This window comes from Pinus tabuliformis, chromosome 3_2 (assembly GCF_031772625.1).
Source record: "Pinus tabuliformis cultivar Carrire ecotype Pingquan chromosome 3_2, CPIR1, whole genome shotgun sequence".
NCBI lineage: Eukaryota > Viridiplantae > Streptophyta > Pinopsida > Pinales > Pinaceae > Pinus > Pinus tabuliformis.
In genome coordinates this window covers 557,719,295-557,791,383 of record NC_142302.1, presented here as the reverse complement: position 1 = coordinate 557,791,383, position 72,089 = coordinate 557,719,295, and the positions used below count along the sequence as shown (strand labels likewise).

Genomic DNA, 72,089 nt, shown 5'->3' with positions numbered 1-72,089 from the left:
GTGTTGTTTTGGGAGGATTATTTGATGAAACATCTTAGTGTAATAACTCGTTGGAACTAGAATGAAAAGATCTACATGATGGGATCGTGAAAAGTGAATTTCAATGGCTAGAGAGACCATATAGGTAGATTTACTGTTTCCCTAGATTAAAAGTGACTTCAATTAGTCACTAATTAAATAAGTAAGGGGGGTAATGTTCAAAAAGGCCATAAGGGGAAAAGTGAATTAAATAAACTAAAATAAAAGTCACTTAAATATAGTAAAGGGGAGAATCTTCTAGAATGGAAAATAATAATAATAATAAAATAAAGTGCTTCTAGAAGGTTGTAGAGGGATCCATTAGATATATAAAAGGAAGGGAAGCAAATCATTTGGGACATCTTACACTTGGATATTACATTGGTATCATAACATGATCTTGGTTAGTTGCAAGTTAAAATCAAAGTTTTCTGTATTGTCGTATGGTTCATGAAGAATAAAGGAACCAAGTTTATGGGTTAGAATTCTTAATGTATTCGCCATAGAATAATTGTTGCAAGTGATTAAAAGTTGTTTCTTCGGGTGCCAAATATTGTTATTTTTGTTGGGTTCAAGTTCATTATGCTGGAGATTGATTTATTTATTTATTTTTGTTTGGTGCTCAAAATAAAAGGCAGGATGAGAGCATAAATTGGAGGAGATATTTATTAATTTTAATAGGCCAAATTTATGGTTAAATTTTGGGTGAAATTCCCACTGCAACAAAGTTGTTTTTATCTATAACAGAGGATGCATTCTTTGTTATTTCTTTGAGGGCTAATGATGCAAAGGATTCTAGTAAGACTTTATTGACTGAGGAGGTCGAAATATTTTATTAGAGGAGTTGGTTCCTCAATTTGTGGGATTTATGGGAGAGGTTAGGATATAAATTATTTATTTCCATGTAATCTATTAAAACTAGTTCTTTGTTGTAGTTGTTAAATAGTATGCTAAATTTGGGCCCGTCCGATCTTGCCTTCAAGGATTCGGAATGTAGTCACACATATGTATTTATTCAAAGATCGATGCTAATAGAAGACAAAAAATAGAGTGTGGGTGTGGATAGAGTATCTGAAATTAGATGAAACATGACATTGTGCCTCTGTGATTCCTATGTAGATGAATGCTTTTTATTTCTGGTGAATTATGGGCATTCTTTTCCAATGATATGATTTTATCAAAGTGCGGCTGCAGGGGTGCTCATATATATGTGTTAAACTCTAATATTAACCCTTGTAGTACGCTTGCAATGAAACTTTTCATAGAGAAAAAGGAAGTGCAAAGACTTAGTTTTCCTTTTTTCCCTTTGGAAAGAATTCGTTAGTTGACAGTAGCCGAGGAAACTGAACGAGAGTTTTGTCAAAATAATTTCATTAAGAGACAGATTTTCAGGAAGAATCTTCCTGGGGAGTTTTGAAATAAGGCTAGGTTATAAAATGATAGGGTGACATGTATTTCCAAAGCGTCGGGGTGACATGTCGAGGGTGTACAGTTTTTTAAACGCCGGGTAACGAAACCTTCAAGTGATAGAGACGGGAATCTTTCTTCTTTGGAGGAAAAAGGAGGAAATCACTTGGAAACTACTAGGGTCTGGGGTTTGAGGATGACATTTAATAGGGATTGAATGCAGTAGTTGGTGGAAACATTCATGTCTTAGAGTTTGTCTCCTCGAGATTTTCAAAAGCAAGTCTTTTGCACTTCAGTGCAAAACGTTAAGGTTCGAGGTTCTAGTGACCTAGGTCATAAAGAAAGGTCATATAAGGTTGTTTCTTTGTGCTAGAGTTAAAATTCATTGGTTAGGAGGCAAATATTTATAAAGTTTAATACAAAGGGATTTTAGAAAGGTTTTCCCTTAATGTGTTATGTGATCAACAAGCTTGGCTCTAGCAGCTATCACATAATGAGTTTTGAACTCAGTGGTTTTCATAAGGTTATTTCCCTTCCCTTATTTTTCACATACATATTATTAAAACACTCGATTGCAGTGGTTATCAGGTTAAAGAAATTGGGGTTTAAACGAGAAATTTGGCCTAGCCCACTAATATGTTTTTATAAATCCCCTTTGCCAACACTAATTTGGTATCAGAGAAGATTATATATATGCTCCATGAAAAAGGTGGCTCATAGAGTTGGATAAGGTGGAAGAGGAGGCCAGAGAGGATAAATGCCTACAACTAATTCCAAGGTGATGCGAGATTTGTAGTAGTTGGAAGCGAGAATGAAAACTAGGGCTAGTAGACAGATTGATCGTAAAGTTAGAGATGTGAGCGAGGAGGAAGAATAATCTCAAGAAGAAGAAGAAATAGGTGAGGAGCCAACAAAAGCTAAAATATTAAATGTAGTTTTAGGACATGTTACAAATCCTAAGCCTAAAATATCCACCTATAATGGTAGCATGAATCCAAAGGAGCTTGTGGACTGGATCAGAAAGACGGATAACTTCTTTGAGTACAAGGAGATGGACAAGGAGAAGAAAGTTAAATTTGTTGTACTAAATTGAAGGAACACATAGCTCTATGGTGGGATGGTATGCAGAATGAGAGGAAAAGGAAGAACAAGCAGAAGATAAAGAGTTGGGACAAGATGATTATAAATCTTAAAGGCAATTTTTTTCCAAAATATTATCAGGTCACTTTATTCAAGCAGATGAAAAACCTTAGACATAGGTTAATGTCTATGAGGGAGTATACAAAGGAGTTTTATAAGGTGAATATCAAGGTTGGATATGTAGAAGAGTCTCCAGAGAAGACAACCAGATACATAAATGGTCGTAGGTTGGATATCTAGGATGAGATTATTTTGTTATCTCTTAAAATTGTGGAAGAGGCATATCAACTAGATTTGAATGTTGAGGAGAAGCTTGCAAGGAAGTAATTTGGTAGAGGAAAATGTACTTCTAGAGGAAGAGGACAACAGTCAAACAGAGGAAGATCTACAACACAAAAGGAAGGAGCTAGTATCTCAATTTCACAGCAATAGAAAGAGGGAGACTTCAAAGGCTAATGATCATTTTCAAAAGAACGAGGAAGAGGCATAGGAAGAGAGATTCAATGCTACAAATGTGGAAAAATTGGACACATGGAATATGAATGTCTAGAAAATAGAGATGTAGGCCAAAGAAGCATTGTTGTTTCCCTAGTAGAAGAAGGGAAGCCAAAGGTACAAGAGGAAAAAAATGTACCATAGACAAGAGAGTCTCTATTGCTTAAGAAAGTGTTGTTGAAACCAAATAAGGAAACTGTTGAAATAGCTCAGAGGAAAGCTTTATTCAAGACTATTACGAATTCCAAGGGAAATGAAACAAGGTGGTGATTGATAGTGGTAGAATGGACAACTTAGTGTGTACAAAAATGGTGGAGAAATTGAGTTTTAAGAGGACAAAGCATCCAAAATCTTATAAGGTGTCTTGGCTTCAGAAGGGTCATGAGTTGTTACTAAACGAATAGTGTGAGGTAGAGATGTAGATGGGAAACTATAAGGAAAAAATCCTTTGTGATATCATGCCCATGGATGTGTGCCACATTCTATTGGGTACACCGTAGTAGTTTAACAAAAGTTTTATACATCATGGGAAGAAGAACACCTACAAATTCTAGAAGGATGGCATAAACCATACTTTGTTGCCATTGCAGGAAGAAGGGACATCAAAGAATAACAACTCAAAGGCATCATTGTTGAGTCGATGGAAATAATTTTTACAACATATGGAATACAATGAGGTAAATTTTTCTTTGGTTTGTAAGCCTAGAGTAAATCTTACTTCAACTAATGTGATAGACTTTCCTTTTGAAATTCAAGATATGTTGAATGAATATAATGACATTATAGTAATTGACTTCCCTAATGAATTTCCACCTATGAGGAGTACAAGTCATCATATTGACTTGATACTGGGAGCAAGTATACCAAACAAGGTGGCATACAAAATGACCCATCAAGAGAATGAAGAAATCTGAAAGCAAGTGTAGGAGTTATTAGATAAAGGATTGATTAGAGAGAGCCTTAGTCCATATGTTGTGCCCAGGGTGTTAAGCCCTAAGAAAGATGGTGGTTTGTGAATGTGTATAGAGTCTAGGGCACTGAATAATATTACAATCAGGTGAAAATTTCTTTTACCCCACATAAATGATTCGTTGGATTGCTTAAGTGGTGCTAATTGTTTGTCTAACATTGATCTAAAGAGTGGGTACCATCAAATCAGGATTATATACGTAGATGAGTGGAAGACATCATTTAAAACCAATGATGTGTTGTGTGAATAGTTGGTTATACCATTTGGATTTTCTAATGCACCTAGTACCTTTATCAAATCGATGAATGCGGTGTTAAAGGAGTTAATAGGAAAGCATGTAATTGTATACTTAGATTATATTTTGATATACAATCAGTTCAAAGAAGAGAACTCAAGGCACTTGAGGTATGTTTTTGAAAAATTGTAGCTAGAGAAATTGCTAATCAATTTAAATAAGTGTTCATTCCTAAAGATGAAGCTTGTTTACTTAAGATTTTTCATATCTAAAGATTGCTTGAAGATGGACCTTGAGAAGGTAAGAGCAATTGTTGATTGGCCTTCTCCAAAAAATATATTTTGAAGTTAAGTTTTCATGGTTTTGTTAGTTTTTACAAAAAAATTATGAGGAATTTCAAGAGGATGAGTGCTCCAATTGTGGAGACTATAAAGAAGGACAATCAGACATTCCATTGGAGTGCTAAAGATGAGAAGGGATTCTATTTGTTGAAGAGAATTATTCTAATACAACTTGTTTTGGTGTTGCCGGACTTCAACAAACCTTTGCAAGTGAAGTGTGATGCAAGTGGAGAACAAATTGGTGCAGTATTAAGCCAAGAGGATATGACTATAGCATATTTTAGCAAGAATTTGAACGAGTCAAGGAGGAAGTATTATTCCTATGATAAAGAGTTTTATGTTCTAGTACAAGCATTAAAGAAGTGGGGACATCATTTAATGTTTACAAAGTTTGTTTTGTACATAGATAATCATGCCTTGTAATATATCATGCAACAACTAAAATTAATCCAATAGCATGTTAAGTGGATAGAGTATTTGTAGAGTTTCACTTCTATTTTAAAGCATATTAGTGGCCACACTAACAAAATTGCAGATGCTTTAAGTAAGAGGAGCCTAATAATGTAGGAAAGTCAAGTCCAGGTGATGGAATTTGATTTCATGAAGGAGTTGTACGAATTTGATGTCGACTTCAAGAAAGTCTACAAAGCCTGTAAAAATCCAACAATTCCAGATAGAAGTGATTGGCTTGATTACATGTTACAAGATGTTCGATTATTCAAGAATAATCAACTCTACATTCCAAAGTGGTCAATGAGGGAAAACTTGATTAAGGAGAAGCAAAGTGGAGGTCTTGGTGGACACTTTGGACATGAAAAAACATATGGGCATCTAAAGCATTTTTTTTGGCCAAAGATGAGGAGTGATGTGCAAAATTTTGTGAGCAATTACAAAATTTGTCAGCATGCAAAATGTAAGATTCAAAACACAAGGTTGTATACACCATTTCCAAATCCATTTAGACCTTGGGATTTAGTAAATGTGGAATTTGTATTGGGGTTTCCAAAGACACAAAAGGGTAATGATTTAATCTTTTTAATAGCAGACAATTTTTTGAAGATGACTCATTTCATTCATTATTTTAAAACTAATGATGCCACCCATGTTGATAATCTATTCTTTGGAGAAGTGGTAAGAATGCATGGAATACCCAAGAGTGATCCAGGTAGATATTGGTGGCCACCCGCCTATTCCACCTAGACCCTCCAGTCAGTTTCATATATTTCCTTGTTTATTTCAGCATTTACTATTTTTAGCAATTTTTTCAGGTCCTGAACTTTTGGAGCAGTTTTTAACCCATAAATGACGTTTTTTTTAGGTCCGTTGCAGTCCCAAAGCCATTGGCAGGGTCATATGGAAAAACCTTTAGTACTCAGAGAGAAATTTCCAATAAGGTATTGTACGTGCCAAACGGAGATAATATGACCAAGTTATGACCTCGGGAAGTTGACTGCCTAACTAACCCCAACATGGCCCACAAACTCTTGGCGTTACATCTCCTGGGGTTAGGGTTTTGGTTGTTTAGGGTTTTCTCATGTTTTTCAATAATAAATAGGCCCTTGAGCCTCATTCTAACATAGTTAAGAGGCATGTAGCCATCACATCTCTTCTCAGATATAAGCTACCCTCGTTCGAGCTATCTTATTTCCATTATGTTTGTAAGCATAGTTCAATATTTTTCTATTAATGAAATGAAGTGTTTTTCTACTGCATCTCTGTATTTATGATTATATCTGTAATTTTTTGCATTCCTGTTTAAGTTCAGATCAGTGGTATCAGAGCAGTCTGCTCTTTCTCTGTTTTTCTATTCATGTCCCTAATGAGGCCAGGGTATAAGGAGTTAGGGCTCGATCTAGTTGAACCATTGCAAGATTAGCCTCGCAAACTCCGACAACCTCCCATGGCGGAAGAGAAGAAAGACGAGGGGGTAGGAGATCCTTTCAAAATGTTGCTTGAGGAAGCCCTTGAGCGCCACAGGAATGCAATGATGGATAACTTTGCCCAGATCCTTCGACCATTACCCACAGGCGATGCATCTTCATCCAACAGCCACTTTGGAGGCACCACTCCTTTTAAGGTACAAGTTAACCTCGACATTCCCATATTTGAGGGCCTGATAGATGCAGACATTGTAGATAAATGGTTAAATATGTTGGAAGGATATTTTTCAGTTCATTACTTTTCCAATCGAGGAAAGATTATTTTTTATATTCTCAAAGCTGCCCCACACATAAAGGATTGGTGGGAAACCTATTGTGAACAAAAAGACAAGAGTGAACCCTCGTTGTTTTTAGCTGCACCCACTTGGGATTCTTTTTGATACGTCATCAAGGGACAATATTACCCCATTGAGAGATATGAAGATAAATACATGAAGTGGACCACACTACAACAGGGAAGGGACTAAGATGTGATGGATTTCACAAAAAATTTCCATACCCTTCGCAGGAATTTGGGTATCAAGGATACTGGGTGACATTTGGTACTCAAGTATCGTGGCTATCTACACAAGTACATCCAGGACGAAATGGAGTTTGTGGACATTTCCTCACTCGGAACAGCGTACTAATATGCTGTTAAGATTGAGAAGAAGTTGAAACAGAATAAGCAGGACTTTGGATTTGCGAATCCAAAGCAAGGAAAAGGACAAAGCCAAGGTGGGGCTACCCAGGACAGCCCGCTAAAGCCGCAAGCAAAGAACAGCACCACGAAGACAAAGAAGGACATGGGAAAATGGTGTTAGTTCCATAAGAACTCCATTCACAACACAAGTGAGTGTCGGACCAAGCAGTCACTGGTGGATGAGCTGAAGGCATCTAAATTAGACACATGTTCCGAATCTGAATTAGAACCTGATAAGGGGAATGAAAAAGGGAAGCAAATCATTGATGAAAATCCTAGTGTCATGGTGGCCACCACCAAGATCCAAAAGATTGAGCCTAAAGATTTAGAGGAGGGGGAACACCTCTTCCACTCACAGATGTGGGTGAAGGGCTCTCCGCTGCAGTTCATTTTCGACAGTGGGAGCCAAAAGAACCTCATTTCAACATAGGCCGTGAAGCGGTTGGGCCTAAAGACTAAAACACATCCACAGTCGTACATCATCGGGTGGCTTCACCAAGGATGAGATCTCTGCGTCAACCAACAATGTCGCCTTCCCTACAGCATCAAGCCCTTCATGGATGAGGTACTGTGTGATGTTGCTCCTCTTGAAGCTTTTGATGTATTGTTAGGACGACCATACTTGTGGAAGCGACATGTTGTATATGAGTCTAGACCTCGCTATGTGATTATTACTTTGGCCAACAAGTTGTACAGGGTACTGGAGGTAGCTTGGCTTATCACCATCTCTTTGATCATTGCAAAGCAATGTAGTAAGATTATTTCCTAGACCAGGAATTTCTTTTTCCTTATGATTTGCCCTCAGGGAAAGAAGAAAGTTGTGGCCACGGCTTCCAGGTAGGGCTCCTCTACACAACAGCAACAAATTGACATGTTCGTGGAGGAGTATAGGGATATTTTCACCTCACCTACAGGGATACCTCTGCACTATCAAGTCAAGCACTCCAATGATTTGACCCCGGGCATGCCGCTGCTGAATGGACCGATCTATTGACACTATGTTCTTGAGAATGATGAGATCAAGAGGCAGATTTAGGAACTATTGTAGAAAGGGCACATCAAGCCAAGCTCATCACCTTGTGGGAGCCCAATTGTATTGGTACAGAAGAAGGATGGGACCTGGAGACTCTGCATTGGCTATCGGGCGCTAAACAAGATCACTGTCGGAATAGGTACCCAATCCCATGGATTTATGACCTTTTGGGGGGGGGGGGAATATTTCAGCAAGATTGACTTGAAGTCAGGTTATCGCCAAGTGCCTATTGAACCGTCTGATGTGTGGAAGACTGTCTTCAAATCCAAGGAGGGCCTTTTCAAATGGTTGGTCATGCCGTTTCGGTTGACGAATTCCCCTGCAACTTTCATGAGACTAATGGATGAAATCTTGCGACCCTTCACCAATGCATTCGTGGTATTGTATTTAGATGATATTTTGATCGGTAGCTAGAGCTAGGAAGAGCACCTCCACCATATTCGACAGGTCCGTTAAACCCTGCGATAACACAAGTTGTGTGCTAACTTGGAGAAATGCACTTTTGGCCTTACACAGGTTCAATATCTGGGGTACATCATTGATGAGCAGGGTGTATATGTGGACCCAGCCAAGATACAATTCATTCAAGATTGGCCAGCCCCGACCACTCTAACATAGGTCTGCAACTTTTTGGGTCTTGCCAATTTCTACCGCAGGTTCATGTTGGGGTTCTCTCATATCACTTGGCCTTTAAGTCAAGTCACCAAGGGCAGAGCGAAAGCAAAGATTTTTTCGTCTGAAACCCAACAACATGCATTTTCATAGTTGAAGCATTGCCTTTGCTCTACACCAGTGCTCACATTACTAGACCTGCAACAACCATTTGAGATTGAGATAGACGCCTCCGACTATGCTATTGGTGCAGTTCTTACTTAGCATGGGCATCCAGTGGCTTACCATAGTGAGACACTTTCATACATAATCTGAAAGTATCCCACTTATGACAAAGAAATACATTCCATTGTGCAGGCCTAACGTCAATGGAAGCATTACATTATGGAGAAGGAAACAGACATCCACACAAACCACCGACCCCTGTTGTTCATACAGACACAAGGGAAGTTGGGTAACGATCGCTATCAGAAATGGTCTGCCTAGCTGCAATAGTTCCATTTGATCATTAAGTATAAGAAGGAAATCACCAATAATGTTGTTGATTTCCTCAGCCTACCACCGGTCATGGCGCTGGTCACTGTGTTGGAATCCTGTGGGCATGAGACTTCGGGGTGGCCGCATCTTTACAAGAGAAATCTAGAATTTGGCGGCACCTACCAGACACTCCTGGGAGGGAAGCAAGTTCAAAATTTTCACCTTCAGGATGCACTATTATGCCACCTAGGAAACATATGTGTTCCTTCTGGCGAGCGTGCCAAGATGATTTGGGAGGCACACAACAGTCGGGTCGCTGGACATTTCTGAGTAGAGAAAATAGTGGCAATATTGTAGATGTATTTTTATTGGCCAAAACTTCATTAGGATGTTGGGAAGTACATTAGATCCTGCGCCATTACCAAACCAACAATCAAGAAGCAAGGCCTGTATACTCCTCTACCTACTCTTAGTCTGCCTTGGGAATCTACCTCCATGGATTACATGTCGGGTCTTCCTTCTACTAAGCATGACAACAATTGCGTTTTCGTAGTCATCGAGAGATTCTCTAAGATGGACATCATGGTGGCCTGCAAGAAGAGTATCACAACAGAGGCCACTGCTAAGCTCTTCTTTGAGCGAGTATGGGTACACTTTGGGATCCCATAGTCCATTGTCTTAGATTGGGACAACTGATTCCTGAGTGCATTTAGTTCAGTCTCTGGTCGATGCTGGATACAAAACTTACTAATTCCACGACTTTTAGTCCCCAAACTGATGGCCAAAAATATATTTTCAATAGGATGATCATACAAATTCTACGCATGTACAACTCGAAGAATCCACGCACGTGTGATGAGAGTCTCCCTTATGTCCAACACAGCTACAACAAAGCTCTCCACAGATCAACATGCCATAACCCATTTCAGGTAGGGCTGGGATTTAAGCCATTATGTCCCATTGATGTGGCGATACCATTTGTAGCCATTCGGGAAAATTCGGCTCACATCCAGTCCGAAGCTGAAAGGGCTAAAAACTTCATTGCGTGCATTCAACACATCCGAAAATAGGTCTATGATATATTGGATAGAATAAATTCTAAGTACAAGCAGTGCCATGATTAGCATCGACTGTTGCACAAGTTGCAGGTGGGCGACAAAGGTTGGCTACATTTGCAAAAGGAGCGCCTTGCTGGACCCCACCGCAAGATTCGCTCGCTCCGATATGGGCCATACACCATCACCAAGGTTGTCGGTGACAATGCATTTGAGCTTAAAATCCCACCATTCCTTGGTCTGCACTGAGTTATCAATGTATACCACCTTCGACCATACTTTCCACCATTGTTGGACACATCCGACATTGTAGAACAACTCAAACCAATAGAGATCAACTCAGACTACATGGAATAGGCTACAACTGATTAGATCATGGATACATAGATCAAGAACACTCGCCAACAGAGGATACATATATATCAAGTTTTCAAAGTATGCCAACTCCTTCACCAGGGCAAGTGGTTCACCAGGGACCAGGTTCAACAAAAATTTCCTCACCTCATGTAGACTCTGCACGCAATGGTGACCATTGCTTCCTAAGGGGGGGAAGAATGATCCAGGTGGATATTGGTGGACACCTACCTATTCCAACTAGACCCTCCAGTCAGTTTCATATGTTTCCTTGTTTATTTCAACATTTACTATTTTTAGCAGTTTTTCGGGTCTTGAACTTCCGGAGCATTTTTGACCCCCTAAACATAATTTTTTTGATGTCCACTATAAGCCGATAGTTGTAGGAAATGGCATACAGTGAAACTTGTCGTACTCAGAGAAACCTTTCCATCAAGGTATCGTATGCACCAAACTAAGATAATATGACCAAGTTACGACCCCGAGAAGTTGGCTGCCGGACTAACCCCAACGAGGCTCACAAACTCTTGGTGTTACATCTCCTGGGGTTAAGGTTTTGGTTGTTTATGGTTTTCTCATGTTTTTCAATAATAAATAGGCCCTTGAGCTTCATTGTAACACATTTCAGAGGCATGTATCCACCACATCTCTTTTCAGAGATAAGCTACCATCGCCCGAACTATCTTATTTCCATTCTGTTTGTAAGCATAGTTCAATATTTTTCTATTAATTAAATGAAGTGTTTTTCTCCTGCATCTCTGTATTTATGATTATATCTGTAATTTGTTGTGTTTGGATCAAAGAATATTGTCTAAAATAGAGACACTTGATTCTTGGGACATTTCTGGAGGACTTTGTGGAAAATTATTGTGATAGAGTTGATTTTAGTTCAGCCTGTCACCCTCAGGTTGATGGAAAAACTGAAGTAGTTAACAAGAGGTTGGGAATATCTTGAGGAGCTTGTTTGAAGACCATCCTAAGAAGTGGGATCAGGTTCTTTCCCAGGTTGAGTTTACCTACAATGTTTCTTCAAACATAAGTACTAGTCAAATTCCTTTTCAAATCATGTATAGAATAAATTCAAGAGGAGTATACGAGCTTAGAAACTTGGGAAGAGCAGAACTAAGGAGCACAACAGGTGAATATTTCATTACAATGATGCAGGGGGTCCATGAGCAAGTAAAACAAAAGTTGCAAGAGAGAAACCTGAAATACAAAACCACAGAAAAAGTTAAGAGGAGAGAACAAAACTTTGAAGTGGGGAACTTAGTATTGGGACATTTGAGGAAGGAAAGTTTTCCTAAAGGGGAATACAATAAATTAAAATCAAATAAAATTGGTCCTTGTAAAATCCTTGGGAATTTTTAAGAAAATGCATATGAAATGGAGTTGCCACCAGGGATTAGCATCTCTCCAATATTGAATATTGCATACCTATACATGCATTTTCTAGATGAAGAGGTGTGAATAGCAGATGACAATGGACAACAAAAAATTAAATGGAAAAAGCAATTACCAACATCAGAGCCTTTGCAACTAGAGAAGATTTTGGACAAGATATTAATAAAAAAACTAAGGGAAATGAGTACTATGATTATTTAGTCAAATGGAAGGATCATCCAGTAGTTGATGCAACTTGAATGACTACCACATTACTACAAAAAGTGGAAAAACTATTGAAGACCTCATGGGCAAGAGCTCATGAATTATTTTTTCATTGGGAGTATGATGCAGGGGCATCCAATAAAACTTTATTAATTGAGGAGGTCGAAATATTTTGCTAGAGGAGTTGGTTCCTTAATGTGTGGGATTTATTAAAGAGGTTAGGATATAATTATTTCTTGCCATGTAATCTATTAAAAATAGTTATTTGTTGTTGTTGTTAAATAATATGCCAAATTTGGGCCTATCTGATCCCGCCTTCAAGTATTCAAAATGATGTCGCACATATGTATTTATTCAAATATTTATGTTAATAAAAGATACTAGACAAACTGTGGGTATCACGAGAGTATATGAAATTAGACAAAAGATTGCATTGTGCCTATGTGATTCATGTGTAGATGAATGCTTTTTCTTCCCTATGAATCATGCCTGTTCTTTTCCAATGATAGGATTTAATTAGACTGGGGTCAAATAGGTGCTTAGATATATGTATTAAACTCCTATATCAATGCTTGTAATATGCATGCAACAAAACTTTTCACAGAGCATAAGGAAGCACGAAGGCTTAGCTCTTTTTTCCCTTTGGAAAGAGGTTGTTAATTGATAGTAGTCGTGGAAAAATAATTAGAGATTTTCCAGAAGAATTCCGTTAAGAGATGAATTCCCTGGAAGAATCTTCCCCGGGAGTTTCAAAACAAGGTTGGGTTATAAAATGCCAAGGCGACATGTATTTCCAAAGTGTTGGGGTGGCGTGTAAAGGGCAGATAAACTTTTAAAATCCGGGTAACATAACCTTCAAGTGACAGAGAAATGAATATTTCTTCCTCGAAGGTTATTTTCCCTAGAGGAAAAAGGAGGAACTCACTTGGAAACTGCTAGGGTATGGGGATTGAATGTAGTAGTTGGTGGAAACATTCCCATCCCAGAGTCTAACTTTGTGGGGATTTCAAAAGAAAGTCTTTTGCACTTCAATTTAAAATGTTGGGGTCCAAGGTTTTGGGGACCCAGGTCATGAAGAAAGGTCATATGTGTTGTTTTGTTCCATTGGTCTTAAAATGGATTGGTCGCGACACAAATGTTTATAACGTTTAATTCAAAGGGATTTGGAAATGTTTTCCCTTAGTGTGTTATGTGATCAATAGGTTTGGTTCCGATATCTATTACATAACAAGGTTTGAACTTAGCGGCTTTCATAAGGTTATTTCCCTTCCCTTCTTTTTTATATACACATCATTAAAAAACTCGGTTGTGATGGTTCATGGGTTAAAAAAATTTGGGTTTAAAAGGGAGATTTAACCTAGTTTGATAATATATTTTTATAAATCCCTTTGACCTGCACGAGCTAAGAGCATATTTTTGTCATGGTATGAGGGTATTTATGTGAGGGTGGAGAGCCTCTTTTTTTTCTCAGGCCGCGAGCCTCTTTATTTCAAGCTGAGGACATTATATTTTGAGGACCAGGAGCCTCTTTATCAATAGGTTGAGAGCATATATCATTTGAATGACAATTCCAATATTATATGCCAATTGTATTTATCTATAGGAGAACAAAATTGATTTATTAGAGGCCAAATATTATCTTTTCAAGGGTCAAATTTGGCGACATTCCAAGAAGTTGAGTTCTGTCACTTGGAACCAAATTTATCTGTTATTTGAAGGTTGCATACTGAGTATTATATTGAGCATATATTCACCAAATCAAAGTCTTCCTTGGAAGGATGAGTCAATATTCCTTTTCATTTTGAAGTTTGATTTATGCCCAAAAATTGTTGTATTTGTAATAATAGGGGGGTCAATCCCATATATTCTAGGAGGTCGAAGAGGATATGTTGTGGGTTGATATCCTTTTAGTTTAAGGATGTTAAGACATAGGATTTGGAGGATGAATCTCTCAATCTCTTGGTATATTGACCAACCAAACACCTTTTCCAAAGCTAAGTTTTCCATCAGATCAACAAAGCCAAGTTATTGTAGTAGAGGACTGAGATTTTCGTGTGGGTTGAAGTCATTATCATAACCTAAGAGGCTCATATTAGTATGCTAATTAATAGAGCCTAAATATCAGGGATCGAGTTCTTGAGGCTCAAGGCCAAACCTATTCCATTTGTAGGCAAAAATAATTCCTGAAGAAGGTCAAATCCACATAGAACTTTTTTCCTGAGGATGTTGAATCCCTTGTATCAGATCTGATCATATTGATCACTATAGGTAGGCCAAACTGTCTCACGTTTACCATTTGTTTTTCCACCAAAAGGGAGGTTTCGTTTAAGCCATGTTTTATAGGCTAAATCCATTGTGACAAAAGATCATATTTTTGAAGCTTCTACTGTTGTTGGAGGATGCATTTAGCCATATTTTCTTAGTCGAATTCTCTGTAGAAAAAGAATGCATGGAAAAGTTAATTTTTTTTCAATTGTTATTTATAGGCCAAAGAGGAAGTCCCAGGTTTTCAAATTGCATGAGAAATTCATTCTTGTGTGCTAATTATTGAAGGTTGCATTGGCACTAGAGAATGAGTTTGCCCACTTGTTGAGTTAAATTATTAATCCAAGAGGGTCAAAATAGTTCTTGTTGTAGCTGAAGTGTAGACTGATTTCTTTTGGAGAAAGAATAGTCATCATATTGTTGAGGTACTTCATTGTGCTTGTACTACAGGGGTCCATTGTAATATGACTTTTATGAGAGTATATGTTGATGTATAATTAGTATTGACTCCATATTCATGGTCATGTATGTTGGTGTTAAATGTGCATGACTGAGTGAAGGATGCCATGTGTATGGACCTGTATGATGATTGGTGTCATGTCTAGATTGCAAAGATGCATGCTATTGTCATAAAACTTGTAATGATAAGTGAGTGTAATGCCATCTACCATTGATAGTTGACTGTGTTGAGAGGAATTTCCAGTGAAAGTATATGTGTCGTTGAAGTAGTAAGTTGAGTTGTTTTGAGTCAAATGGAAATGTAAGCAATGTTTATTATTGTTTTTTATCAAGTCAAATATTATTGTACACCATTGTCTAAGTTGAGTGTCAAGATGTCTATGGTTTAGCATTTTTCTAGGGTTGAGAATTGTATTTTGTATAACAATATTTGTATATTTTGTTGACTATTTGGTTATCTAATGTATGGTGAGAAATTTGGGAGAGTTGGTCAGACAAAGTTATGTATGAGTCAACTTGATGTATTTGTAGAATATTGTCATTGTTGGACTAAAATATGGATGATTGGGAGAAGGACTTCATAAATACCCTAAATAACTTAACAATAGATGGTTTTTGAGACATGTTTTCGGCGACAATCACATCAAAATTCATTTTTCGATGCGTTTCGAACCATCCTCATCGTCAGGACAAGATGGTTCATCGCAAAAACTTGATATGGATCACAAAATCCTAAATTCAACATATGGTTTGTTGGGTCACAATGCTTCCTTGGACCAAAGAATAATACAAAACAACAAACCCTTCTCAAAAGGATTCCATGTTATTCTATAGTTGGAGAAATTGAGGGATTTGTAGAAAGTATGGGAGGTAGGAAATTGGCTTTTTGCACTTGGGTCAGATTTGGAGAACATGAAGGTGACCAAGAAATCCCTCCTTGATCTAGAGGAATTATACACACAACTTTCCAAGGTGAACCAATTAGATTTGAGGATTCTAAATTGGGCACTAAAACCAACAACGATTGCCTTGATCCAACAAAGATTCTTGAAGCACCCTTGTGAAGTGGTTAGAGTTATAAATCCCTCCCATCCCAGTAAAATTATAAGAATAAATTCCCATATGCTCCCTTACAAAAATGACATTATGAGGGAAGTTTTCCAGCTGTTAGAAGAAAATATCCAAGGGTTGCATGACACCTTGGGTCCTACCTTTGGGAAGAGGTTCAAGATATTAGATATAAGGCTAGAGTTATGGGTAACCATGATGTCATTTGCAAGATGTTGCATTACATATTGTGGGCCATTTGGAGGAAAGAACATACATTATCACTTGCTACTTATGAACTAGCCAAAAGATTGGTTGACACAACTTGAAACTGCTCACAAGGAAGTTGACCAAGGAGGAGTTGAGTAGGATGCAAGTTTGTAATGAAGACAAGGATGCGTATGTTCAAACCGACAACAAGAATGGGTTAAGGATGAAAGGTGTTTTCATTATCTGCAAGGGACCCTTGGGGCCTAACCAATCATGCTTGAGTGATACAAAGGAGGATTATTCTACTATAGTTGAGTCAATCGATTTTAATGAGGCTACCCTTGAAGAACATGAGCAATCATGTGACGATGTTGATCGCATCTCACCTGTGCATTCATTTTTTATGGCTAAAAATGATGAGAAACAAATTGATTTTATGAGCGATGAAGCCAAGATGAAACTCATGAAGACTTGAGGAATGAGCCACTATTGATGGTCCAACATGGGCGACACATCGAGGAGCATGATTCAAAGGAGGAGTATGACATGCATAGTGTACATGCTGCACCTTTGAGGAGCCAGTTGGAGATGCAAGTTGAGACTGTGGTAAAGGAGGTTGATCATTCATGTTTGGGACCACTCATTAATGAGGTTCTAATAGGGCAGATGCAGCCAACAGGGTTGCAATACTTGGGAGTTCATATTGGGGAGATCCCCTGAATGTTGGTGGCTCCAGTACCATCATCATTTCTGTTGCTAGAAGGAGGGCCAGATGAGAAGATGAGCTCTTGAAGTCTATTTTGAATTTCCACACTCATTTAATGACTTCTCCCCAAATTATAACCCTAACTTGTTTTTTCTACCCACACAAATATGAAAGTGCTGATGAGAATTATTGATGACTTGTAGAATTTGAAACTCAATGGAGAGGGAAAAACAACCTTATTTGAGCACAATGCCCATTTACTTGATTTCTACATGAAGCACAATATCCACTGTGATGATGTTAGTTGTAGGTTGTTCATTCTCACATTCGAAGGGCGCGTACGAGAATGGAGTAACACATTTCCTAATGAATCCATACACTCTTTCGAACACCTTGTCAGAAAGTTGTTCTGTGCCTTTGATATGTATGATCGTAAAACTTTGTGCAAGAAAATTTTAAATTTTTGAAAAGAACCTAATGAATCTATCTAGGATCTTCACGATTGTTTTATTCATTTTTTCTTTGAATTTATAGAAGATGATGTTGATTTGTCTTTCTTGGTTGACATATTCCTATATCTTGTTCAAATTTTAGAAACTTCACACAAGCTTGAACCTTTCGAACCTCTCCCAACATACCTTGGTATTAGAGCTTCTAAATATGCGATAGATGAGGTAGTTTTTCCAAGTCACCCTTCGTGTCCTTCTCATCAAACAACTCTAGTTACGCAAGTTGAGGTGGGGGAATTTAAGAATTCATTTTTTGATCTACCACCATATTCTCCCACCCCACATACTCATAATTTCAGTGCAGGTTTTCTTTGCGAATCTGATGGTTATGATGAAGTGTTTTCTCCTCATCCTCCATCCTCTGGTTCCTTTGATCCTCTAGATTGTGCGTTGTTGTGTTCACCAGTTTTGAATCCTTCTTTTGATGTTCATAAGGATCAAGTTTTGGACGGAGTTAGGGTTGAGAAGCCAACTTGTGATATCATTTACGACGATTATGTGTGGGAGCCCATAGTTGAACAATAGTCTGTGATGAAGGATGATTATTCTCCTTTCGCACCTCTCCCTCATCATCCTGACATCTTCCATGATCCTGTCATCCCTCTCAAATATTGCGAAGAATCAATTTCCGATCATTCTCAGAACATGTGGAATGTCAATTTTTCATCCGAATGCGGATAGGAAAAATATATTTTCCTTGATCTTTCCATCTCTCATCTTATCTTTCTAGAAATATAGAGGGTGAAATTTCTTGTTCTCCCTCATCCCCTCTTTATGATTCGTTAGATCATGAGGATGCCTATGTTAGTAATATTGAAATTTTTGATCATGATTGTCATGATATTTTCATTGATTCATTTGATCACGATTCTAATTTTTCCACTACCGATCTTTCTAAGCCACCAGTCTTCGATGATCCATCTTTTGGTGAATTAGAACTTCGCCAAGCTGTCAAGGCACTTTAGCCCGAGCTGATGGTTATGTCAAGTTCTCATAGTCTTGAGGTAAGTTCCACTTCCAATAAAAAATGTCGCACACATTGAATATCAATCTGTTTTATAATTTTCACATCCTCCATCTATATCGCACGATCCTATCGCTTAGTCATTGGAGGAGTTGTATGTGGTGAGTGCGGTTGTGAAACAAAAATTTGCTTCTTTCTTTATGTTCGTCTGTTTCCACAATTTGAAAGTTTGTTATTGCATGTATTCAGGTCACAGTCTATCTAAAAACCACAATGCACCTGCATAATGTCTTCTATGCATGTTTTGTTCTTACTTTTCTGCGTGTACTTCTAAACGTCGAACATTCTGGTTTGCATACATGGTCCAACCAATGTGCCAGTGGATGTATTGGAAGTATCACTTCATGTGAGTCTAGCCTATGCTCTGCTTAGGTTAGGAGTAGAGTAGTTTTTCTTTTCTTAGTTGTTTTCTTTGAATTACTTTTCTTTAATTTTCTTTCCGCTCCACCATTTTATTTTTTTTATTTATTTATTTATTTTATTATATATATATATATATATATATATATATAGATATATATATATATATATATATATATATATATATATATATATATATATATATATATATATATATATATATATATATATATATATATATATATATATTCAGTTATAGGATAGACTGTGCTTCTCGTACAATCAAGGTGAAATCTAAGAGGAAGTTGTACTGCTATCAACGCTTGGTTATTTGTTTATTCCCTCTCTTTACATGAATCTTGCATTTCTTGTGGTCGATGATACTCTAATGGAAAATAAGTTCCTTTTAGAGAAAGTCACAGTGAAATCACCTGCATCTGTTAGAGAAAGGGTGATAGTGGAGGAAACTAGGAAGAATCCAAATGTTATTGCTAAAGCCAACTTGGACTTTGTAGGTGCGGCAACTTCAAACATTTAATGTTTGACGACCAAGAATGAGAAATTGGAACAAAACCTATAGGCTACCAGGAAAGAGGTAGTACAACTCTGTGTAGCAACATAAACTGCAGTTTTCTCATAGGTCTACTTGGAGGATATGAGAGCAATGATAATTATTGAAGTATCAACACTTGGAGAAACCATGCAAACCTCTATGAGGAGTTTGTGACCATACATAAATAAATATTCCGTTTGCATGGCCTACAACAGTAGAGAAAAGGTTTTGTTAAAAATCTAAAAATCGTATAAGATTTCATTACCTGAGTGCAAGAATGGACAATGTGATACAAAGGGGCACCACTTGGCTCAGTGAAGGAAATGAAGCCACATGAAAAGTTAGAGAGAGCGATATTTTGGATGTTGATTCAGAACAACAAGCAACATGCCTCATTTATTGGTAGCATTCAAGCCTCATATGTATCATTATTCAATAGTTTAGATGTCTTGGTGAAAACAAAAAATATCCCATCAGTTGGCTTGCTCACCAAAGCCAAACCTAGGAACCAGGTCTTGTAGGAGATCGAAGAGTACTTGGAGTAACTGAGACAAATTGACACCAGCGAAGATTTGGAGCTGAAAACAAAAAACATGTAGAATTACATTAGTGGTCTTTTCCAAATTAGAACAATGTTTCTCATGCTTCAAAGGGAAGTTGAATCCAAGTCATTGTACCCATATGCTATGGAGGCTAGATTTTGCTTCCAGCCATACACCATCATGTAGTTTGGGGATGCCATCACACAATACCAAGCTTGGCACCAATATGTGACTGAGAAGCATCAAGTAGAAGTTGTTGAGCTAGAGTTTCCCCAAACTCAAGCATCATAATGTTTTTTCTTGTTAGTCTGTCTAGTTATCTCTACCCTATTTTGTCTTATACGGGTACAAGTGTAGATTGTAATATTATTTGTAATTATGTTGTAAGTGAAATTCCAAGTGTCAATAGTGTAATATGAAGAGTCATGATATAGTGTAATGAGCCATTTTGTAAATAAGTTGAAGGGTCATGAGGGTAGTCCAAAGGTCACAAAGGGAATTTGAAGAGTCAACCCCTCCTGTTATAAATAGAACCTCATAACTTATGTAAAGGGCTTTTGGGAGCCAAGATTTTGGCTAGGCTGAGGATTAGGAAGAGCTTGGGAGTTTTGTGAGAGCCTTGACTTCTTCGTAGTAGAATCACATGATGTGTCCATCATTACCAAGGTTGAAGGAATTTTACCAAGAGGACAAAGGAGCAAGTCAATTGCCAATGCAACTATGTTATGTAGCTCCAAGAGGACCATGGCAACATAGTCAACCTAGTATGATGCAAAAGCTTAATTCACAATTTCAAGGTTATGCATATCCACCTCAAAGTAATTGGAACACACCCTTTCCTTAGCAACATTGGCCATCTCAACACCAAAACCAATTTTGGCAATAAGGTTGGCAAGGAACTTATGGGAGCCACCCTCAATATTTTCCTCAATATCCTCCATACCCAACTCCATGTTATCCTTACCATTCACCTCCACCACAACCACAACCCCAACCACATCCATCTCAAATATACACTCCCACTCAACTACCTGTACCACCATTTCCAAACCCACACATTGAAGTAGCTCAGCCCACTTACAATGCTAAGGTACGACACTTCCAAACATCTCCTCTTGAGCTCAATGGTATTCACCATAGCTCAGAAAGAGTATTGCAAAAAAGAGATTATCTTGATATCATTGAAGGACCACATCCAGAAGAAGAAGATTCAAATGAGAAGACTAAAGAATCATGGGCTGCACTTGATGAAGAGCAGACATCAAAATCATAGATTGAAAAAGCTCCCTCATGGTTACCACCAAATCCTCCATGTATTCAAGAGAACAATCAACAAAAAGAGGAAGATTTGAAGGTCATGGTAGAAGAAGACATGAAGAATGATCCAGATAAGTAATCAAACCAAGGGCATGAAAGTTATATTGAGGTTTGGTTCCAGCCAGTCACTAAGTTGCAACAACATTCTCTTCCTCAATTGCGCTTGATATAAAAAAAGTCAAAGCATTTGATCACTCAAATCCAGGTACATTTCAAAGCATACATTTCAAGCCTCCACATAATTTTGTATGTCATCTTGATATGCACATGGCCCCATTGGAAGTATTCTTATAATTGAAAGTGATTTTGTTTTTCAAGTAGGGTAGGGTAGAAAAATAAATAAAAAATAAGATAAAAATAAAAATCTTAGGTGAAAACCTCCTTTGAGGCGCCTCAGATTGGCTCATTGATTGAAAACCTCCATAAGGTGGTCAATGGGTTGGGAAAAAGGAAAAAAAGGAGAAAAAAGAAAATATCCTAGGTGAAAACCTCCTTTGAGGTGCCTAGGCAGACCTACTAGTTGAAAACCTCATTGAGGCGGCTAGTAGGCCTAGAAAAAAAAAAGGAAAAAAAAAATCCTTGCTCCATGTATCTCTTTGATGAATGTAGGTGCTCTCCAACATCTACAAGGAACAAAAACAAGTTGCCACCAAAGAAAGAAAAAATAGGTCAAACCTAGTCAAAAGAAGTCAAATTTTGACTTTCTCCTCCTTTGCTCAAATGCTCCAACAAGGCCAAGGCCATGCCAATCCATCACCCTCATCTATTTCCACCATCCACCCATCATTCTCAAGCTTTTCCCATTCAGTTTGCTTGTTGTCCTAAAAAACTACAGGAAGGCTTTGTTTTACTACAGGAAACAAAAATACATAGAGCAGAAATTTATTTTTGCCATAACTTGAAAACCATGCATCCATTTAAAAATTTGTTTCATGGGGAGATGCATATGGATGATGGTAACATGCCCAAGCAATTTCAGCAAATTCCAGTGCACGGTTTCCAAGAAATCGGCCTCCATCACCTTTAGCCATTTTTAGTTTTTCTCGAGATCTGTGCATCCATTGACCAAATGTTTTTATGGGGAGGTGCATAATGATGATGGAAACATGCTCAGAAAGTTTCAAGTCAATCAATTCTACCGTTTGGGAGATATGGAAAAAAACAAGTCTGCTACAAGAGGTTGTCCTAAATTACTACAAGAAGTTCTGAAAATCTACAGGAAAGGCAGTTCGATGGAAAAATTATGATGCAGGCCTGTTTTGGGATAGGAAAAAAGGACATTGACTTCACCACATCTTAGCCAACACCCATCATGACCATGTCACTCTATGGCCACACCTTCCACTCATTCCAATACCTATTTACCCTCCAACAGAGAAAGGACACAAACATTAAAAAAAAAGGGCAGCTACAACAGCCTATTTGGAAGTAACAACAGGCTCCAGGCCTAACCTTCAGCACCATGATTGAAAGAGGAGAAGCATAACTACAGGCACAATGAAACTCCTCCAGAGCTCAACAGCAACAGAGGAAGCCATCACCTGCACATCAACAAGAAGACAACCCATCAGCAAAATAAGATCAACAAAAAAGAAAAATCCAGCCAAGAATATGTACTCGAGTCATTAGCAACACAACAACATCAACTCAGCAACAACATGCATGTCTCTCCAACAACCATTAGGTAGGTACATGTATGCAATATTCTTGATCTCTTCCCTTGAGCATATTATAGTTAGAAATTTGTTGTCAATGCATAAGAGATGAGGTTTTATAAGCTAAGGATGGGTCAACAGTCTCAGTTACCTTCAATTAGTTAATTGAAACTCACTCCTTCACTCATGCAATGTTGAAAATTCAAATTATGAAGGGTGATGATTTCAAGGAATGAGGTTAGCAGTTAAAAGAGGATTTTTTTTGCAAAGGCCAAGTCACCACAACACTTCAAGCCCTCCATCCACTTCATATTCACTAGCTATCCATCATTCATCAATTCCAATTCATAATTTCAATGACAAACCCTATCTCCCCCTGAAAATTTCTTGAAAAAGCAAACAGAGCATCCTCTCCATTTTCACAAACCTACATCATTTCTCATCATTCCCATACAGTTAGAAGACTCTGAAGGAAGAAGGAATGGATACTACAGGAAGGAAGAACGCTGCTACAAGAAGGAAGAAAGGAAAAAATTGTGCTAAAACCCAAAATGATAGTGCCTAAGAGAGACCTAATCAAAACAGAGAACTCCAAGGCCATTAGGCAATCATCTAGGCCACAAGAGAGAAGAAGAAGGCAACAAAAAGAAATGAGGCATTCACCATCAAAATAGAACTCAAATTGCAGTAATAAAAAGAGGATTTCCAAGAGGTCTCTAATCTCTTTCTAGCTTTTGTCCAAGGCCTAAAAGATGTTATAGAAATGGGAGAAAGGCATGGAAGTCAAGTTAAGGGCCTGCCCTAACCTCAGACTATCATTTATTCTCAAAACGGGTTTCCTGTAGTTTTGACATGAATTACTACATGATGTCATAGTTCTCATCTAAAGACATTTTGAAGGTTTTAGAGGTGTCCAAATGGTGGAACAAGGTAGAAAAAGGTTGATAAGGATGTGAGAGACCTTGCTAAACTAAAAAATATTCAAGAACCCATCTTGAATAAGGGGAAGAAGGTAAGCTAATGGTCTCAAGAAATAGTTATTATTTTTATGCACAAATAGATTTTTGGGCTTATCCTTGCAAAACTTACAACCAAGATTTTTAAGAGAAAGGACTGAGGAATGCACAAGAGAGAGGCCACCAGGGCCATGAATGAGGCACAATGAGGTCACTAAGTTGCTCAGAGAATGAGTAACACTTTCAGTAGGGGGGTATGATGGGCCTTTAAATTAGACATAAATTAAGGCCCATGCCTCTAAAATTAAACATAAATTAAGGCCTATGACCATCCTTCAACACATTAAACCTCTCTTTTTGCATTAGATAATATATTTTTAACTTTAATACATTCATTAGGAAGGTTTATGAATAATTATGTGGAACATTATGAGAATATTGGGCAGATTATGAAGATTTCGAGGGTGATATAATTTAGGGACTTGCTCCCTACTACAAGAGGATCACTATTAAATAATAAATCAACAAGATATTATGGAATTATGGTAAATTGTGGAACTCCAATGATTGAGAAAGTCTAGGAATGTGTTCCCTGTCATTTAATGCAGATACCTAGTATTGCGAACCAAATCCACTAATCAAGGGATTTTGGTGGTGAAAGATTTCTCCATTCATGGGGAATGATTCCTAATCATTTTGTATAAGTACCAAGTTGAATTTTCCTTTAGGGATAGATTTTCATTAGTCTTCTTGTGGAGAGAATTCGTATTTCTGTAGCTCCATTGTATTTTCTTGCAGGGATGTAATTATATTGATGAAAATAATGAAGATTGGTGTCATGTTCTGATCCAGGTGGATATTGGTGGCCACCTGCCAAGTCCACCTGGACCCCCACCATTGTCTTTCTCAGCATTTTCAGTTTCCTTAATTGTAGCACAACTTACTATTTTTAGCAGTTTTTCGGGTCCTGAACTTCCGGAGCCGTTTTGAGGCCCTAAACGACGTTTTTTGGGAAATCTACCGCCAGTGATTTTTTTGATAAAAATCGTCTTTTCCGTCGTAGTCCTCGGAGAGATCTTTCCAACGGGCTATCATGCACGTCAAACGGAGATAGTATGACCAATTCGCGACCCCGGGAAGTTGATGTACCAACTTACCCAAAAACGGGGCCCACAATTTGGCGTTTCATCTTCTAGGGTTAGGTTTTGGAATGTGAAGGGTTTTCTATTGTTTCTCAACAATAAATAGGCCTCCGAGCCTCATTGTAAGACAGTTCAGAGGCATGTAGCCATCACATCTCTTCTCAGAGATAAGCTACCATCGCCTTAGCTAGTTTATTTCCATTTCTATTGTAAGCATATTTGAGTATTTTCCATTAATGAAATGAAGTATTATTTCCGCTGCATCTTTGTGTATATGGTTATCTCTGTAATTTGTTGCGTTCCTGTTTAAATCCAGATCAGTGGTATCAGAGCGGTCTGCTTTTTCTCTGTTTTTCTTTGCATGTCCCCAACAAGGTCGGGATATAAGGAGTTAGGGCTTGAACTGGTTGAACCTTTGCAAGACCAGCCTCGCAAATCCCGACGGCCTCCCATGGCGGACGAGAAGAAAGACGAGGGGGCAGGAGATCCCATCAAAATCTTGCTCGAAGAAGCCCTCGAGCGACAACGGAACGCGATGATGGACAGTTTTGCCCAGATCCTTCAGCGGCTACCGAGAAGCAACGCATCGGCTTCCAGCAGCTACTCTGGAAATGCCACACCCTTTAAGGTACAAGTTAATTTTGAAATCCCCATATTCGAAGGTCAGATAGACGCAGATGCCGTAGATAAATGGTTAAATCTTCTAGAGGGTTATTTTTTTGTTCATGAATTTTCGAGTCGGGAAAAGATTGTTTTTGCTCTCCTCAAAGCAGCCCCCCACGTCAAGGACTGGTGGGAAACCTACTGCGAGCAGAAGGATGAAAGTACTGGCTCACTATTTTCAGCCGCACCCACCTGGGATTCGTTCCGGGATGCTATCAAGGAGCAGTACTACCCTGTCGGGAGCTATGAGGATGAATACATAAAGTGGACCACGCTGCGGCAGGGAAGGGACCAAGACGTGCCGGAGTTCACCAATCTTTTCCATACCCTTCGCACAAAGTTGGGTATCAAGGATTCGGAGCAACATTTGATACTCAAATACCGTGGCTGCCTACACAAGTACATCCAGGAAGAAATACAATTCCTAAACATCCCCTCGCTCGGCGCAGCATACCGGTATGTCGTCAAGGTCGAGCAGAAGTTTAAACAAAAGAAGCGAGACTTTGGATCTGCGAATCCAAAGCAGGGGAAAGGTGCCCCTAAACCACAGAACAAAGGACAAATCCAAGGCGGGACAGCCCAAGACAACCAGCCGAAGCTGCAAGCAAAGAACAGCGCCGTGAAGCCAAGAAAGGACACTGGAAAATGGTGCGAGTTCCATAAGAGCTCCACTCACAACACAAGTTAGTGTCGGGCCAAGCAGTCACTGGTGGCTGAGCTAAAGGTTTCAGAATCAGATGCATGTTCCGACACGGAGTCAGAACCCGATAAGGGGTATGAAAAAGGGAAACAGATCATTGATGCAGACCCCAGCGCCACTGTTGCTACCGCAAAGATCCAGAAAAATGAACCCGAAGATCCAGAGGAGGAGGAGCATCTCTTCCACTCCCAGATGTGGGTAAAGGGCTCCCCGATACAGTTCATTATTGATAGCGGGAGTCAAAAGAACCTCATTTCGGCAGAGGTCGTGAAGCGGTTGGGCTTACCGACCACATCACATCCACAACCATACACCATTGGGTGGCTTCACCAAGGACGAGATCTTCGCGTGAGCCAGCAGTGTCGCCTTCCATACAACATCAAGCCCTTCACGGATGAGGTATTGTGTGACATTGCTCCCCTTGAAGTTTGTGATGTATTACTAGGACAACCATACTTGTGGAAGCGACATGCTGTGTATGAATCGAGGCCCCGTGCAGTTATTATTACATTGGGAAATAAGTTGTTCAGGATACCAGAGGTAGCACCACCTGCCGCCCTCTCTTTGATTACTGCAAAACAATGCAGTAAGATCATTTCCAAAACCAGGAAATTTGTTTTCCTGATGATACGCCCTCAAGGAAAGAAGAAGACAGTGGACGCGGCCTCCAAACGGGGCCCCTCTGCACGACAACTACAGATGGACAAGATTGTGGAGGAGTACGAGGACATCTTCACCTCCCCGGCAGGGGTTCCTCTGCACTGTCAAGTCAAGCACTCCATCGATCTAACCCCAGGTGCACCGCTACCCAATGGACCAATTTATCGGCGCTCCGTTCTGGAGAACGATGAAATCAAGAGGCAGATTCAGGAGCTCCTGCAGAAAGTTCACATCCGTCCGAGTTCATCGCCCTGTGGGAGCCCGATCGTGTTGGTACAGAAGAAGGATGGGACGTGGAGACTCTGTATTGACTATCGGGCGCTGAACAAGATCACTGTCCGTAATAGGTACCCGATCCCACGGATTGATGACCTCCTAGACCAACTAAAGGGGGCGAAATATTTCAGCAAGATCGATCTGAAGTCAGGATATCACCAGGTACCAATCGAACCCTCAGATGTGTGGAAGACTGCCTTCAAATCCAAGGAGGGCCTCTTCGAATGGTTGGTCATGCCTTTCGGATTGACGAATGCTCCTGCAACCTTTATGAGGCTAATGGATGACATCTTGCGGCCATTCACCAACTCCTTTGTAGTAGTATACTTGGATGACATTCTGATCTTCAGCCAAAGTTGGGAAGAGCACCTCCACCACATCCGACAGGTTCTCCAAACACTGCGGCAACACAAGCTATGTGCCAATTTGGAGAAATGCACTTTTGGCATGACCGAGGTTCAGTATCTGGGATACATCATTGATGAACAGGGGGTGCATGTCGATCCAGCCAAGGTCCAAGTCATTCGGGATTGGCCCTCTCCAACCACTCTAACAGAGCTACGCAGCTTTCTAGGTCTTGCCAACTTCTACCGCAGGTTTGTGTTGGGGTTTTCTCATATTTCTTGGCACTTGAGTCAAGTCACCAAGGGCGGGGCGAAAGCAAAATTCTTTTGGTCTGAATCTCAACAGAAGGCATTCAGGGAGTTGAAGGATCGCCTCTGCACGGCACCAGTGCTCGCGTTACCAGATTTACAACAACCATTTGAGGTCGAGACAGATGCCTCTGACTATGCTATTGGGGCAGTCCTTACTCAACATGGACATCCAGTGGCATATCACAGTGAAACACTTTCAGACACAGTCCGGAAGTACCCCACTTATGATAAAGAGATGTATTCCATTGTACAGGCCTGCCGACAATGGAAGCATTACATTTTGGGGAAGGAAACGGTCATCCACACAGACCACCGACCTCTGCAGTTCATACAGACCCAAGGGAAATTGCAAAATGATCGCCATCAGAAGTGGTCTACATACCTGCAACAGTTTCACTTGAATATCAAGTACAAAAAGGGCAGCACCAATAATGTTGCAGATTGCCTCAGTCGACCACCGATCATGGCGCTAACCACCGTGCTCAACTCCTGCGGGCACGAGACTTCTGATTGGCCACTTCTCTACAAAAGCGACCCAGAATTCGGCCACACATACCAGACACTCTTGCAGGGTCGGCAGGTTGCAGATTTTCACCTCCAGGATGCCCTATTATGCCACCTCGGTCACCTTGGTGTTCCTTCAAGCGAGCGTGCCAAGATGATTTGGGAAGCACACTACAGTCGGGCTGCTGGGCATTTCGGGGTCGAGAAAACAGTGGCAGTACTGCAAAATTATTTCTATTGGCCGAATCTTCGACAGGATGTTGGGAAGTACATCCGATCATGTACTGCCTGTGCCATTGCCAAACCGACCATTAAGAAGCAAGGCCTCTACACCCCGTTGCCTACCCCTAGTCGACCTTGGGAATCCATCTCCATGGATTACATGTCAGGCCTTCCTTCCACTAAGCATGGAAATGACTGTGTTTTTGTGGTCGTCGACAGGTTCTCAAAGATGGCCATTATGATGGCCTGCAAGAAGAATATCACAGCAGAAGCCACTGCTAAACTCTTCTTTGAACGAGTGTGGGTGCACTTTGGGATCCCACAGTCTATCATCTCAGATCGGGACAGTCGGTTTCTCAGCACATTTTGGTCCAGTCTCTGGTCAATGATGGACACCAAACTCACGAAGTCCACAGCCTTCCATCCTCAAACTGATGGCCAGACAGAGGTTGTCAATAGGATGATTGTGCACATTCTGCGCATGTATAACTCAAAGCATCCACGCACATGGGACGAGAGCCTCCCCTATGTTCAGCATAGCTACAACCGAGCTCTTCACAGCTCCACTGGCCATAGCCCTTTTCAGGTGGGTTTGGGATTCTAGCCACTATGCCCCATTGATGTGGCCATGCCACTTGCAGCTACTCACATGAATTCAGCTCATGTCCAGTCCGAAACAGATAAGGCCACCAGCTTCATTGAGCGCATCCAACATATTCGCCAGCAGGTCCATGAAATTCTTGAGAAATTAAATGCCAAGTACAAGCAGCGACATGATCAACATCGGGTGCCACACAAGTTTTAGGTGGGCGACAAAGTCTGGTTGCATTTGCAAAAGGAACACCTTACTGGAGCCTATCGGAAATTGAGACCACTCCGATATGGTCCTTACACCATTACTAAGGCTATGGGAGACAATGCATTTGAGCTCAGCATTCCCCCATTCCTTGGCCTGCACCCAGTGTTCAATGTGGACCGCCTTCGGCCATACTTTCCACCATTGCTAGACACATCCGACATTGCAGAACAGCTCAAACCCACAGAATTAAATCCAGATTGCATGGAACAAGCTGCAACTGATCGGATCATGGACACACAGATCAAGAACACTCGCCAACAGAATATCCAACTGTATCGAGTTTTCAAAGCAGGCCAACTCCTTCAGCAGGGCAAGTGGCTCACCAGGGAACAAGTTCAGCAGAAGTTTCCTCATCTCATGGAGGATCTCAACGCAATGGGGACCATTGCTTCCTAAGGGGGGAGGAATGATCCAGGTGGATATTGGTGGCCACCTGCCAAGTCCACCTGGACCCCCACCATTGTCTTTCTCGGCATTTTCAGTTTCCTTAATTGTAGCACAACTTACTATTTTTAGCAGTTTTTCGGGTCCTGAACTTCCGGAGCCGTTTTGAGGCCCTAAACGACGTTTTTTGGGAAATCTACCGCAGCGATTTTTCTGATAAAAATCGTCTTTTCTGTCGTAGTCCTCGGAGAGATCTTTCCAACGGGCTATCATGCACGTCAAACGGAGATAGTATGACCAATTCGCGACCCCGGGAAGTTGATGTACCAACTTACCCAAAAACGGGGCCCACAATTTGGCGTTTCATCTTCTAGGGTTAGGTTTTGGAATGTGAAGGGTTTTCTATTGTTTCTCAACAATAAATAGGCCTCCGAGCCTCATTGTAAGACAGTTCAGAGGCATGTAGCCATCACATCTCTTCTCAGAGATAAGCTACCATCGCCCTAGCTAGTTTATTTCCATTTCTATTGTAAGCATATTTGAGTATTTTCCATTAATGAAATGAAGTATTATTTCCGCTGCATCTTTGTGTATATGGTTATCTCTGTAATTTGTTGCGTTCCTGTTTAAATCCGGATCATGTTCAACTTCTGAATTTTTTTCTCCTCCATAGGTCTCTGATTTCCTTGGGCTTGGCCATCCAAGGAGCCTCAGAGCCCTTTTGTATCATTTTTTTTTTCACTTCTTATTCACATGCATCTCTTATTTTTATTTCTTTCTATTTCTGCATTTAGTATTAATGATTTCTTGTTGTAGGATTGGGTTAAATGGTTGATTTAAGTTCTTTTGCAGGATCACAAGAATCATTTCATACTTGGAAAAGATTTGGAAGGTCATATTGATCATTGAGCTACCTGGATTAGATTTCTTATTCCCAAATCTCGATTTCCAAAAATTCTTTGTGGCAAAGAACAATAAATTTCTGCTATTTTTAGAGCATGCTAACGAGCTTCAATCGATTTGGTTCCACTTGCATTAGATCACAAAAAAATTATAGTTCATAACAAAAATTACCCCATTGCGTTTTCACTTGATTAGGTTAGGCATTTCATAGATTTACTAGCTCACTAGTTCTCAAATTTCTAGATTTTCGACTAGTAATTTTCTGCTATTTTTTAGCATGGGTTAACAGAGGTTGGGTCGAACTTGGCCAAGCTTCCAAGTGAAGCCCTTCACACCTTGTAGGTAGGTGTGATCACAGAACTTCAGGCTCGAAAGCAGCACACGCTGAGTGTGATCAGCGAACAAAGGGTGAACAATACGTAGTTGTTCGTCGAGAAGACTTCATCAATTGACACATGGAAGAAGTTGCAGCATAAGAATGAGTACGCCACGGCAGTCAAGGTGAAGAAAGCAAAGGCTTGGTTAACAATACCTCCCCTAGAAATCTAACATACCCGGTGCCTCCGACGCTGCAGAGACTGTGGCTCTGATGACTACAAGGTCACCATGTTAACCACTAGAGAAATTATATCCTTCGCAAGCTACAAGATGAAGGTTTTTCCTATATTTCTATCAACCAAGCTTAGGCTTGGAGGTTAATTAATTAATGCAAGTCTAGGAATAGGATGCATATGCAAATTTATTGAGTGCTCTTGAGTTAGGATTATTTATGACTTTAAGTACTTAGTTATAATTGATCTTATGACAAAGAATACTTAATAATAAATGAAAGACAAATATTAACCACAAGGTAAGTGCTCACATTCAACAGTGCTCAAAAAATATATTTATGAGACCGAGAGATAATTGCTCAAAGTACCAAACAAGAAACAAGATTAATGCTCTTTATGCTAATTTCACCAATATGTCAAAGATAGCATTAACATTCACATGAACAATAAATCCAATGACAATAATAGCTAATAGATTAGAGTATTTATCGACAATATTACTTAAATAATTAACCAAGGTTCTTTAGAGACAATGCAAACAATGCCAATAAGAGATTGCTCAAGAGATAGACAATTTAGATGATTTATGTTCTCAATTAGCAATTCTTTAAGTTATGTTAACTAGGTATCACAATGCTAATGTAAAAGAACAATACATGCCAATTGAACAATGTTTGCCATTCAAGGAGATTATAAATCTTGATATTAGGTGCTTTTATGAGTGAGTTATTGGGTGCACAATTATGATCTTTAGGATTATGAGCTCATAAGAAACTAATGTGTTAGTACTCTTAAGCAATATAACAATCTAAACAATTGTCAAATCACATAAACAATTTAATGTAACCAATTTTTTTCACAATGAGTTATGTTTATCAATGAACCAATGCTAGGAACCTCATGCCACTTATGCTCAATTTTATGACAATAGTAAGTATTTTTCAATTAGAGCACATTATAATGCAAATTTTGAAATGCATATGAGTGCAAAATGCAAATGTGGCAACCCAAATGCTAAACTACTTTTCCAACACAATATTCTCAAAAAATTACGCTCTTTTAGATGTCAATGCCATTGTTATGATTAGACCTTATTATGCTTATGACAGTCATCAAATTTTCATGAAACAAGCCCAAAAGTGAATGCCCAATTGATGCAAGTGACTTAGCAATATGTTAGGAAACTTGTAAATTAATATTTATGCCACTTAGATGGATATTTTACCATTGTTATCAAATGATCAATGTTTCTAGCAAAACAGTGAGGAAGTAAAGGGTTTAGGAAGAAGACCAATAGGCCTCTTGGCCTTGGAGATGAATTGAGAACTTGCCCAAAATTCCTCTAATGGAGTGACTTCCTGCAACCACCAAGTGTTAGAGACAAAGACAAATGATAACCCAATGCAATTACTGAATAGGGCAAGGGAGGAAAGGAAAAGGGATAGAGAGGGTAGAACAAGTCCAAATAGGTTTGTGGCTAGGGCAATGAAGGCATATTAGGCCTACGCTAGGGAAAAGAGAGGCCCTTAAGGCCTGTGGCACCTAGGGCAAGCCTCCTAGAGGTTGTCGCAAAGGAAAAAGAGGAGGACTGTATGGGAGGAGTTGTAATACTCCCATTAGTTGGAGTGACCCAGTGAATAGGGTACATATTGGACTGAATATTTTGGCAGACATGGAACAGGAAATGCAAGTTATAAAGAAGAATCTAAAGGTAGCATAGGATATACGTAAGAGTTATGCAAATCAGCACAGGGCATTAAAGGAGTTTTAGGTTGGGGAGCATGTGTATCTGCGCATCAAGCCCAAGAAGAGCTCTTCGATGATTAGATCATGTGCCAGGTTGGCATCATTGTATTGCAGGCCTTTTGAGATCCTTGAGAGGATTAGACCAGTGGCCTATCGACTTGCACTGCCTCCGACAGTGAAATTCCATGGTGTTTTCTATGTTTCATTGCTTAAGAGGTATATAAAGGATGTTGATCATGTTATTGATTGGTATGTATTGCAGGTGGAGAAAGAAGGAGAATTCTACCCAAAGCCTCATTGCATATTGCAGCGGAAGCATCTCATGCTCAACAACAGAGCCATAGAGCAAGTTAAAGTGCAGTGGAAGCACTTTAGGCCCAAAGAAGCTACATGGGAGATGGTAGATCAGATGCGGGCAATGTATCCTTCTTTGTTTGTCGGTGGAGGCAAAGAAGTTTCGGTATAATGTTTGGTATATGTTTGGAAAATGTTTTGTTGATGTTTTGGCATATGCACATATGTATATGAATGTAAATACCACCATGAGCTAAGTTATAAAGCTCCAATAAGCGGTATGGTTGTTATCTTGTCATGTTGTCGTGATGTTTTTCTTTTGATCAGTTCACTCATTGTAAATACTGCAATGAGCTAATTTATAAAGCTCCATGGGAAATATTTTTTCTTTTCAATGGTTTTGTTGAGGCCTTGGTGTGGTTTAACATAGAGGACGGTGTTCCCCAAGGGGGAGGGGTCTCTAATAGACCTTGTTTAAAAGTTCATGTAATAAAGGCAAAATATGACCACGATTAAGGGACACTTATTCCAAGTTGAATGTTGGGAAAATATATCCTAGTGGGCATCAATGGATGTGATTATGGCTAAGTAAATTGGCAAAGGAAATGGCTAAAGCATTAAAAAGGAAAAAAGGCATTTTTGACACATTTATTTATGAAAAAAGGAAAATAGGAGAAAAGGAAGGTGAAAGGTCACATGTTGCATGTGAGGAGGAAAATGAAGGAAAATAATGGAAAATGAAGAAAATGGAGGCCTAATTGATAAAAAGGCTTATGAGTATCAGTTGCTACCTTTTTTCGATTCAGTTTTGGAGCTCTCTCATTATTCTCTCTCTCTCTAACACTCTTGGACACTGTTAGAGCCTAGATTTACCTCATGCTGAAAAGGTAAGCTTCTAGGTCCACATCAAACCACGCTTAGCCTCGTAGCTAGCCCTACGAGGAGAAGAGAGGGCTCTCTCCGGGTCAATCTCAGTAAAAATATTCGATGGGGTTTGAGATGACTTAAATGGATAATGGATACTGATTTTAGGCTAGTAAATAAATATGAAAGAGGTAATTTAATGAATGACTGAATTTTTCAGGGCTTTATGGGACAAAGGACAACATGAGCTGGGTAATTAAGTCAAAGACACAGAGTATTTCGTGAGGCAAGATAGGAAAGAGGTTTAGCAATCAAATTGAAATAATATGGAGTGGAAGGACTGTTGAGAGTTTGAAAAGGGCATAATAAATGAATCCTTTTCAAACAGAAGAAGACACACAGAGCATGAATGCTTTTCCAAGGCAGAGCAATAAACTGGATTCTACCTTTCTTACTTAAAAACATTCAACTGGAAATGTTTATGAATGAACGGTAAAACATAACAAAATACATATGAAACAGAAAGAAGAGACATATGCTAAACTCATACCACATGAATCTCATGAATCAGAGCTGCATCATTTCATTAATTTCCTTGCCAAACTGTACAGTGAAGCGCTGAGTTTTTCTTCCACACCTTTCCCAGAACTCAGACCCTTTACAAATGATTCTCAATACAATAAATAGACTCAAATGTTGAAAACAGATCGACCAAAATAAGGAATTGTTTAATCATCATTAACAAACAAAAGTTGAAGAGCCAACCATTTGTTCTGAAAGGGAGCAGCGTTCAATATGAAATCTGTTTGATGACCAATGAGTAGGTAGAACCTGTAGCGCAGACCTTCTGAATCGCAACTGAAAACAAAAATAGACCATCCAATCCTATTTCTCTGCTATGGTAGATGTCTTCGTTTTAAATTTAGGCATTCGGTCTTTGACTGTTCGCTTTCCTTTTTGCCATTTGAATAAAAACTAATTCTTAATAAAAATGGTTTTGAACTAAGATTTTGCCTTTAATAAAGGGGAAATCGTATTGTCAATGAACGATCCCAGCTGCAATTTCTCCCTTTAAACATACACAACATAAATATGAGGTCAAAAACTGATTCCATAGAGAGTTTTGGGTGCCATCGTCTTTCACGAGATATTCTGATCATCAGATCACCAAGAATTGCTTCAATGGGAGGTCTTGCAGGTTGTTTCCTTCCTAGAGGAAAATTCCAAAACGAATCTGAATGCTCAAAAACAAATATGTAGAACAAAATGACAGAAATTAAGACCATTGTGAGCAGTAACAGATATATCTCCCAATCTTTCCAATCTCTTTTGCAAGGAATTGGATTAACTCTTGCGGCCCATTCAGGTGATACTGACAATAAAGCTCTTCCATTAGAGGCAAATTCTATTGATGTGATAACCGCACCAGGGTGAGCTCTTTTAATAGAATGCTGCACTTGCATTTTTCGCACATCAACTATAGAGATATCTCCCTTGGTGCTTCCTATAGAAAGGAATTTTCCATTCCGACTGATGCCAAATGCAGTGATCGGATTGTCCAGAAACTTCTTCCCTCCTAACTTTCTCCATGTAGTAATGTCCCAGACTGCAATTCTTGATTTTCCACCTGAATTAGACTGTAGTTAATTGCCTTTTGTTACAATGCAGAAAAGGAATGGCTTGGTTCCATCTCGAGAAAATCTACAAAAGTCAATACTCTCACCCTGATCACGTGTTAAAGTAGCTAATGGTGCAGCCTTTATGATGTCCCATACTCTTGCAGGGCCGTCATTTGATGTTGAAGCAAGAAAAGCCGAGTCCAGGCTGAAATCTAAGTCTTTAAATGAACTGTGGGTTTTTGGTTGACCAAGTAAAACTTGCAAGTTGGGCCATTCAAAGATGCGAAGGTGTCCATCCTCTCCTCCAGTAGCAAGCTTCGATCCATTAGCACTAAATGCAAGGCACTTTTGAGGTCCTATCTCTTGCATAGGAGACAAAACCATATCCGATATGTTCAGTTTTGAATTTCCATCCAATTCGAAAAACCTGCTTGGAGCAGAAGAAATGAAATTGTTTTGATTTTTATTGAAGCTGTGATAAATTTTTGTCTTTGAGGCTTTGTGCGCCGCACACAAGCCCAGTGTGCCACGTCACCTGGATGTGCCTCGCCAGAGGAAAAATGCACTGTGGAAAATGCTTATGTGCGTCGCGTCGTGCCTATGCACCGCGCCTGCTCCCAATGCGCCGCACACACAACTACAATGCACAGTCCCAGTTTCAAACCATGATTTTGTTCCTCCACATTTATACTCGACTTTCTGTGATGTCTTTGGCACGCAAATTGGTTGTAAAAATAATGGAATTACCTCATATAATTGAGAACTTGATTTTTGCTTCGTACAAACCCATTTTTGTAAAGTTTTGGCTTCAGCTCTTTTCACATTTTAAAACAAACTTTGTTCCTTTGTTTCCTCTGACTTTTGAACTTGAATGATGAAACTTTTTGTCAAATTTTGCAGGGATGACTGATTTTGAATACGGCAAAGGATGACCAGGGCTGCGCCTGGAGATTTTGACAACTGGAAACTTGAAAAATGTACATGACATTTATTACAAAGAACAAAATGACGACTGTCTTCAAAATAGGGTTTTGAAGACAAGTCACGATCAAGCAATATAACAACGAAATTTTGCGATGAAAACTTATTCTGATCCTCCCTCTGGCCTGCTAGCATTAAACCCTAGACCTAATGACTAAAATAACTCTTTGCTGACCTAGACATCAAACAGGACTGTAAATGACCTTAAAATTGATTTGATGAACAGACCTGAGCCAACAGGATAAGGCATGAGGGGTAATGAGTGACAAGGCCCTTCCATCAGATTATGGCATGCCCCTAATGGAATGCAACTGAGTGAATCGAGCAAGACACCTAAAAGTGAAATGCAAAAAGAGAAATGATCGTTGATGGAGGGATGTAAAGACTGACTCTAACAGACACAAAGTTTTCTTATAGCATTTTAGATTTGGAGAAAATAAGGAAAAGCAAGCAAAGGGAAGGAAGGAAAGCAAAGATAAAGCAAGGAAGAGTAAGATCAAGTAACTTCAATAGGAATACTTGCAAGTAACATATTGCATGTGTGATTTCCTAGCTGGTTTTGACATGCATGAATTTTTGGTTCTCTCGCTGTCGATGGCATGGTTTTGTCGAGTTATGACTGTGGTTTTCAACCTTGCCTTGCCTTTTTCTAGATAATCATGGTGTGATGGGATTATTTCTCAGTTTTGAGCTTTGGAATTTCCGGATGGTTTCGGAATCCAGGGCAGAGGTGGTCTCAGGAAAATTCCCAAAGACCTAGGAATCCCTTGACCAGTTTTGGTGGGATACACAGTAAAGCCTGAGGGCGGAGTCTTGGTTTAGGGGCTAGTGATCTGGTGTGGATTGCGGTAAATCCTAAGAGATTGGTGTCTCAGTTAAGGGCCTAGTGATCCAGTGTGGATTGCGATAAAGCCTGAGAGACAAGGAGACAAAAACTTCCTTAAGGATAGTCGTGGAGTTTGGATGCATTGCAAGCTCGATTTGGTTTTGTGATCTCGATGTCGATTTTGGTGAGATCACAGTTTGGTGAGGGTGGAGTTGGTTTAACCTTTCGATTCCATTGGTTGTTTTTGGATTGGTTTATCCATGAGATCCCACATTCATGCTTGGAATATGGCATGGGGGTTGACTTTTCCTATGCTTAATGAAAGCTAAGTTCTCTTTCTTTTGTACTTATTAATATGTGGCTTTAATGGTTGTTATCTCATTGTTATTTACATGGTTAATGTTGGCTTTAAGCATGGTTATATGATTGGTTATTGTTATGGTTATTTCATGTATTTACTTGTAATTGAAATGATAATGGATGCAAGGCCTAATTGATGTCAAAGTAGTTAAAGGAAGAGGGTGGTGATCCTTCGTATTAAGCCTCATATGAGTTATCACTTGTTTATGCTTTGTCTTGTATTCATTTCTCAGAGATTGAATTGATGACAAATGTTTGACAAAATGTCAGTCTTGGTTAGGGATGGTCAGGCCTAGTCCTGGAGTCAGTTCTGATTTGTAATTCTTGTGGTCATATAATTTATGAATTTTGAAAGTGTCACTCAGTTTTGGGAAGTGACCTAAGCTCCGGGCCTGAAAAAGTGGCTCAAATCCGAAAGACACAGGCACAACACTGGGCAGAAAAGTCCTTGGATGCATGCATACCAATGTGGTGGGAACGTCTAGAGCCTTTTGGATGCATGATTGTCCATATCAAGGGAGCGCCTGGGGATTTAATGGTCTTGTTAGCTCTGCTACATTTTGCAACATTTGATGGATAAGATCAGGTTAAGCAGTGCTGGTTTTGGTTGTATAAGGCTTGCAACAGTTTTTCCTGCTTCCTCCTTTATTTTTCCCTTTTCTCCATAAAACCCTTCTACCCTTGTTTTACACCTACAGTTAGTGTAAAAGCCGTGTTATGTCAGCCCCAGGTGCTGGGTTTAAATGTTATAAAACCCCGATAGTGTGACCTCGCACCATAACTCTCCTTTCCTTATCACTCCGTTTATACTCGTTAACTCCCCATTCCTCCGTTTTATGCTAAATTTTCTTACAAACCCATATTCCCCAAACTCCCGGGCGCAAGGTCTAAATCCACATGACTATATCCATTTAGCCGCGCGCTGTCGCTGTCTCTGTCACATCATCCCCAAAACGTGCGCATTCACCCACCACCGTCCGATCATTTCTCGCAGATCCAACGGTATCTGCTGCTCCTGCCGCCGCAACCTGCTCATCCGTTAGTCAGTGGGGAAGGCGGTTTCCCACCGGACCTGCCTGCCACGCGTCATAACCTGACGGGATCGCTCCATCACGTACGAAAACCACCACAGCTTCCGAAGCGGTGCGGGGAAACCGCTTACCGCCCATCCTGTACGTCCTCCCGCTCGTTAACCTGCGCTCATCTCCGCCACCCGATAGCCGTTGGATCATTCCCGCCGCGATCCAACGACCATTGTTCATCCATTCCCATTTGCTCCCGATAGCCCTCTCAGATCCAATCTCCACCGTCCGTCTGAGCTATCCGATGGCTGATACTCATTCTCAGACCCTCGTGCATTTGCCATATGGTTTCGGTGTTTTCGGCCTGTCCTGTGTGCGCGAAGGAGAAAGCAAGCGATCATTCACCAAATACTCTCCGCAGTTAATATTTCAGCTACCACATTCAAAGAACAACACGACCAAGGACGAGAAGGATAGCCTCAATCAGATAAACATGACATTTACCTGTTCAAGAAGGACATCAAAGTACCAGAAAGGCCGATTTTGTTCATTTAAACACTCATTTTGCAGCAGAAACCCATATCTAATTGTAAATGTGGTTGGTGGTCAGTTATGACCCCCTCCATGCATAGGTTAACAGAAATTTTTTGTATCCAACCTCCATATATACCCACAAAGAAGATGTAATGAGGTTGATGAATATATTTTTGGTGTAAACTTCAACTTCTGGAGACTGCAACTATTGTGACACCTGCAACTTCTGCTCTTCATTTCCAGCTAATACAAGCTTCTATTGCTGTTGATTGCTCACTTTCCACTTCTTCTTCTTCTTTGTTCCAGGCTGTGCCTGTATGCATTTTTCATTTGCTCTTGATGCTTAAAAGTAGAGGGGCTGTCATCCCACCTCTCTGCTAGAATCTAGTTAGTATTATCAAATATGTATGCAGGTTTCTGTTGTTTTAATGCCAGAGAGTTGTCATCCTGTCTGTGCATTAGAGAATAGATTTACAGACCTTTTAACCGGTTGCAGCTGGCCATCACAGGGTCCTGTGCAACTGCTGGTGTGATTAGTATTCCCCATCATCACATTTTCTTTTAAAATGTGAGTAATTGGTGGTCTAAAGCCTTGTAGTCTGGGGGTGTTCATCCATGTCTGGGGTAAAGCAGAATAGAAGTGGTTATGTGGCTTGAATATACAAAATTTCTTTCATTCATCCACCATTTTCCAACATTTTATGTTGAGTTTGTAATGTTCCTGAGCATCTCTGAGATACAACCTAGGAGAGTTTCTTGGGGTGATAACATTAATTGGCACCATTGCCGGGGAGAGGAGAATTGAAGCTCAGCTTCCCTGGGAGAACGACACAGTTTCAAGATTTGATGATAGACAAGGTTTGAACACAGTTTCTGGTTGTAATCATCTATCTGGCGACTCCACTGGGGGAAGACCATCCTTTGGCGACTCCACATTGAAGTTCTGGCTTAGTTTGTGAGACATGCTCGAAGAAATCCTCAGAAATCACCAGCTGAACCAGTGCCTGACCCCGAGAGGACTATCAAATCAAAGAAAGCATCACAGAAAGGGGCATCAGGATTAGGTAAGCCTAAGAAATCTCATGCATCTCTGAAAGATAAAGTTATTGTTGAAGATATACAGTTTGAAGATTTAGAACTCAGCACTGTTAATAAGGAAATCCCTTCAGAGATTAATACAACCCCTTTGTCAGTTAGTTCCCCTTTGAATCTTAGTCCAAAGAAAACTTCCCATTCAGTCCAAAACATCCCTTTGTCTTTGCCATCCATCACATTACTTCCTACCATTCAATCTGCTAGTATTCTTCCACATATTCCAATTATGGCAGGACAGCAAGCACCCACGAAGATTGAGAGAATTGTTGCTGCTAGATATGGACCTTTAGTCTTGCTTGTTCCTTTAAATCCTATGCCTGTGGGAGAATATCAAAAATATATGCCTAAATTCACTGGAATAGAGGGAGTGACAGCAGAAGAACATCTTGAAGCTTTTTACAGTTATGCTGATAATTTAGATATAAGTGAAAATGATGTGTGGATGAGAGTTTTTGTCCAGAGCCTTGATGGAGAGGCTAGGAAGTGGTTCAGAGAATTACCCCAGAGATCTATAACTGATATTGAAGCATTAGATGATGCATTTTTGAAGCACTGGGGAGATAAAAAAGACTTGTTGTATTACCATACTGAGTTTGGTAATCTGAAGAGGGAAAATGGTGAATCTTTGCTTGATTTTAATAAAAGATTCAATCGTATGTATAGTAAGATACCAGCTGAGGTAAAGCCTACTCCTACCTTTGCCAAACTCACTTATGCCAATGCTTTTGACTCTGATTTCTGCCTGTTATTGAGAGAAAGAAGATGTGCCACTCTAGCTGATATGCAGGATGCAGCATTAGAAGTGGAATCTAACATTATGGCTGCAGAAAAACTCAAAAGTCAAGCTGACAGGAGGAGGCAGAGAGGTCAGACTTCTACTTCCTCTGCATCATCTTCAGAGCCTAAATTGGAAAAAATGACTAAGATGATAGAGTCATTGGTTGCTGAAATTTCTAAGCTAAAGGTTGAGCAGAATTCAGCAAAAACAAGGCGACATAACATATTTGCTCCAAGAAATCCCAATCCATTCAGAAGAGAAAATGAGTAGTTACAAATTATGCAGAGGGGTGAAGAATCAAAAGAAGATCAGAAAGTTAAAGCTCCTTTCCAAAATGTAGTCATGGAGGAGGAACAATTTGAAGAAGATGAGGATGAAATTCACTGCATGGAAGATAAAGGCAGTGCTGCATTTTTTACTTTGGCTGCTTATGAAGAATCATTGCTGCAGGAACAAGACACTCAAGAATGGGATAGAGAAGCTATCCTACAAGCTGAACAATAGCAGAGATACAACCTGAGGTCAAATGAAAAAAATGTCGAAGAGAATCCTGCACAAAAAGTTGTTGTCCAAACAGAACCACAGAATATCAAGCAGAGAAGACTAGCAGTTGATCCAGTCATCCTCAAAGCTCCAATTCAAGAGGTAAAAAGTTCTGATAAGTCATCTTCTTCTTTCAACTTTGAGTCAGAAGTTCAGAAATTGAAAATATCTATGCCTCTGGTAGAGTTGGTGAAGAGTGAAGTATTTAGAAAACCTATCCTTGAAGCCCTTGAGCTAGAAACCACACAAACCTCCACTGACTCTGTCAATTTGCAAGATGACAAAACTGCCATTGTGCTCAGCCCCATGATTGAACCCGCTGATAATAATTCTCCATCTTTTTATGTCTCCTTGACCATTCATGATAAAATCCTCCACAATTGCCTGCTAGACACAGGGGCCAGCCACAATTTGATGCCTAAAGTTGTCATGGAAGAGTTAGGCCTTGATATCACCAGACCCTATCATGATTTATTCTCTTTTGATTCAAGGAAAGTGAAATGCCTAGGATTAATTAAAGACCTGGCCATTACCTTAACTTAGCTGCCCATGAAGAGTATGATTATGGATATTGTGGTGGCAGATGTCCCTCCTAAATTTGGCATGCTGTTGTCCAGAGGGTGGATTAAGAGACTAGATGGGACACTACAAAATGATCTATCTTATGCCATTGTCCCAGTTTTTGGAGGTGTTACACAAAAATATCATCACCATGATTATTTGCAGTCAGTATGGGTCTATCATCACTTGTATTGTCCTCCTAAGCAAGTCTCAGACCTCAGCTCTTCAAGTCAAGCTTTGAAAATGAGAGAAAGAAATTGAAAATCAACAAAGCTCTAGTTCCGCACTTTCTCTCACTGTTGCCTGCAGTCCCGCACCTCCTGTTTACAAAAACTGCGGACCTGCCCACTCTGTCCCTAAAGGTGTGGGTGAGGACCCCTGTGAAAGTCAAAAAGGCGCAAGTTTATTCTAAAAAACTCACTTTGGGTTAATTCTAGATGATTCTAGAAGGAATTTTGACGTGGATTGGCCGCTCTTAGGTGGTTCATGCATCCCAAAAGAGAAGGAGCTAATCCCTTGATGAGAGGAGCTATCCCTTTGAAGGAGGGTTTTATCCCTTTGAAGGAGGACCTAGTAACTTCCCTCCATTGCACTATAAATTCAGGCATTGGGCTGGTTGCTGGGGAGGTTAGAAGCTGAACATTTTTTAGGGTAAATGCTGGTGGAATTGAGACTTCCTAGTTGAGCTTGAGAGGAGAGATCACATACCTTTTTGGCTTCATTGGGAAGAGAGTGAAACTTGTCAAAGTAGAGGAGACTTCTTGTTGGACCCTGGGAGGAACTTGTACAGCGTTAAGGCACAGGTTGTAAAGTTATTCTTTTGATTTGAATTAATACAATCAGATTCATTTTTCTCAACAAATTGTCTCATGTCATTTGTTTCATGAATTCCTTGACTTTCATGTTAAATATATTTTATGATATTGGCTTTTCCAGTGCTATTTAATTTGTTTGCTTGTTTGTGTTTGCAGATTCGCAACAAGGGAGCTCATTTGGATCGAAGGAGCAAGGCTTCCACAAACTTGCATTGGACCTAAGGTAGGCCTAAAACACTTGTTTGCCTTTGTTTATGAAGGCATATTTAGAGAAAGATAGTTTGTGATTGGCTTGCTTGTCACTAGGTCTTCTTTAGATTCTAGGAAGGTCTGTCTTGTCCGCAAGATTGACTCATTCCGTGTGACAGGAGGGGAAAGCAGGAGGTTGTACAGAGAAGCACAGCTGGCATACATCATCGGTGATGAGAAGAATCCTACAAATCATCCCATATATGCAGTGGACACTGATTTTGGAGCATGTATTCTCCAAATACAAGAATCTCATAAGGCTTCAATGCAAATCAGGAAACCAACAGTTTAGGCCGAAGAAGAGCAAGGAAGTCAGGTTTGGGAGATGTTCTTTGATGGAGCATGTTCCAGGGAGACTGCAGGAACAGGGGTAGTGCTAGTGTCTCCAGCGAAAGAAAGCATTCAGCTGTCTTTTAAGCTGGTTTTCCAAGTCACAAACAACATAGCAGAATATGAAGCTCTATTATTGGGCCTTAATGCAGCAAAAGACAGAGGAATCAAGAATCTAAAAGTGTTTGGAGATGCTGATTTGATCATTTAGCAAGTGAATAAAAATTTTCAAGCAAAGCACCCAAGGCTGAAAGCATACAGAGATGAGGTATGGAGAATCAGAGATTCTTTTGATTATTTCTGTATTTCATATATTCCTAGAGCCCAAAATCATCTTGCTGATTCCCTTGTTGTTTCTGCTAGTCTATTTATACCTCCCATGCCTCCCAGACTAGTTTATGAAGTCCAAGTGAAGTATAGACCATCCTTGCCTGATAATGTCCACCATTGGAAAGTTTTTGATGATGATGATGAGATAAATAGATTCCTTCAAGTCATTGATGATTTTTCTGAATTGCAAACTGACTAAGAGAATGATGCCTTGCAAGAAATCCCCCAATCCCAGCTTAGAAATAAAATTGGTAAAAACAACATTGTCCAGCTTCCTAGTAACCATATTCCTAAGGGTCTAATTCCTCTTGAAAGACTGTTTGACCAGAATGATGTGCCTTACAAAGCTGCCCAAAAAGAAGACCAATTTGCAGTCTGTAAGCATGATATAGGAAGTCCAGGTCAGCCTAGATATGTAAATTTGTCCACTCATTTGTCAGCTGATCAAAGTGCTGAATACTGCAATTTAATGAGGCAATTTGCTGATGTGTTTGCCTGGGAGTATAGTGATCTGAAAACGTATGATAAGAATATAATTCAGCATAAAATCCCTCTGGAGAAAGACACCATTCCTTTCAAACAGAAGTTGAGACCGATAAATCCCATGCTTCTTCCTTTAATTGAAAAAGAAATTAAAAAATTGTTGGCTGCTAAGATCATAGTCCCTCTCAGATATTCAAAATGGGTGGCCAACTTAGTGGTAGTAAGGAAGAAGAGTGGAGAAATCAGATTGTGTGTTGATTTCAGAAATTTAAACAAATGCTCAAAGAAAGACAACTATCCCCTACCGAAAATGGAGCATTTGTTGCAAAAAGTCTCAGGAGCCAAAGTAATGTCTTTCTTGGATGGTTTTTTAGGCTTTAATCAGATTGTTGTGCACCCAGATGATCAAGAAAAGACTGCATTCACCACTCCTTGGGGCACTTTTATGTATGCCAAAATGCCTTTTGGGTTGATGAATGATGGAGCCACCTTTCAGAGAGCTATGGATATAGCATTTGTGGGAGAGAAGGATAAATTTGTCCTTATCTACCTTGATGACATAACTATTTACTCCAGCAGCCATCAAAGTCATTTGCAGCATTTGAAAAAAGTATTTCTGAAGTGCAGGAGGTTTGGAATTTCAGTCAATCCCAAAAAATCACAATTCGCTTTAGAAAAAGGCAAGCTATTAGGACATGTGGTGTTTGTTGCAGGTGTTCAGATTGATCCAGAAAGAATAAAAGCAATACAGACCTTGTCTGTTCCTAGATCAAAGAAGGATATTCAGTCCTTTCTGGGCAAAATTAATTTTGTAAGGAGGTTTATACCAAATTTTGTTGAATTAGTGAAGCATATTACCTCCATGTTGAAGAAAGGGTCAGAGGTAAGATGGACTGATGCAGCAAGAAAATCATTTGATTCCATCAAAAAAGCTATTATGGAGGCTCCCACATTAATAGGTCCAGACTATAGCAAGGAGTTTCATGTATTCTCATTTGCTTCTGAAGAAACCATTGCAGCAGTTTTATTGCAGCAAGATGAAGAAGATTCAGAACATCCAGTAGCATTTTTCAGCAAGAATTTGAGGGATGCTGAACTGAGGTATGATATTATTGAAAAACATGCATATGCTCGGATTAAATCCTTGAAAGCTTTCAGATTTTATATCTTGCATTCAAAGATGATTGCATATGTACCCTTTGTTGCAATAAAAGATGTCCTAACACAACATGATGTTGATGGAATAAGGGCAAAATGGATTGCAAAATTGATTGAATTTAATATAGAACTGAAGCCCACTAAACTGGTTAGAGGTCAGGGTCTTTCCAAGTTATTGGCTAAAGAAAATTGCAGGTCTTTAGATATTGATTTCCTATGCACAATTGCATAAAATGGTCAGAAAGATAAAGAAGAGGAAGCAACTGAACCAGAGGGTAAGCAGTGAGTGGCCGAGAGTCTAGCTTCTTGTAGTTGGTATGCCGCAATAATTAATTTCTTGTTGAAGCTAGAAATCTCTTCAGGATTTACTCAAAGTCAAGCTAGAAATTTAAAACTTAGAGTAGCTAAATATTGCATCAATGAAAATCTGCTCTACTGGAGGGATCCATCTGGAATATTTTTGAGGTGTCTGGACAAGAAACCGTCAAAAGAAGTTATGCAGCAGTTTCATTCCAGCGGGTGTGGAGGACACCATTATTGGAAAACCACAGCCCATAAAATTCTCAGAGCTGGGTACTATTGGCCCACTTTATTTTCTGATGTATTTGTTTTTGTTAAATCTTGTGACAGGTGCCAAAGATTTGAAGGAAAACAGCAGTTGAAATCCCTGCCCCTAAAACCAATTCAGGAAAAAGGACCTTTTCAGCAGTGGGGCTTGGATTTTATTGGAGAAATCAATCCACATTCCAGTGGCCAACATAAATGGATATTAGTAGCCACTGACTATTTCACTAAGTGGATTGAAGCAGTCCCTACTAGGAAGGCTGATCATAATGTGGTCATGAATTTTTTGACAGAAAATATCTTCAACAGATTTGGTTGTCCACACAAATTGGTCATAGACAATGCAGCAGCTTTCAGGGCAAAAGAATTGGTGGAAATGTGTGATTCAATGGGTATTAAACTTGTTCATTCCACCTCATATTATCCACAAGGAAATGGTCTGGAAGAATCCTCTAATAAAAGTCTGATCAGGATAATTAAAAAGCTGTTAGAGGATAATAAAAAGAATTGGGACTCAAAGCTCAAGTATGCATTGTGGGCTGACAGAGTGACCATTAAAAAATCCACAGGGAATTCTCCTTTCAAGCTGGTATATGGTACTGAGGCTGTATTTCTAATTCAGCTAACTCTCCTTGTGGAAAAATTCCTTCAAACAGAACAAAATGAGGAAGAGGAAATGGCAAGTAGGATCACTGATTTAGCAGAAATACATCAGATCAGAGAACAACTGGTTGAAAAGGCTGCAGCAAATCAGAGAAAGATCAAGGAAGCCTTTGACAAGAAGGAAAAAACAAATAATTTTTAGGTTGGTGACTTGGTTTTGAAGTGGGATGCATTAAAAGAAAAGAAAGGCAATCATGGGAAATTTGATGCTTTCTGGATAGGGCCTTTCATCATTTCACAGATTCAAGGGAACAACACCTTCATACTGAAAAGTATGGGAGGAGAGGCAGTTTTTGATGGCCCAGTTAATGGGCGTTTTCTAAAAAATTATGTTGTTTAAGGTCTTTTGGCCTTAAAGGCTGTAAATATTTTGTTTTTATCAGTTTTGTGCAGGCAAAATAGACTCCATGCCCAATGGAACACTAGGAATTTTGGCTAATTTGTTTTCATCAGGAAAGCATTGATCTGCAGGTTCTTGAGACCTCACAGGGAGGATCTCATCCCCAGAAGGAGCCAGTGTTAGCTCTGCTACATTTTGCAACATTTGATGGATAAGATCAGGTTAAGCAGTGCTGGTTTTGGTTGTATAAGGCTTGCAGCAGTTTTTCCCGCTTCCTCCTTTATTTTTCCCTTTTCTCCATAAAACCGTTCTACCCCTGTTTTATACATGTAGTTAGTGTAAAAGCCATGTTATGTCAGCCCCAGGTGCTGGGTTTAAATGTTATAAAACCCCGATAGTGTGACCTCGCACCATAGCTCTCCTTTCCTTATCACTCTGTTTATACTCGTTAACTCCCCATTCCTCCTTTTATGCTAAATTTTCTTACAAACCTATATTCCCCAAACTCCCGGGCGTAAGGTCTAAATCCACATGACTATATCCATTTAGCTGCGCGCTGTCGTTGTCTCTGTCACATTAGCCCCGAAACGTGCGCATTCACCCACCGCCGTCCGATCATTTCTTGTAGATCCAACGGTATCCCCTGCTCCCGCTGCTGCAACCTGCTCGTCCGTTAGTCAGTGGGGAAGGTGGTTTCCTACCGAACTTGCTTGCCACGCGTCATAACTTGATGGGATCGCTCCATCGCATACAAAAACCACCACAGCTTCTGAAGCGGTGCGGGAAAACCGCTTACCGCCCATCCTGTACGTCCTCCCACTCGTTAACCTACGCTCATCTCCGTCGCCCGATAGCCGTTGGATCATTCCCGTCGCGATCCAATGGCCATCGTTCATCCATTCTCATTTGCTCCCGACAACCCTCTCAGATCCAATCCCTACCATCTGTCCGAGCTATCCGACGACTGATACTCATTCTCAGACCCTCGCGCATTTTCCATATGGTTTCGGTGTTTTCGGCCTGTCTTGTGTGCACGAAGGAGAAAGCAAGCGATCATTCACCAAATACTCTCCGCAGTTAATATTTTAGCTACCACATTCAAAGAACAGCACGGCCAAGGATGAGAAGGACAACCTCGAGCAGATAAACACGACATTTACCTGTTCAAGAAGGACATCAAAGTACCAGAAAGGCCAATTTTGTTCATTTAAACACTCAGCTTGCAGCAGAAACCCATATCTAATTGTAAATGTGGTTGGTGGTCAGTTATGACCCCTCCACGCATAGGTTAACATAATTTTTTTGTATCCAACCTCCATATATACCCACAAAGAAGATGTAATGAGGTTGATGAATATTTTTTTGGTGTAAACTTCAACTTCTGGAGACTGCAACTATTGTGACACCTGTAGCTTCTGGTCTTCATTTCTAGCTAATACAAGCTTCTTTTGCTGTTGATTGCTCACTTTCCACTTCTTCTTTGTTCCAGGCTATGTCTGTATGCATTTTTCATTTGCTCTTGATGCTTAGTAGTAGAGGGGCTGTCATCCCACCTCTCTGCTAGAATATAGTTAGTATTATCAAATATCTATGCAGGTTTCTATTGTTTTAATGCCAAAGAGCTGTCATCCTGTCTGTGCATTAGAGAATAGATTTACAGACCTTTTAACTGGTTGCAGTTGGCCATCACAGGGTCCTGTGCATCTGCTGGTGTGATCAGTATTCCCCATCATCACATTTTCTTTAAAAATGTGAGTAATTGGTGGTCTAAAGCCTTGTAGTCTGGGGGTGTTCACCCATGTCTGGGGTTAAGCATAATAGAAGTGGTTATCTGGCTTGAATATACAACATTTCTTTCATTCATCCACCATTTTCCAACATTTTATGTTGAGTTTGTAATGTTCCCGAGCATCTCTGAGATACAACCTAGGAGAGTTTCTTGGGGTGATAACAGGTCTAAAAGCTCAGTGGGACCCAGGGGCTAGTTACCTAAGTGGTTGGGATGGTTCCCGAGAGTCCTGTTACTAATGTGGAAGGTCTGTATGGTGTGTTTTCATTGGTTCCACTTCCTTAAGGTAACTTAGGAATTCAAATCATATCATAGTAACTTCTCGTCACATGTTTACCTCGGTTGTCCAATTACTTGGGTAGATGTGGGAGGATGGTGTTACAATTTCAGAAAAGTATAAATGGCTTCAGAAGAACTTCAATCTATAGATTTAAGTATTGAGGAATGTAAAGTTGATCTAGGGTTTTGCTTGACTAAGTTAAAAGTACATGTCACAACCCTAGGAACTTATGATCTCATCATAGGGATGGGTTGGTTAGAAGCTCATCAAGCTTGGGTATATTGTTATGGAAAAATAATTCTCTACATAAATGATGACGGAGAGACGATTCAAATCCAGGGTATTAAGTGGAAGGTATCTTTATTCTTCATCTCAGTAATGCAAATGAAGTGTTTCTTAAGAAAATGTTGTGAGGTATATGTAGTTAAGGAAGTAAGCAAGGAGAAGGGACCATCCCTAGAGCAACATCCAATATTATCTCAATTTTTGGATGTTTTCCTAGGAGAACTACCAGGATTACCTCCTAAAACGGAGCTTGATCTCACAATAGAATTGAAACCTGGTACAAAACCAATCTCTAAACTCCCTAGAGAATGACGGCTCTGGAACTTCAAGAGTTACAAATCCAACTGAAAGAACTACTGGATATAGGACACATGCAATCCAATATTTCACCTTGGGGAGCACCTATAATTTTGTCAAGAAGAAGGATGGTTCCTCGCAGTTATGCATAGACTATAGAGACTTAAATCAAGCTATAGTGAAGAATAGATATCCAATGCATTAAATTGATGACCTATTCAACCAAATGAAAGGAGCTTCTTGTTGAAGGAAATGTAACTAGGTTCGGTCTTCATAATGATTTGATCTTTGTAAATGATGTAATAAAAGAAAATAAATCTATTTTGTATGCCTTGCTGCATGGGTCTCATAAGCAAGAAGTGTCATAGGTCAAAGACTTCTTCTTGATGTATTTAGGATTTATTAATCTGTCAAAGAGTCAAGTCATGTATGAAGGAGCTCTTCATGAGCCTATGTAAAATGTGTACAAGCTTAGAGCAACCCTCCAAGACCAAGCTCAATCCTCCGAAGCAAGCACAAAGAAGTCTACAAGAAAAACAATAAGGAGATCATCATGTCACCCTCAAAATTGAATTAAATAGCAAAATGGCAGTCACGTTGGCTCAAAAATAGACATGTTCGTTCACTTGTTCAAGTCAGATCAAATATGAAGACAAACCACTATAAATACCCCGTCAAGGTATCCGCAAAAGAAAACACAGAACTCGGGTTTGTCTAAAATTTCGGATGGGTGCAGGCAACTCAGAGTCTCAGACAAGGTCATAGTGCTATTCCTCGATGGGTATAACAGTCTCCACGCAAATTCAATCTTAGTGCTCTGTCTCGGTGATAATCTATCTCCTTCTCGAGGGTAATAATCTCAGTGTACTGAAGTCATGACATAATGCAGTTGTAATATATTTCGGTGATCCCATCAGTCTCGACACAATTGTGATGACTTCATAGATCCTACAAGAGCATGGAGAATATCACGATCAGCCTTGGCACAATTGGGATGACCTCGCAGATCCTATAGGAGCATGGAGAATATCACGATCAACCTCGACACAATTGGGATGACCTCGCAGATCCTACAGGAGCATGGAGAGTATTATGATCAGTGTTGGCATGCTCTCTAGACAGTTACATTCTTCGTATGGTTGGATAAGAAGAAACTCGGTGACCCCACAGTGAAGCATTCTCGACATATCAAACACAGTCATGATTTTGGTAAAGTAGTAATCATGGTCTCGGTCATAATGAAGACAAGATTATGATTTCGGTGCAGCTCTCACACAGTATAGAAACCTTGTTGACATGGTGAATATCTCAAGTGAGAGTGCAGCAATAACCTAAGTAAAGAAGCAGCTATGGTGCAGCAACAATGATCTCTTTGTCATGGTAAAGTCCTCAATGAAGGTGCAACAATGGTGTTACAGCAGTCATGATGATCTCGGTGAAGGAGAAACAAGGATGATCTCAGTAAGGGTGCAATAGTAGTGCAACTGTGATGACATCAGTGTAGCAGCAGTGATGATGATGATCTCAGCAGTGACAGAGAAGAGGATTGGTGTCTTGGTCTTGGAGTGGCTTAGTAGGTCAAGGGTCATGGTCTTGGTATTCGTCAATTGGAATCTCTATAAGAAGAATTTAGTGCGGGTTTTCCTCTCCAAGAGGGAGAGGTTTTGGCCCTGGCAGAAAGCCAAATATCTTGTCTTCTTGTATCTTTGTTTTCATAGTATTTTGATGAAGAAAACACACACACTAATAATAAGAACAAGATTAAGCTAAGATAAAATTTAAAAATTATTCACAAATTGTTATCATGCTAAAAAGAATTCATTAAATTCTGATTGCCCTAGATTCTTCAGCACTTCTGTCTTTTCAAAAATCGAACTATGGTCAGGTTATCATCAATTAAGAATTAAGGAAAGTGATAGCTCTAAAACTATAATCTGAACATGTTTTGGGCTTTACGAGTTCACGGTGGTACCATTTGGATTGGCCAATGCTCCAGTAGTGTCCATGAATCTCATGAATAGTGTTTTCCATAAGTACATCGACCATTTCGTACAAGTCTTCTTAGATGATATTATCATCTACTCCAAAAATGAGAAAGAACATGAAGAACATTTGCGGATAGTATTATCTTGCCTCATGGAACACCAATTACATGGAAAGTTATCCAAGTGTTCCTTTTTTAGAAGAAGATTAATTACTTAGTTCATATTATATTTGGTGAAGGGATCTCAGTTGATCTTGAGAAGGTAAAATCAATCATAGAATGTCCGATACCAAAGAATTTGCATGAAGTGCGAAGTTTTATGGGTTTATCCAGATACTATTGAAGGTTTGTATAAGGGTTTTCAAAAATTGCAAAGCCTATTACAACCCTCTAGCGTAAAGGAGTTAGGTATGAATGAACTGAAGAATTTCACATCGAATTCTCTGAGCTTAAGAGACTATTGACCAGTGGATCAATCTTATGAGTACCTGACATTGAAAAAGACTTTATTGTATGTATTGATGCATCCAAGCACAAATTAGGTGCAGTATTAATGCAAGATAGGGGAGTAATAGTGTATGCCTCAAGGAAGTTAAAGCCTCATGAAGAACTCTACACTACACATGATTTAGCGTGGTTTTTATAATATTAGCATTAAAGATATGGAGACACTACCTTGTAGGGGGAAACTTTATGCTCAAAAGAAACCACCAAAGTTTGCAATATTTATTCACCCAAAGGGACTTGAATGCTTGAAAAATAAGATGGAGTGAATTATTGAGTGAGTATGACTTTGGAAATGCATACATTCAAGGGAAAGAGAATATAGTGGCAGATGCTCTAAGTAGAAGACCAATAATCTTTTCCCTCATACCCATCGAGGTATACTTGGGGGAGCAAGTGCTAGAACATATCTTGGAAGACAATTGGTTTTTAAAAGTGAGATCCGGACTTGATAGTAAATGTCCAAAAGAACCTAAGTTTGATGGATATGAACTAGAAGATGATAAAATTTTACGATTCCATGGAAGGATGTACATTCTTGATAGTGGGGATCTCTGAAACACAATCCTTAGGGAAGCCCATAGAGCATTGTATTTTGCGCATCCTCTTGTAAATAAAATGTATGTTGATACAAAGAAACTCTTCTTTTGGGCATGCATGAAGCGTGATATTATCGAATTTGTTGCAAAATGTCTTGAATGTTTGCAAATGAAGGTTGGCCATTGTCACCTAACAAGCCTCCTACAACCTCACGACATTCCTATGACCAAATGGGAAGTGATTTATATGAATTTTATTGTTGGCTCTCTTACCCCACAAAGACACAATGGCATTATGGTTGTGGTGGATAAACTAACGAAAAGTGCTCATTTTATCCCTGTAAGAGATACTTATGAAGTTGTTGATGTAGCTCGTGTATTTATAAATCAATTCATTAGATTTCATGCAGTTCCTAAGAAGATCATATCATATAGGGATCCACGATTCACTTCAAGATTTTGGATTTGTATGCAGTCATCCTTAGGAACTCAACTAAATTTAAGTAGAACATATCATCTGGAGACTGATGGGAAAACAGAAAGGGTGAACCAAGTAATAAAAGACATGTTTAGATTGTATGTTATGGATCAATGCTTTGAAATTGAAGCCAACATCTCATTATTCGTAGCAACAACTTGGAGCATTATTGAAAGACAGTTTTCTCATCCACAAACTAGATATTGGAATAACTACTAAAGCTACTCAAAAATAGAGAGTGCACTAATTGTAAAGGCAGATTGCGCTTTGTTGGTGATATGAGCATTGAAATTACTGGAGAGTTGGTTATTCATTTTCCTTATGAGATATGTATATTGTTTTCAGATAGAAGTGAAAGTCCACAAATTTTGAAGTTGTTGAAAGTATTAAAATGAACACAGAAAAGTACCCAGATGTGGAGTTTCTATGGGCTGGAAAGAATTGATACTCTGCCATTTTGGACATATCCTTGATCTACATCAAAGCTACACAAGAAGAGGATGTTGTGCATGTTTCATTTCACTGAGAACATTATCAGTCCTTGAATACTATTATCTTGATTAGATTATGGCATATGGTCACAGATCCCTTTGCTTCAATATTGCCAGCAACTAAAAAAAATTGCCAGACCGTGGTATTTTCTAGAAAATGTAAATTATCCAGAATTCAATTCCATGGAACTTTGTGAATACTACAATTCTCACTGCAATACTCATCTTTAATAAAGATTACTCTTTGGAAAAGTATTGGAGTTGGAGGTTGGTTGACCTCTGGTAAAAAAACGCAGGGTTTTCAGACAAACAATTTTAAGTGTACGTTTTGAACAAATGAAGGCGAATTTTAGAAATTCATGATCTGGGTTTTTTGCAGAAGGACCCAAATTGACTTCTGAATGTGAAATTTCCAAAAATTGGGAGTGGTTTCAGATATTTCGTTAGTTTTTTCAAGGTTAGGTTTTGCAAAAACGTCCTGCAAACTGGGGATTAACATGTTTTTAATCAATGGTCCTGAGCTTGTTAGTGAGTATCATGGAGAAAGCGTGCAAGAACTTCATGCAGTTTTCAAATTAGTTTATCATTTTGATCATTCGGTGATGAATTGGATGCAATTTCCCCAACACGCAAGGATGGAAGGGAAGAGCTCTAATGCTAAAGAAATTGATTTGATGTTTTCATTGCAAAGGTCAGCAAGAATTCAGAATTTATACATCTTATAGATTCCTAAAAAAACAACGGTTCACAGTACTAGCGCCCCAGATCCCTAAAATCCAGACAGCATAAAATGCACGAGAAATAGCATTAAATGTGCCCCCAGGAGTGGTTTGGCCAAAACTACTAATTTATATATCAACGGTCCAGAATCATTTTGGAAACAGTCCTCTATTCCATAAATCGTCAAGGGTGGTTTATGGTTTCAACCAACCACACATTATTTTGTCAATTCATGAATAAATACAATAAAGAGACCAAAGTTCAAATCTCATGGAGTACAGTGACCTGCTGTGGTGGCGGCTAGAGGGGCGGACCCCCCCTGACCGCTGGTCTGCTCTTGCTAAAATCATAGGATCTTAGCATACCCGACTTGCAGGTGGTTGGTTATGCTCTTGGTGTTATAGTGGCAGCAATGAGGTTTGATCCTGGGTCTCCCGTGGATTAAACTTGATAGTTACCGATTCACCATGTGGTTAAAAAAAAAAATACAATAAAGAGACTCGTGCATCATCACTTGCGGCAACGCCAAACTGATCTTCAGCTTTATTTTATGTGACTTTTAACAAAGTTGGGCCTATGACTTTCATTCGTATTTCATTAACATTTTGTTGAGGTCTGAAATGTATTGGCATTCATTCTATAGTTTGTAAAAGGAGTGGGATTTTATTTTGTAACCAAAAAACTAAATATTATATATAATATTTAAAGGTTTTGTTTTTATTTTTAAATATTTTTAAAGAAAAAAAACAAAGGGAACGTTTTTGTAACTGTGTCAAGAATCAGTTTTAGAAACTGATTGAAACAGTTAGGTCTAGGGAGCAGAAATAAAAAAGCAAAAATTAGACATCGAAGGGGTTCAGAGATCAAGGATTTCTAGAAAAAATGTAATGTGAAATTTCCTTGGAGATTAATGAAAAGATCATCGTGATTCTAGCTCCTTGATGCATTGCAGTATGTCATGTTTACTTCTTATGTATTCTTTTCACACCTATTTTTCTTCATGTGAGGTTGATGTATGATGCAGCTGGTCTTTCCTGAGCATTCACAGATTTATTTATGTTATTGTTTATAGCATAAAATACCTACGTTTATTCAGAGAAATCCTTAAAGGGCACTTCATGGCTTCAACAATCTCATTTCCTTTGTTTGCAATGTTTCATTCATCATTGTCTTCTTAGGGTGTAAGCATTGGATTCCTTTTGGCCCAATGTGAGAAACTTTGTTTCCAACTATTTCTTCTTTCATTTATGAATTTGAAATATGTAGTCATTAAAGTAAAGGCCACCCTAGTCCATTAAGTTTGTCTGTGAGTTCAAGTTGACGGGGTGTTTGGTCTTCAGGCAGATATTTTTTCTTTATTGGTTTTGTGGATGTCTTGGGCATTGACCTCCTTCATCCAAGGGTTGTCTCCAAGGTTACAACACTCCATATACTTCATATCATTGGTTGATTGATAGTGGAGTCTTAAGGCACTGCACTGGGTACAAGGAGGCCCTCTCAAATTTGGTTGAAAAGGAAACTAATTTGGAGATCATACTTGGAGACAATACCACCTACCCCATAAAAGGGATAAGTACTATCACTCTTCACTGAAATCAAGGTCACACCATTCATATACAAGAAGTATTATATGTGCCCGATTTGAAGAAGAACCTGGTGTCTATGTTTGTGATGGAACATAAAGGCTTCAAGGTAGCATTCATTGATAAAAAGTACGTATTTGGCAAATAAACCCTAAAGATGCATTTGCACTTGGATTTACGGTTGAAGGTCACTATCAAGTTGGAGGAATTCCTTCAGGAGCCTTAAATTGTGATACTTCTCTTCAATTTGAATTATGGAACCGAAGGTTTTCTCACCTTAATTACAAATCCTTACCTAGGGTAAGGAAGATGGTCACAGGTATGCCTGAGTTCAACATGAAACATGAAGTAGTTTGTTAGGGTTGTGAAACTGGGAAACTTACAAGGGGACCATTCCCTTCAAGTGAAATCCAAAATATTGATATTCTTTAATTGGTCCATTCTGACCTATCTGTTATGTTTCCTGTAACATAATTGGAAGGATACTTATACCATGCAATTTTTGTGGATGACTTCTCTCGCAAAACGTGGATCTATTTCTTGAAGAAGAAGGATGAAGTGTTCAAATGGTTTCCTTCTTTCAAAGCCTTGGTGGAAAACCAAACAGGGAAGAAAATCAAAATATTAAGGACCGACAATGGAACCGAATATGAATTCAATGACTTTTATAGAGAGGTTTGCATTAAGATGGAGACAACCATTCCATACACCTCTAAGAAAAATGGAGATGTTAAAAGAAATAATCGAACAATCATGGAATTCGTTTGTGCCATGCTACATGATCAAGGTTTATCGAAGTTCTTATGGGGAGAAGCTGCAAACACTGTCGTATATGTTTAAAATAGGAGCCCACATCAAGCATTGAATTTCAAGACACCCAAAGAAGTTTTCACTAGTAATAAGCCTAATGTTTCTCATTTTAGAATATTTGGTTGTCCCGTGTATTTTCATGTTCATAAAGAGAAAAGAAACAAGTTAGAAGCATCTAGAAAGGAAGTTATATTTGTGGGCTACAGTGAAAATTCAAAGGCATATAGAATATATGTGCCTAGAAAAAGAGATGTGGAAGTAAGCCATGATGTAACCTTCGATGAAGACACTTCCCTTGGGAAGGCTAGAGATCTCCTCATTCCAAGGAAAGATAATGATGATGCTACAAAAAAGTAGGATGAACCTACGACAGATGAGCCTAAGCCTGATGTTTAAGCCCCATTGGATCCCATTGATCCACCTGGTGAGCACCAGTATTGCAGCAATAATGATGCAACTCCTGGGGCTTCCTAATTTACTTTTATCAACCTGGTAGTTCGTAACAAACTTGGAAGTGACGGTGTTGTATGCACAAGTACTAGCTCTTACTGCAGGCTGTCACTTGATCAACTGGCGCAAGATCACTAGGAGCTTAAGCCAACTTCTATGAATTCTCATAAGAAGCTTTTAATTGTGATGAAAGAAATCTAACTCTACGAGGACTATTCTACTTGCAGAAAGAGAAAGAAGACTGGAATGTAAGGCAAACCCTAGAAAACCCTAATTTATCCAACTAACCCTACTTTTGTAGAAAAAGAGATAGAAACTGATGCGATGAGTGCCATTGACTACTGGGAAAAAAAAAAAAAAAAAAGAGAGAGAGAGAGAGTAAATTACATTTATTCAAGCTACTTTTGAAAAGAAATGAGAAGAAAACATATTTTTGTGCTTTTGTGTGTTTTTATGTGAAATTATTATGCTTGTAATTTATTTGGTTATGATTGTGCAGAGGTTTGGTGGTGAAGGAAGATGGGCTTGGTTTTTGCAGAGGTGGAGGAAAGTGTGGAGAGGTCCTAAGAATCCCCTAGTACCCTTCTGAAGACTTCCATTGCAATCGGATTTCGAAAAACCACTTACAGGGAATTCTACAGGAGGCTGCAGGGGATCTACAGGAGGAGGCCGAGAGCTATTTTTGGAAATTTTGAAAGTGAAAAAATGATGGAAAAAGGTAACTGAATGCTAGATGAAGGTGTTGAGGTGTCTGGAGCTTGTCAAGGAAGATCAAGAGGGAACATGATGGTTGGATTTGTTCAAATGGCATGAGGGAAGCTTATGGAGAAAAATGCAGAAATTAGAGCAAATTGGCGAAATGTTGCGAATGACTTAGGAAATATGTGGGAAGTGAGCTGGTGTTGGCTGCTTTATGGATGTATGGTGAGCTGAGGTGCCCTGCAAGAGATCTGCACATCTAATTACAAAGGCTAATCAAAGAAAGGACTAACTATACCATGAAAACAGAAATTTCTCTAGCTTGACCTAATTTTTGAACTACAAACAGAAAATGCTGAACAGTAACCTTTGAACAAAAAAGCATGCAGAGATATCTATTGTAAAAGAACAGGAAATTATCCAGGCAACTAAATCTAAAGCAATACATTAATCTTTCCAAATCAAGTCATCACACTAGAAATTGCATGGGAGAGCAAAATTGTGTTTTTGGTGGCAGTAGTAGTGCCTTGACCTCAAATCATAGTCCTAGAAAGGGAAAAAAGATATCAAGGCCTGTTGTTGGCCTCTTTTGAATCTTATCATGTCACTGCATTAACCTACTTGAGCAACTGAAATAAAAACAGCTATGCAAATCATCAAAAGCAACCTAATCTAAACAAAGTAAAATGAATCTATGTAACAGAAATTAACTCATGAACTGAAGCAAAAACATATAAGTACAAAGAAAGAGGTGTTGGGCAGCTTGGGTTGGGCCCTAACCCAAGAGCTTCAGCCCTCTGAAAGAGATCAGTGCTGGCTCAAAAACTGTTTCATCTCCATTATCAAAAATAAAAGTCACATTACATAAACTGTTCTCAAAAAGAAACTCGAAAATGCGCTGAACAAGTGCTGCACAAAAGTACGAAAAATCTACTAATGAATAGCTAACCTACTGAGGCTCTAAGCCCCCTTATTTATACAAATTGAGTCCTCCAATAGTCCTCCTAAAATCAAGGAGCTCAGCTTCCCAGAACTGGAGATAAACAACAGTCCTTCTTTACTTGCTCGGTTGCCCCTTGGATGCATCAAAGTGGACCTTTATGCTCCGAGTTGCTGATGGAGGATTCGAGGAAAGGGATCATAAATGAAGCAGACAGTCCCCTACAAATCCTCTTCCCTGTTTTCCTCGAGTATTTGTTGCCATTTGCTCATAAATCCCTTGAATTTGTCCAAAATTGACCAAAAAAATCTGCATAAAGCACACATTAGACTACATGGCAAAATGACTAACCCAATTCACTCTATTAGCATAAATATATTTAAAAACATGCAATAAACTAATGAGAATGGTGGATTAAGTCGAATTAAGAGGCAAAATGAGTCCATATAATTACCCATTTCTGCGGCTCATCATCACCTCCCTACTGAATGGGTTGCTCATCCTCTGAGAAACTAGTCTAACTCTTCATCCTTGATGAATCTGGTAGATTCCCCGACATCCCATGCTTCTAATGTAATATCTTCCTCTTTATCATGGAATCCTACCTTTCTATCCACCTCTTCCCACTGTTTCTGTTCTTCCTCCTCTTTTACTCCTTCCAGCAGTCCTAGCAGCAATGGAGGACTAAATTTGAGGCCAATCCAATTGGCCTTCAAACTTTGCATAGAGTGCTTATACAGTGGCACTCTCCTCATGGCTTCCCTCATCCTATTTAGGGAGTGATACTCCTTGATCTGTAGGCTATGTGGCAATGTGTTCCACCTTCTCATGCAGGCATGAATGCAGTCATCTCCAAACAATCTCTCCATGTCCTCGAAATGTGCAATAGCCTGGGCCTGCTGATCAACATATTTGGGGACACTTTGAGGATTAGCTACAAGGTGTTGGTGGGCATAGATGAGAGCCATGGGGTCTGCTGGTTCTGCTCTAACCATCAGGGGTTCATTCAGCTCTTTTGCCATCATTTTCTAGATTTCTGCTGCCCTTTTCTCTTCATGGCTCATCCAAGATGCCATGGCCATCAGCTGCAAGTCTCCTAACACAGCATTGGGATCCCATAGGTTCATATCAGTAAGGGCCATGTTGTGCAAGTAAAACTCTGCCAGCTTCGCTTTGTCCTCAGCTGAACTGTGATCACATAGATTCATGAATTGGCCATAATCCTGAAAAGGTATTGTGCCCCTCTGGGCCAATGTCTTGATCTGAAATTGGAGCCATTGATCCTTGAGGTATACTGCATATGATTTGGCTGGTTGCTTGCACTGTAGTGCCTCCATAGCCCAGCTGGCCATGCAAGCTAATTGGGCTTCCCTTTCCTGTAGCTGCCTTCTTAAGATCAACACCTCATTTTCTGCCTGGGGTTCCCCTTCCTGTTGTTGTCTTATTAATGTCTCACTATCTGCCTGGGGTTCCTTTTCCTGCTGCTGTCTTTTTAAGATTGACAACTCATTTTCTGCCCGGGGTTCCCTTTCTTGCAGCTGCTTCTTTAACATTTCATTTTCTACCTCCAATTGAGCTCTTCTGATGCTTTCTGTATGCCTGACCATGCTCAATTCTTTGCCCATTTCCCTCAATTTATTTTCCATGTGCCCAATGTCTTCCACCCCTCTTGATTTTGCAATCTGCATCCATGTATGGGTCCTTACTCTTTCCTTTTCCAGCTCAAAGAAAAGAGGGACTGCAAACTTTTGTGGGATGATTTCCCCCCTTCCAGAAGGTTGTAGTAAGAACCCAAGTTAGGCTGAGGGTTATGCTCTAGTATCTCTTTTGCCTTATCTTCCTCCTTGGTCTGTTCTTCTACTTTCTTTTCAAGATTTTCAATCTCTTGAAGCTTTGTCAATGTCTCTTGTAGAGCGATTTGTGCCTCCTGTAGGATTGTTTTAGAGTCCATAAGTTTGATCCTTTCTTTCCAAGTAGAAGCTCTAGGGCTTCCCCTCTCATAGGTAATGGGGGTTTTGGATGGAGATTCCTCCTTTTTTGCAGTAGGGGCATCTTCAATTATGATGGGCTCCTTTGTAGGTGGTTGAGGCTTCCCCATCTTTATTCTGGTGCTTTCTCGAGCCTTGAAGTACATGGATGGTTGTCTTTTCCTTTTTCTTTTGGGCTTGGCTAGAGTACTAAGTGCAACGAGAACAGTTGTTGCCTCTCTTGCTAGTGTCTCAAGAGACACTTCTTCCTGCTTTGCTTCTTCTTCTTCTTCTGTTGTTTTTCCTGTTTCTATTGGTTTTGCTTCTGTTGTCTCTGATTTTGTTTGCTCCTCTGCTTGCTTAGTTTCTGCTTTTCCTATAACAACCTTTTTCCAAATTGTCTTAGGCTTCTTCCTTTCATTTCTTGGCCTCTTCTTTTTCTCTGTTGTGGTTTTACCCTTTTTTGCTTTTGATTCTTTCTTTTTCTCTGCTTTAGGCTCATCCTTGGTCGTGTCATGTTTCCCTTTTTCGACCTGGTTTCCTTCTTTCTATGTGTGGGGTTCCTCTTCTTCCATTTGAGTGTTCTTTTCTTCTTCGTGGATTCCCTTATCAACTTCTCATTTTTGTTCTTCCTCTTCACTTTTAGATGGACTAAGGTCATAGGTGAGAGCTTTTATATCATCCTCTTTAGTCATGTTTCTGAAAATTTCCCAGGCTATGGGGATTGTGAAAGTGTGGAGGGCATCCTCCACCAATAATTTAATTAGCCCATGGTGAGCCAATTGGTCTGGAACCCCTGCCTTCAATTTGGTTCTAGATTCTATTAAGGATTGGATGAGAAAATATGGAATGCTGAGTTTTCAGGATGTAGGAATGTCCATGCCATATCTGAGTTCATGTAACAATCTGAAATGGTACCCATAAACTATGTTGTATCTTCCTTCATAGGAGATGTATTTCATAATCTAATAACTAACCTCATCCCATGGATAAGGTATATTTGTTCTCCTGATGCCATTCTTGTCCTCCACAGGATGTTCATTAGGCTGGAAAAAGGTCTTCTTGGCAACTTGACCCAGTGTTTTTTCTTCCTTGCTCCAGGGTAGTCCAAGTGGGAGACTTGTAATCCTGCTGATGAACTCTGGGGTGATTTCTATAGTTAGACCCCTAAAACTGACAGTGGCATGGGTTTTTGAGTGAGCTTTTAAGGACAATATAAATTCCTCTGTGACTTCTTCATCATACCCATGCAACTTTTCAAGGAAATGCATCCAATTTGCTCTAGTGAATAGGGCTACCACTTCTGGATGTTCATGCAGCTTAGTTGAATTCAGAGACTTCTTCCTCATAAAACCCCCTGTCATGATGTTTCAGATTCTGCTGGAATATCTCAGTTGAAGAGGGAGGCAGCAAGTTTCAATCCCGAAAACAGTGGAATAGTTGAGGTTTTCTTTCAAGAAACAGGGAGAGAGTCTTTGTAGATTTTTTAAAAAACAAATTTCAACTTTCCTTCCTTCCAAATTCCATTCTCTAGACTCACATTGCTTCTTCGTCTGTTTGAGGGAAACAATATCTTAAAAAAAACAGAGAACGTACAGAACTGTATCTTTTGCTTTTTTCAAAATAAGCAGATACCCAATGCAAGTTCACTCTTTACAGGCTTTATTTTCTAGAGTTGCATCATTTCTTTACATAGGAGAATACCATGGAGGAGAAGGAGACAGTCTTTCAGTGCAAAGAGCAAATGGAGAAACTGTATATATATTTTTTTTAAAACACAAGCAGACTCTATTCTCACTTTCCTTCCCTTTTCAACTCAATACCTCGCTTGGAATCACACCACCTTTTGTATATATATGGAAATGTAGAGTGGGTTTTACTGAGCCTACCTTTTTCAGCCCGAATTTGTCATGAAATCCTTAGTTTTCCTCTACGGTGTTGCTCACTAACCTTCCTGTAGAAAGGCTCCTGTAGGACTGTGTTTTCGCTCCTGTAGAGCCCGATAAGCGGAGGGGTTCTGGAAGTGACAGAGAGCGACTATTTCGAGGCTCTGGAGGTGGTAGGTAGGTTGCTACAACCGAGAGCTTGTTGACATAAATGAGAACAAAGGTGGTGAAGGCGGTTGACTACAACGTACTTAAGCTTACGGGAGCGTTCTGTGGTGACAAAGTGAGGTGGCAGGAAGGGTACGTTACCCTCATCTGGACCGTTGGTCCCTACTTCAGTGTCATGATGAAAACTTTTATGCCACCTACCGCAATTATTTCAATCATTCCCGTTAGATGCCGCCACTACCTGTTTTGAGATTTTTTCGAGTTGACTAAACACATGCTGATTGCACCCACTGAGCATTGTTTGAACTGGACGAGGGTGGCCAGTTAGCTGGCCACCGATCTCATTTAATCGCAACCATCTCACTTGTCCATGCAGTTTTTAAATTATACTCATGCAACAGAGGAACGGGTTTAGTCACTTACCTGTTAGTCGAGAATTGCGTGCTACCGTGTTGTTGCATGCTCAGACTTTGGCGTTCTATCCATGGATTTCTGTTGTTGGCACTCGTGGCTTCTGAATTGGTGGCTTGGCTACCTCGTACTGGTGATCTTCAATCAGGACCAGGATCCTTGTGCGCTTTATACATCTGTGGTTGCACTGACCTTGCCTCTGGAGCTCGATTTTTAAGGGGATCAGCTGCTACAGGATCCCTGCGGATTTCCTCTAGTTGCTTCTCCCTTTAAAACTTTTGGCTGAGGCTTGAGCACGGATTGGAGAGGTAGCTGAGGAAGGTTCTGTCAGTCAAGGAAAAGCAGCTGGTATGCACTAGGTAAGAGTTAAGTTAATGATGCTCCTTGTTTATTCTTCATTTTTTTAAAACAAAACAAAAGAAACAGGATTTCTGTGTCTTCTGTGCATGGTAGAAAGAAGCGAGTGGAAATGCAGTGGAGCAGGTATGGAATGGAGAGTTAGGAGGATGAATCATGGTAGGGGGGTCCACAAGTCTTTTGGACAAGTTTCTAGCCCTTTGATCCTTTTCTTGACTTGATTTCAAGCTCTCTGTGATTTCTACAGGAGCCTCCTGTAGAATGCACAGAGCCTCCTGTGAGATGCATAGTTTTCCAGAACAAGTGAGACTAAGGACAGGGAAAAGACAATAGCGATGGAGAAATGGTCTATTAGAGGTGTATTCAGCTTGGCCATGTCCCTTTTTCTTTTGTGGCCCTCCTGCAATCTGCAATGCATTCAAAAGAAGTTAATTTTTTTGTTCCTATTTTTTCTTTTTTTCTCTTTTTTTTATTTCCTTTTCTCTTTTTTTTTCTTTTTTTTAAGAGACAGTTAGGGAACCTCCTGTTGGGTTGTGTTATATTCTTTTCACGTAGTTAATAAGTGGTTTGAAGGGCACCCGTAACCACACTTTATGGGGTCCGGGGCAACGCCCCAGAAAATTTTGGACCATATGTTAGGTTGGGCGGACGCACCTATGGTTTTGTGCATGATTTTCGCACATGTTTTTTGGACGCGATGGTTTTCGGTCCATGGTATTGGACGCGATGGATTTCGGTCCATGGAATTGGATGCTTCGACATGTATAAATATGTATTGTAACATTGAAAGGAACATAATGAAAAATCAAGCTGGTAGTCCCAGTTTTGGGATCCAGGGAAAAAATCTCTGTGCATATGTGTTTTATGAGTTATGCTCTCGCATTGTTTATTTTCTTTGTTTAAGAATTCGTATGCAGGTAATTTCTGTACAGGGTTAAAACCTACATTTGGTATTAGAGTTTTTTTGGCTTCAAGGGGACGCCTTTGTTGCTGAGGGGTTTCGCTCAGGCCTGTGGTAGACCCTGTTCAGTGGGAGATCTGCGAGATCGATTCTGGTGGTGAAAGAAGATGGCGAGCAGTGGAAAGATAGAGATTGAGAAGTTCAATGGTCAGAATTTTGAGTTGTGGAAACTCAAGATGGAGGATCTGTTGGTGGATAAAGATCAGTGGATCGCAGTAGATCTGGGTACTAAACCATCGGAAGTGACCGATGAAGAATGGAAGAAGTTGGATCGGAAGGCAAAGAGCACAATACGATTGTGTGTCTCAGATTCAGTATTGCTGAATGTATCAGGGGAAGCTACGGCAAAGGCTTTGTGGGTCAAGTTAGGGACTTTGTACCAATCTAAGTCTCTAGTGAATAAACTATTCCTGCGGAAAAAGTTGTATAACCTGAGGATGAAAGATGGAGACTCGGTGACAGAGCATTTGAATGCGTTTAATACTGTGGTAAGTCAGTTATTATCTGTTGATATTAAAATTTCATATGAAGATAAGTGCATCAATATGTTGTGTTCTCTACCAGATTCGTGGGATAGTCTGGTTATTGCAATAGGTAGCAATGCAACTGCTTTGCAGTTTGATGAAATAGTCTCAGCCTTGCTGACGGAGGAGATGAGATGGAAAAATATGGACAACCAGAATGGTGATGCCTTGTCTGTACGAGGACGGTCCCAGAACAGAAACAAAAATAAGTCATCGAGTGGGAGATCTAAATCTAGAGGGAGATCTAAATCTCCAGGAAAACCTACAAAGGTGGTGTGATGGAAATGCAGAAAGGAAGGGCACTTCAGAAGGGATTGTAAATCTAAAGCTCCTGATAAAGGAAATGGATCTGATGATGCTCCTTCTGCAGAGGCGAAAACCAACTCAGATGAAGGTGGGGATGTGTACCTAGCTTCTTCAAGTACACATGTAGATCATGAGGCATGGTTGATTGACTCAGGTGCATCCTTTCACTTCACTCCCCATAGAGAGTGGTTCTGCGAGTATGAGAAATACGATGGTGGTGATGTCTTCTTAGGAGATGATAGGAAGGCTAGAATCATTGGTCGGGGAAAAGTAAAGTTGAAGTTGAAAGGTGGAAGGGTTAGAACACTTCCGGGTGTTCTACATATTCCTGCATTGGCCAGAAATCTGATTTCTGTAAGCAAGTTGGATGATGTAGGTGTAAAGACGGTGTTCAAGAAGAAGACAAATGTGGAAGGAAAGGTGGAGAAATACAAAGCTCGGTTGGTAGCAAAAGGTTATTCCCAGGTGTCGGGAATTGATTTTGGTGATACTTTTTCTCCTGTTGCCAAGGTAACTTATATTATATTACTTTTATCTGTTGCTGCTGCTTTTGATTTTGAGGTAGAACAGATGGATGTGAAGACAACGTTTCTTCACGGGGATTTGGAAGAGGAAATCTACATGAAGCAACCTGAAGGCTTTGCGGTGAAGGGTAAGAAAGAACTGGTATGCAAGTTAAAGAAGTCTCTGTATGGGTTAAAACAGTCACCAAGGATGTGGTATCAGAAATTTGATACATTTATACAGGGACTTGGCTTCACCAGAAGCAAAGCATATCATTGTGTGTAATTTAAATTAATTGGTGACCGTGTTATTTATCTGGTCTTGTATGTGGATGATATGTTGCTGGTTGGAAATGACAAAGAAATTATCCAGGATTTGAAGACCCAATTGTCCTCCAAATTCGACATGAAAGATCTTGGTGCTGCAAACTATATTTTGGGCATGGAAATTAAAAGAGATCGGTCAAAGAGGAAGCTCTGGTTAAACCAGAGGAAGTATGTCGAGACAATACTGCAGAGGTTTAATATGCAGGATAGTAAACCGGTGAAGGTTCCTATTCCTGTAGGTGTGTGGTTATCTGCTGAACAGTGTCCCAAGACACAAGAAGAGGAAGAGGACATGTCTCGTGTTCCATATGCAAGTGCAGTGGGTAGCCTGATGTATGCAATGGTCTGTACTAGACCAGACATTGCACATGCAGTGGGAGTATTGAGCAGGTTTATGTCAAAACCTGGGAAGGAGCACTGGACAGCAGTGAAGCGGGTTTTCAGGTATTTGCGTGGCACTAGTGACTATGGTTTGTGCTACCAAGGAAGACCAGGATTGGACAGAGTGTTGGATATTCATAGCTTTGTTGATGCAGACTGGGCTGGAGATCTGGATCAGAGAAGATCTACAAGTGGGTATGTGTTTAACCTATTTGGAGGTGCAGTCAGTTGGATGAGTAAGAAACAATCTGTAGTGGCACTATCAACTACAGAGGCAGAATACATGGCAGCCACTCATGCAAGCAAGGAAGCAGTTTGGTTGCAGAGATTGTGTTCAAGTATGGGGTTAGTAGAGGGAGCTATAATAATAGACTGTGACAGCCAAAGTGCAATTTTCTTGGCAAAGAACCCTGCTTATCATTCAAAGACAAAGCACATTGATGTTTAGTATCACTTTGTGATGGATATGATAGAAGATAGAAAGGTGTTGCTGGTAAAGGTGGACACTTTGAAGAATACTGCAGATGCATTGACAAAATCTGTGAGCTCTGAGAAGTTCTCTTGGTGTAGAGAAGCAATGGGAATCTCAGGGCTGAAAAAATGACTAAGCTCTCCTGTGGCCCCCTATGGAAAGAAAACAACAAGTGGGAGATTGTTGGGTTGTGTTATATTCTTTCCACATAGTTAATAGGGGGTTTGAAGGGCACCCGTAACCCCACTTTATGGGGTCCGGGGCAGCGCCCCGGAAAATTTTGGACCATATGTTAGGTTGGGCGGACCCACCTATGGTTTTGTGCATGATTTTCGCACATGTTTTTTGGACGCGATGGTTTTCGGTCCATGGTATTGGACGCGATGGATTTCGGTCCATGGTATTGGATGCTTCGGCATGTATAAATATGTATTGTAACATTGAAAGGAACATAATGAAAAATCAAGCCGGTAGTCCCGGTTTTGGGATCCAGGGAAAAAATCTATGTGCATATGTGTTTTATGGGTTATGCTCTCGCATTGTTTATTTTCTTTGTTTAAGAATTCGTATGCAGGTAATTTTTGTACAGGGTTAAAACCTACACCTCCATAAGGTTTTCACCCTTACTGCCTGCCCTGAGCACCTCCAAGGGGAGGTTTTCACCCAGGGATCTTTTATTCTCCTCATTTTATTTTTTATTTTTATTGAGGGTGTGGGTGGAGTGGAGGCAGAGACTTGTTCTACTACCAACATTGTTTTACTCAGATTATCAATGAATTCTTGCTTGGAGAGGAGCTGACTGTAGATTTTCAACCTATGCCCATTAACAACCACGGGGATGGCTTCTTCATCGATGGTCTTGATAAAAAATGAAACTTTGTCATTGCACCTTTCTACTGTGTACAGTCCCAGCCATCTTGTCCTCAGTTTAACCTTGAAATCTTTATACCTTGAATCATACAGCAGCACACAATCTCTTTCCTGGAATTGTTTCTCTTTGAGATGTCTGTCATGCCATATTTTCCTTTGAAGCTAGACTACCTCTGAGTGGAGAAGGGTCTGCAATCTTTGTTCATCCAATCCATTTAGCTGGAGTAACCTTTCCTTTTGTGCATGGTTGAGATCTAGGTCCAACTGAGTTGCCATCCTTAGTGTGTTATATTCAAATTCTATTGACAGCAAAACCTTCTTCCCATAGACCAGCTCATAGGGTGTGAACACTCTAGTGGTCTTTCAGGTGGTGTTATAGGCCCAGGTGGCCTCAACTAATCAATCTGCCCAATATTTTCTGCTACTGCTCACTACCTTGGTCAAAATCCCTTCCAAAGTTCTGTTAGTGACTTCCACCTGTGCATTTGCTTACGGATGGCAAGGGGTGGAAGTTTTGTGCTTAATTTTGTGATGTGTGAGCAGGTCTTCAATCATATTGGAGGTAAACTGACTCCCTTGATCTGTGACTAATTCTCTTGGATATCCAAACTTATAGAATATATTCTCTCTTAAAAACTCAGCTACTTTTTCTTCTGTTGCTGCCTTGATCGCCTTTGTTTCTGCCCATTTTGTCAGATAATTATTTCACATGATGATGTAAGATTTCTGCTTTGAAGGAGGGTTGACAGAACCTACAAAGTCCATGCCCCACTTCTCAAATGGCTCGAATGTCACTTGAGGTTGCAGGGGCATCTCATCCCTTGGAGTAGGTTTCCCCATCCGTTGACACCGGTCACATTGGCTGATATATCGCCTTACATCTTGATGAAGAGTGGGCCAATAGTAACCTGCTTGCATAATTTTGAAGGCAGTCCTCTTTGCTACAAAATGGCCCCCATAGGGCCCATCATGATAGGTTAGGAGAATGTCAAAAACTTCCTCCTCCCTGACACATCTCCTCAAAACCTGATCTGGGCCAAGTTTGAAGAGATTGCCCCCAATCCAAGTGAAAGGAGCACTTTTCCTCACGATCTTTCTCTTCTCTTTTGAGGACAAGTGTGGCGGGAACTATGCAGTAACCAAGTAATTTGCTATATCAGTGAACCATGGAGAGAGTACTGAGATAGAAAATAGGTGTTCATCTGGAATTTGATCATCCACCATTCTTTCTTCACCTGTAGGCAAATCTATTCTAGACAAAAAATCAGCAACAACATTTTCCTTACCCGGCTTATCAACAATGGTTAAATCAAATTGCTGCAATAAAAGTAACCATCTAATAATGCAAGCATTTACATCTAGTTTTTTCATTAAATACCTAATTGCAACATGATCAATGTGTACAAATGTTTGATAGCTGGTGATGTAGTGTCTGAATTTATTTAGGGAATGGACTACAACTAGGAGCTCCTTTTCAGTTACAGCATAGTTTAATTCTACCTTCGACAAGTTTTTACTTACAAAATATATGGCATAAGGCAGCTTCCCATCAACTTGCTCTAAGGTTGCTCCTATTTCTTTGTTCGAGGCATCTGTATGAATGTGGAAACGTAGGGCCCAGTTTGGACCTCTCAAAATTGGGGTAGTCACCAGTTTACTTTTCAAGGTATTCAGAGCTTCTTGACAGTTGTCAGTCCATATGAACTCAACATCTTTTCCCAAAAGACCAAACAATGGAGAGGCTAGCTTACTGAAATCTTTAATGAATCTTCTATAATACCCTGCTAAACCTAGGAAACTTCGAACATCTCTTACCTTTTGAGGATGTGGGACCCTTTGGATGATGGCAATTTTGTTGGGGTCCACCTGTAATCCTTGCTGAGAGATTGCATGACCTAGCACGGTCCCTTCAGTTATCAGGAATTCACATTTTTTAGGACTAAGGGACAAGTTCATTTCAATGCACTTGTCCAAAACTTTTCCCAGGTTAGACAAAGCTTCCTGGAAGTTAGAACCATAAGGGGTAGCGTCATCCATATAGATTTCTACTGCATCATGAACCAGTTCAGCAAATATACTCTATACTACTCTCTAGAAAGTGGCGGGAGCATTACACAATCCAAAAGAAAGGAACCGATATGCAAAGGTACCCCAAGGACAAGTGAAAGTGGTCTTATCTTGGTCTTCCAGGCTGATTTAGATCTGGTTGTACCTGCTAAACCCATCTAGGAAGGAGAAAAAATTCTTCCCTGCTAGGCCATTTAACACTTGATCTATGAAAGGCAAAGGAAAATGGTCCTTCTTGTTGGCCTTGTTTAGTTCCCGATAATCGACACACATTCTCCACTTCCCATTTTTCTTTGGCACTAGCACCAAAGGAGAGACCCATTTGTTGTCAGAGATAGGGTAGATGAATCCTGCATCCAGTAACTTTTGCAGTTCTTCTTTGACATTGTCCTTAAGGGCTGGATTCCTCTAAGGCTACCTGACTGGTTTGCAATCTTCCTTAATGTAAATGTGATGAGTATATACTGAAGGGTGCACTCCCTTCATCTCCTTATAGCTCCAAGCAAAAGCATCCAAGTGGTTTCTTAATAAGCTACACAGTTCTTTCTCCTAAGAGGTGGATAGGGATGAGTTGATTTTCAAGGTTCTTTCTAGGAAAAATTCCATATTATTAACTCCGAGAGAGGTCGGTTCAACCACACAGAGATCAACTAAAGGATTGGCTTGGGTTTATTCCACCAACTCTTCTAATGGCACACACTAGGGGGGTGGATTCTAAATCAAGTTTTCAATAAGATCATCCTCGGTTTGTGGGTTCCCCCCATAGTAGCTTCCACTGCACACAGTGGTGCGAAATAGACTTCATCCTCATCTTCCTCCTCCAACCAGAGAGTTAAATCATGTTCTAACAATGTTTGGGCAGGAGGATATAGGACTACCTGCTTGGACATATACCCATTCTTGATTGTCATGTTTCCAACTCGACAACTGATGTAGGCATCTATAGTAGCCAACCAGGGTCTTCCCAGGATGAGAGGATACCTAGTGAGCTTTGCCTTTGGTTGGAGAACCAGGAAATCAGCAGGGTACTCCTAAGAATCGATGGAGACCATTACATCTTCCACAATCCCTTCAGGGGTCACGGTGGAGCGGTCTGCTAATTGTAGTATTGTTGTGGTCTTTCTCAAGGAGCCCTGAAGGTTGAGCTTGAGCATAGTGTCCTTGGTCATCACATTAATGGCAGCCCCTAGATCAATCAGGGTATGGGGGATTATGGTGCCATTGATGTGGACATCGACTACAGGGCTTCTAGGGTCTAGATATTTCGGACAGATTACCTGCCCCAACATCAGGTCGGACAGTTGTCCTATGACATTGATAGTTGGAGCATCTCTCCTGTGCCTACCTGGGTGCCTGAAGCACTTTTCCTTGATCATCTTGTTGTATATAGGCACATCC

General features: G+C 39.8%; 1 pseudogene; it reads right to left on the bottom strand.

The window, feature by feature from the left end:
- Positions 1–35,407: 35,407 nt before the first annotated feature.
- Positions 35,408–39,213, bottom strand: LOC149181742 (SEC12-like protein 1 pseudogene; annotated as a pseudogene).
- Between the last annotated feature and the right edge of the window lie 32,876 nt (positions 39,214–72,089).